Below are 72,089 nucleotides of genomic sequence, written 5' to 3'. Positions count from 1 at the left end.
GTTTCATTGGGTGTAAAATTCTCTACTTTTTGCAACATATTTGCTATTGCTAAATCTTGGAAGGGCACAGCCCAATGATTGGTTTTCATAGTATTGGTCATGTAAAAATAAGTGACAAACTATCACAATAAATATGTGAACTTTAGAATAATTAATTTAAGTCATCTAAGATAAGCTAATCTGCATGCACCACTGTTTCATACCATAACTCCTAGTGAAAAGCAGTTAGGATATGCAATTTGCATGAAGGAAGATGCTGGGATTTCACAGACCCTACTTTAATTTTACCAGAGTATCTGGTAATAAGCCTATAGAGTCACGGATTGTAGGGAAAGGCTGTGAAGTTACAAGTCACCCAAAATGTACCCCAAATAATCTTTTAGATAGGAAGAACCTAGTTCCCATTCCCAACAGTTATTCTTGACTCTGTTCTGAGAGATAGAACATAATAACAGTATTAGTCTCCAGCTTGTTGTTCACAGATGACATTATTTTGAAGAACCAGGTCCTAAAATTTATTAGAAGGAAAGAAGGCCTAAGTTTTTAAGACATGGTCAATAAATAGATAGATTTTATTTTGAGGCAATCAAAGATTGCCACAAAATTTTGTCCATATTTTTTATTTCATAAAAAAATATGGAATAAATCCTACTTCAATGCCCTTCAAGAAAACATGAAAGATATCAGATAAAGGGTTAATATCCAATATCTATAGAGAACTTTATCAAACTCAAGATCCAAAAACCAAAAAATTCAGTCAAAAAATGGGCAGAGTATGCCTGGGTGGCTCAGTGGGTTAAAGCCTCTGCCTTCGGCTCTGGTCATGATCCCAGGGTCCTGGGATGGATCCCTGTGGGTTCTCTGCTCAGCAGGGAGCCTGCTTCCTCCTCTCTCTCTACCTGCTTCTCTGCCTACTTATGATCTCTGTCTGTCAAATAAATAAATAAAATCTTTTAAAAAAATGGGCAGAAGTCACGAAGACATTTCTCCATAGAAATGGCTAGTAGACACATGAAAAAATGCTCAACATCACTTGGCAACAGGGAAATACAAATCAAAGCCACAATGAGCTATCACTTCACGCCAGTCAGAATGGTTAAAATTAACAAGTCAGGAAACAACATATGCTGGTGGGGATGCGGAGAAAGGGGAACTCTCCTACACAGTTGGTCAGAATGCAAGCTGCTACTGCTACTCTAGAAAACAGTATGGTGGTTCCTCAGAAAGTTAAAAATAGAGCTACCCTATGACCCAGCAATTGTACTACTAAGTCTTTATCCAAAGGATACAAACATAGTGATTCAAACTGGCACGTGCACCCCAATGTTTATAGCAGCAATATGCACAATAGTCAAATGTGGAAAGAACCCAGATATCCACCGACAGATGAATGGGTAAAGAAGATGTATATATACAATGGAATGTTACTCAGCCATCAAAAAAATTAAATCTTACTATTTGCAACCATGTGGATGGAACTAGAGGAAATTATGCTAAGCAAAATAAGCCAGAGAAAGACAAATACCATAGGATTTCACTCATATATGGAATTTAAGAAACAAAACAGATGAACATAGGGGAAGGGAAGGAAAAATAAAATAAAATAAAAACAGAGAGGGAGGCAAGCCATAAGAGACTCTTAACTATAGGAGACAAACTAAGGGTTGCCGGAGGGGAGGTCGGTGAGGAAATGGGGTAACTGAGTAATGGGATCTAAGAAGGACACTTGTTGTGATGAGCACTCGGTGTTACATATAACTGACGAATTACTAAATTCCACCTCTGAAACTAATAATACACTATATGTGAACTAAATTGAATTTAAATTTAAAAAATTTTAAAAAGAAAATCTGATTCACAGGTGTAGCAAAGTCTTGGACTTTCAGCACAAAGATCCTTTCTGCGATCAGCATAAACTGTGCTATTAAATATGACATGAGTAACAGTGGTAACAAAGTTTAGGTTAAAACTTATTACATGACTGAAAATGGTAGTCTAGAGAACTCCAGAACCACTTCCCCCTATCCTCACCCCCCACACTAAAGCAATGATTAAGCTAGCAAAACCTGTCAGAATTCACTCTTAGGATCTCTGGACTATAATTTAATAACTTACACCTGGGGAATGATTAAAGAAGGAAAAAGTTACTGAAATTGAATGGGAGATAATGGTGGCATTTTTCCTTAGCTGCCCGTGATGGTCCGTGCCCCAGCATGGCAGCAACCAGGAATCCATGATGCAGCTTGCTAAAACCAGTGGGAGGGGTGTGGGCCTTGTTATCAGAGGATTGTGTCTGTGGGCTTTGATCTGTCTGGTGACTCCCAGAGGCTTAGCCCTGGGGAGGTTCCTGTGGGGGTCCTAGGGGTTGGTGGAGATAACCTTTGTTTTCCTGTCTTGGAGTTTTCTCAGGGCTGGATGGCTTCCTAGGCAGTATTTGTCAAGTGCCTCCAAACACAAATACACTAGCAGAAGCCACCTCCCAAAGGGCAAGCAGCAGACCAAGAAATCAAGGAAGAAAAAGGCTGGGAAGGAGACACCATGGCGAAACAAGGGCTTTAAAAATCTCCTGTGTGTACACGGAATCTAGAAGGCTGTGCTCATGCCCAGGGCTAGATAGTTCAAGAAAGACTGAGAAGACCCTGAACTTTCCCCTTTGACTGACCATTAGGTTCTAGATAAATGGGAAATGAAGGTTAAGACAAGATTTGTCAGCAGCCTGGGTAAATGTGGAAAGAGTGTCCCAACAAAAATCACCCTGCAAACTCAGGATTTTTTTTTTTTTTTTTTTTTTTTTTTTTTTTTTTAGCTCTAGGAATTTAAGGAAATCTGTCTAATGACAAAGCTAACAGAATACAGAATCCTTGAGTAACAATGAATACAGTCTTTACAAAACTCATTTGGAGTTTACAAAACTCATTTTAGAAATGAGTCATTTAGAAAAATGACTTTTCTTTTAGAAAAGTCACTAAGCAGGGGCACCTGGGTTGCTGAATTGGTTGAGTGGCAGACTCTTGGTTTTAGCTCAGGTCGTGATCACAGGATCATGAGATCTAGCCTCACATCAGGCTCCACGTTCTATAGAACATACTATCCAACAATAGCAGAACACACATTCTTCTCAAGAATGAATGAAACATTCTCCAGGATGGCTATATGTTAGGCCACAAACAACCACATAAAATTTAAAAGGTTAAAATTATACAAAGTATCTTCTTGGACCAGTGTGGAATGAAACAAGAAATCTGTAATAGAAATAAACTGGAAAATGCACAAATTTGTGAAAATTAAACAACAAACTCTTAAACCACCAACGGATTGAAGAAGAAATTGCAAGAGAAAATAAGAAAACACTTTGAAACAAATGATGCCAAAAACATCACATACCAAAACTTATGGGTTACGGTGAAAGCAGTACTCAGAGAGAAATTTGTAACTATGGAGATAAATGAAATAGAGTATAAAAATGGATAGATTAAAAATTAGTTCTTTGAAAAGATCAATAGAATTGAAAAGCTAAGAAAAAAGAACAATGAAATTACTGAAATAAGAAATGAAAGCGTCAACTTTGTAGAAATAAGGTTTATAAAATAATACTATGAAAACTTGTACATGAAAAATGAGATAATCTAGACAAAATGAACAAACTCCTAGAAACAAGACACTATCAAAACTGACTGAAGAAGAAATAGAAAATCTCAATTACCTGTAAGAAGGAAAGAGCTAAATCAGTAATCAAAAACCTGCCAAAAAAGAGAAGCCCAGGATGGTGACTTCTACCAAATACTAAAAAAATTAAACCTAAGATTTTCTCAGATACTTTTAAAAAATAGTAGAGGAAGGAACACTTCTTAGCTCATTCTATGAGACCAGCATTACCCCGATACCAAAGCCAGACAAAGACATTACAAGAAAATGAAAACAATAGGGGTTCCTGGGTAGCTCAGTTGAGTAAGTGTCTGCCTTTGACTCAGGTCATGATCCTGAAGTCCCAGGTTCAAATCCCACTTTGGACTCCCTACTCAGTGGGGAGTCTGTTTCCCCCTCTGCCCTTCACCCTGCTTGTGCTCTTTCTAGCTCTCTCTTTCTCTAATACATACATACATACATACATACATAAAATCTTTAAAAAAAATGAAAATGAAAATGATAGATCAACATCCCCAATGATTATAGACTAAAAATTTCCGAACAAAATGTTAGCAAACTGAACCTAGTGCATACTGAACACACTATACGTAATGATCAAGTGGGATTTATCCCAGAAATGCAACATAGGAAAATCAATCCATTAAAAACCCTACATTAATAAAACAAAGAAAAAAATACCCCATGAACACCTCAAATGGTGGAGAAAAAGCATTTGACAAAACCCAACACCCTTTCATCATAAAAACACTCAACAGACTAGGAATAGAATGGACATTCTCAAAATGGCAATGGGCATTTATGAAAAACCCTACAGCTAACATAATTCTACTCCATGATGAAAAACTGAAATCTTTCCAGCTAATATCAAGAACAAGGCAAGGATGCCTACTTTTGCCACTTTTATTAAAAATTTTATGCTCTATCCAGAATAGTTAAGAAAAATAAAAGGAAGAAAAGACAGCTAAATATAAAGAAATAAAACTATCCATAATATTTCACGTATGACAATACTACAACATTCTTATAAGAACTATTAGAGCTAATAAATGAATTCAGCAAGTTGCAAGACACTGGATCACACAAAAATCAGTTGTATTTCTATGTACTAGTTATGAACAATCTAAAGGGAAGTTAAAAAAAAGCAGTTGCATTTTTTATAATAGCATTTAAAAGAACAAAACAGTTCTGAATAAACTTAAATGAAAAGATACAAGACTTGTGAACTGAAAACCACAGGATATTGTTAAAAGAAATTTGAGAAGACCTAAGTAAATTCAAACTCATCTGTGTCAATGGGTTAGAGGGCTTAATACTGATGGGGTCCCTGGGTGGCTCAGTCGGTTGAGCATCTGATTCTTGATTTTGGCTCAGGTCATGATCTCAGAGTTGTGGGATCAAGCCCCAAGTCAGGCTCTTGCTCAGTCAGGAGTCTGCTTGAAATTCTCTCCCTCTACTTCTCTCTTCCTTTCTCTCTCTCCCTCTCTCTCAAATAAATAAATACATCTTAAAAAAAAAAAAACCTGAATACTGTTAAAATAGCAGTACTCCCCAAAGCAATTTACAGCTCCAGTGCAATTCCTATCAAAATTCCAAGAACCTTTCTTTGCAGCAATGGAGAAAACCAATCCTAAAGTTCACATGGATTTGTAGAGCACTCTAAACAGTCAAAACAATATTGAAAAAGAAAGGCAAAGTCACAGTATTTATATTTCCCAATCTCAAAACTACAAAGCTACAGTAATCAAAATAATGTAGTATTGGCTTAAGGATACTCTATAAATAAAGGTATACATGAGATCATATTCATATAGATCATGGAATAGAATTGAGACTTAATAAATTATCTATACATCTATTTTTATTTCTTTTTTTAAAGATTTTATTTATTTATTTGACAGAGAGATCACAAGTAGGCAGACAGATAGGCAGAGAGAGAGGGGGAAGCAGGCTCCCTGCTGAGCAGGAAGCCTGATGTGGGGCTCGATCCCAGGACCCTGAGATCATGATCTGAGCCAAAGGCAGAGGCTTAACTCACTGAGCCACCCAGGTGCCCCTACATCCATTTTTCAACAAGTCTATCAAGGCCATTTAATGGGAAAAGAATAGTCTTCTCAACAAATTTGCTGAGACAACTGGATATTCAAGTATAAAAGAAGAATGTTGGAACTTTATCTCACCCCATATACAAGAATTAATGCAAAATGATCTGAAGGTCTAAATATAAGAATGTTTAAAACTAAGAAATTCCTAGAAGAGAAGAAAGGAGTAAATCTTTATAACCTTAGACTTGGCAATAATTTCTTAGTATGATATCAAAAGTATATTTGAGAAAAGAAAAAAATATGAATTGAACTTCATCAAAGTTAAAAACTTTTGTGCATCAAAGAACACAGTCAACAAAAAGGAAAAGGCACAGAATCAAAGAAAATATTTGTAAATCATATATTCAACAACTAAAAAACAACCCATTCAAAAGTTGCAAAAAATTGGAATAGACATTTCTTTGGAGAAGATGTACAAATGGCTACTGAGTGTATGAAAAGATGTTCAACATCAATAGTCATTAGAGAAATGCAAATTAAAACTCCAATGAGATACAAATTCACAAACACCAGGATGGCTATAACAACAAAGAAAGGGAAATAATAAGTGTTGGCAAGGGTGTAGAGAAATTGAAACCCTCATACACGGCTGCTTGGGACATACACTGAGGCAGCTGTCCCTCGATCAGTTCAACATTACACTATGACCCAGCAATTCTACTCCTGGGGGTGGTGGGGGGGGCGGGGAACCAAAAAATTTGAAAGCAGATTTTCAAACAAAAACTTGTACACAAATGCGCAAAACAGCACTATCTGCAAAAGATCGAGTTGGAAACAATTGAAATGCTCAGGAGCTAATGAATGAATAAGCAAAATGGGATATGCAGTAAAATATTATTCAGCCATAACAAGGAATGAAGTACTTGATAAATGTCCCAACAGGATGAACACAGAAAACATGCTGAGTGAAGAAGCCAGACAGAAAAGGCAACATATTGTATGAGCCCATTCAAATGAAGTATCTAGAATAGACAAACCCATAGAGACAGAAAGCAGATTCGTGATTGCCTGGGGCGTGGGGGGGGTGGTAGTGGGTCATGGCAGTGGTTGCTTAAAGGGTGATGGGAGTGCGTGGGAACTAAGTGGTGGTGATGGGTCTAACACTGTGAGCACTGAATGCTCAGTTTACTCAGTTAAGTAGTTAAAACGGAGAATGTTAAGTTACGTGACTTTAAGCACAATAAAAACCATTATTATTCAAATGGTAATTTATAGGCATTGTCTACACTTCACTGGGTGTCATGTTTTTCTGAAAGTGAATATCAAAATGCACAGATAACAGCTTGCCTGAAATGAATGCTATTTCTGTTGTTTTACCAATATTCAATGGCAAACGCTTGGAAGCCAGAGTCCGTGTACTAATATGGTATTTTTCACAGTGCTGCTGTCAATGTCCTTAAAGTAAAATGCTTCATGGGGAGTAAAGAGGCCCCCAGGTGCATCAAAGCCCCAAAGTCCCAAGATATACAATGACAAGCAGCGTGACCACTGTAATAAATCCTTGAACACCTACCCTGAACCGAGCACATTTATCATTTCTAATCTTTGCAACAGTTCTACAAAGTGGGTATAACGGAGTACCCATGCCCCGGCTGGCGCGGGGGGAATGACAACTGGCCCGCTGATACCAAGGGTGCATTAAAATGAAAATATTCTAGATGATGATCCAAATATATCTTTGAACATTTTAACTGAAAACATATAAACATACATTTATTCATTCGTCTTTTCATAAGGAGCTAAGAACTTGCTTTGCCCATTGGTTCATCGTTTCCTTTTGTACAGCTCACTTATAACATGTGACCCAGTCTCCCAATTTCCAATTTGGGTTTCTTCCAAGAGAAGGGAGAATTTCTAAACACTTGTGAAATCATTAGAGCTCAGATTCCTGCTATATTGTTACATCCCACCAACCCAGCCAATGATGCAGAGTTGTCTTATTTCCACCTTACTCAGCAGGAACATTTTTCATTCCCTTTTCGTACTGTCTTCCCAACACATTCAATGTCAATTTCATGGAGACAACAATTTTCTTTCGAAATTTTTAAAATAATTATTTTGTTTATTAATTTTTCTCTTCTCTATTATTTTGTTTTTAAAAGATTTTATTTATTTATTTGAGAGAGAGAGACAGAGAGAGAAACAGAGATAATGAGAGAGACCACAAGCAGGAGGAAGAGGGAGAGGCAGACTCCCTACAGAGCAGGGAGCCCAATGTGGGACTCGATCCCATAACACCAACAGAAGGCAGATGCTTAACCAACTGAGCCGCCCAGGTGTCCCTCTTTTCTCTCATTTTAAAAATCAGCTTTGAAGTTATTTATATAATGACAATAAAAAGAAAAGCAAGCATAAATAAGCATGGGAATTAAAGCAGCTTAATAGGTATACAAGTCAGGGGTAGAAGCAGAAGTGTTGAGTATACTCCAGAGCAAGCTAAAGCAGACTTTTCAAACTTGAACATGCACAGGAACTACCTAGAGAGGGAAATCTTATTGAAATGCAGATTCTAATTTAGGAAGTCTGCAATGGGGCTCAGGATTGTGCCTTTCTTTCTTTCTTTCTTTGCCTTCCTTCCTCCCTTCCTTCTAAGATTTTATTTATTTATTTGAGGAGGGAAAACACAGAGGGAAAGGAAGAAGAAGCAGGCTCGCTGCTGATCGCAGAGTCCAACTCAGGACTCCATCCTGGACCCTGAGATCATGACCTGAGCCGAAAGCAGACACTTAACCCACTGAGCCACCCAGGTGCCCCAACTGTGCAATTCTAATAAACTCCCAAGTGACACAGTTCCACTAGTTCACGGTCCATACTCTGAGAAGCAAGGTGGTGAGGCTCTCCGTGACATCAGCCAGGATATTTTCTGGAGGGAATGGGAGAGTCCAGGAATGCAAATCACTGAGAAGTGCAGGTCTGCTCTAAAAGCTTCAATTTCACCAGGTTCTGAATCTCATTCTGTAAATGCAGAGGCTGAAGACAGAGAAGCTGAAGGACTTACCAGTGAAGGCAAGTGGACAGTGGGTGAGCAGGGACTCAAACAGGGGTGTGTTTAGCTCCAAAGCCCGTGCTCTTACAACTGGATGTCCTGCACAAAAACCCAGGGAAGGGCTGCAGGAAATGAAGACCGCTTTGCCTCACTTGCTCAGAGGAAACAGCAAAAAGGAGAAAACAGTTTCCAGGGAAAGATCAGTGACTTTCTGGATCTCATACAGATCATTAGAAGGGTCAGCTAAAGGTAAGAGACCTCACATTCTCTTCCTTAAATGTATGTACGTTTTGTCACAAACATTTGGGGCTTGCAGAGTTCTAATGAGTTCCTAATTATTTTTATCACCACCATTTTCTCCAACACCCCAGTGCTCTTCAAGTGAATTGCAACCGGAAAGTGAACATATCGGCTCTCTGTTGTCTGGAGAAATGATCAGAAACTAGGCACAAGTAAACAATTGGGCATAACACAGTGATGTTAGTGCCTACATCATTCCTTAGAAGAAAGGTTCCTCCAGAAATAGAAAGTATTTTTTTTCCAATCAGGCTGCTCATTTGAATTCATATTTACTGCCTTATTATGCTGAAAATTGCACATGACTTCTTTGGATCTTTGGCTCAATAATCACTTTGATGTTTTATTTATTGATGCAAAAAGGGGACTTGCCTTTCAAGTTTGTTATCTCTCCTTTCAATGGAATTTTTCAAAGTATTAAGAAACTAGCTACAGAGTACTGTCTACCCAGTTTGGAACTGGCACAAGATTCTAAAGTGTTATTGGTGCCCCTGGGTGTTTCCTGCCATTTAGTTTCAAGCTAATAAGGAAATGCAGAGGTTGGCTAGAGTTTGCTATGAATATTGTAGGTAGACATTGGTGCTGGAACACACTCAAAGGAGTTTCTTCAGAGAATGCATTTTATCGTACAAGGGAATTTGTTTTTTTGGCTATTGAACTCATTTGTATTTAGAAATCAGAGCTATTTCTCATCTTTGACCAACTCTTTTGTGAAGTCCGAACTTCCATGTTTATGGAATCTGTGACATCATTCAGTTATTTCCAAAAAAAAAGTTATTAAAAAGTTTAGAAAAAGACAAGGAAGAAACAATATAAAATATAATATTGTTTTTGGAGGAAAGTCCTTTGCCCATTTTTGAAAATTGAGTTATTTCCTTTGTGTTTGGCTATTGAGTTGTATTTTATAAAATATATGTACTTTATATTTCTTAGATATTAACCCCTTATCAGATATATGATTTGTTATATTTTTTCCCATTTCATAGCTTGCCTTTTCATTCTATTGATTTCTCTGTGCAGAAGTTTTTGGTTTGATACAGGCTCACTTGTTTATTTTTCCTTCAGTTTTGGAGTTAAGAAATCATTGCCAAGACCAATGTCATGAGGATCTTCTTCTGTTTTTTCCTAGGAAATTTGCAGTTTCAGGACTCTGAGCTTTTAATCCATTTTGGTTTGAATTTTGTGTATGGTGAAGGTTCCAATTACACTCTTTGGGTGTGGATATCCAATTTTCCAATCACAATTTTTTAAAGAGACTCTTCCCATGTAGCCTTAGTACCCTTAAGGGTACCTTAGTACACTTTTCAAAGATCGGTTGACTGAACTCAATAAATCTGAGTTTATTTCTGGGCTTTCTATCCTGTTCTATTGGTCTGTGTCTTTATGCCAATGCCACACTGTTTTAATTACTATAACTTTGTAATATATTCTGAAATCAAGGCACACGATGCCTCCAGTTTTGTTCTTCTTTCTCCAGACAGCTTCAGCTCTTCAGAGTCCTTTGTGGTTTCATATAAATTTTAAGATTATTTTTTCTATTTCTACAAGAATGTCATTGAGATTTTGAAAGAATTACATTGACTCGATATATCTCTCTGGGGAGTATGGACATTTTAACAATATTAATTTGTCCAATTCATGAACATGGATGCCTTTCAATTTGTAAGTCTTCTTTAATTTCTTTCATCAATGTTTTGTAGTTTTCAGTGTACAAGTCTTTCACTTTCTTACTTAAGTTCATTCCAATGTGAAAAGCAAGTTTTGGAATTGGAGAAAATATTTGCAAACTATATATCTGACAAAAGGTTAATATTTAAAAAATTATAAGGAACTCTTATAACCCAAGAACAAAAAATAAATATCTTGATTATACAATAAATAATGAAAAGAATTATGCACAATGACTAAGTGAAAATTATCTCAGGTATGCAATTCTGGTTCAGTATTGAAAATCAAAAATCTAATCTATCACATCAATAGGGTAAAAAAGAAAAACCACATGATGACATCAATAGATGCAGTAAAAGTGTTTGACAAAATCCAGCATCCATTCATGATAAAAACTCTCACTAAACTAAGAATAGAGGACTTGATTAAGTCTCCAACTTGATAAGGAGTATTTACAAAAACCTGCAGCTAACATTATACCTAGGGTAAGAAACTGGAAGTTTTCACACAAAAATCAAGTACAGTGCAAGCATATCCCCTCTTACCATCACTTCAAAATCATACTAGATGTTCTAGCTAATGCAAGAGGCAAGAAAAGGAAATAAAGTACATATGGATTGGGAAGGAAGAAATAAAATTGTTCATAGTTGACATGATCATCTACATAGAAAATCTAAAAGAATCAAAAACAACAACAACAACAAAAAACCTTCTAGGACTAATAGGTGATTATAGCAAGGTTGCAGGACACAAGGTTAATACACAAAAGTCAATCATTTTCCTATGTACTAGCAACAAATAAGTGGAATTTATAATTAAAAACACAATACCATTTACATTAACATCCTAAAAAAACTAATATGTAGCTATAAGCCAAAGAGAATATATTGTACAGGATCTCTAAGAGGAAAACTACAAACCTTTGATGAAAGACATAAGGTAATTAAATAAATGAAGAAACACTCCCATTTTCATGGATAGGAAGATGCAGTATTTTCAAAATGTCAGTTCTCCCCAAACTGATCTTAGATTCAATGCATTCCCAATCAAAATCTCAGCAAGTTCTATTGTGGATATTGACAAACGGGTTCTACCATTTATATAGAGAGGGATAAGACCCAGCATAACCAACACAGTTTTGAAGAGGAACAAAGTTGGAGGGCTGCCACTACTGAATATCAAGACTCACATTATTATAACTCAACTGATCTTTGACAAAGAACAAAGGCAATGCAATGGATCCAGAAATGGTACTGGAACAAGTGGACATCCACGTGCAAGAAAATGAATTTAGGGGGGCCTGGGTGGCTCAGTGGGTTAAAGCCTCTGCCTTTGGCTCAGGTCATGATCCCAGGATCCTGGGATCGAGACCCTCATCAGGCTTTCTCCTCAGCCGGGAGCCTGCTTCCTCCTCTCTCTCTCTCTGCCTGCCTCTCTGCCTACTTGTGATATCTGTCAAATAAATAAATAAAATCTTTTTAAAAAATGAATTTAGACACAAACCTTTCACCCATTACAAAAATTAACTCAAAATGAACTGTGGACCTAAATGGAAAACATAAAACTTGTAGAAGATATAACATAGGCAAAGACTTTTTAGATAGGACATCAAAGGCATGATCCATGAGAAAAATAATTGATAAGCTGGACTTCATTAAAATTAAAAACTTTGGCTTTGTGAAATACAACATCAAGAGAATGAGAAGACAAGCTGCAGACTGGAAGAAAATACTTACAAAATAAACATCTGATAAAGAACTTTAGCCAAAATATACAAAGAACTTTTTAAAATCCAACAATAAGAAAACAAACAACTCAGTTTTTAAAAATGGACTTAAAGCCCTTAACAGAAACCTCACCAAAGAAGATGTATGGATGGGGAAGGAAAATAAGCAATTGAAAAGATGCTCCATACCATTAGGAATCTGCATTAGGGGAATGCAGATTAAAATGAGATACCACTACACACCTATTAGAATGGACCACACCAAATGCTGGTGAGAAGGTAGAGCAGCAGGAACTCTCATTCACTGCTGATGGGAACGCAAACTGGTACAGCCACTTGCAAGAGAGTTTACTGGTTTCTTATAAAATTAAATATACCCTTACTGTATGCTCCAGCAAGAGCACTCTTTGGTATAGCCAAAGGAGTTGAAAACTCATGTCTACACAGAAACCTGCACATGGATGTTCATAATAATTTTATTCATAATTGCCCAAACTTAGAAGGGACAAAATGTCTTTCAGTATGTGAATTGATAAACTGTGCTACATCCAGAAAATTAAATATTATTCAGTGCTAAAAATAAATGATTGATCAAGCCATGAGAACACAGAGGAAGCTTACATGCCTATCACTAAGTGAAAGAAGCCAATTTGAAAACACTACATGCTGTATGATTCCAGCTACATGGTATTCTGGAAAATGTAAAACTATGGAGACAGTAAAATGATCAGTAGTTGCTAGGGGCTTGGGTGGGGGATAGAATGGGGGAGGGATGAATAGGCAGAACATAGAGGATTTTTAGGGCAATGAAAATACTCTGTGTGACACCATAATGATGTGTACATCATTATGTATGTTTGTCCAAACCCATAGAATGTACAACACCAAGAGTGAACTGTAAGGTAAACCCTGGACTTTGGATGATAACAACATATCAATGTAGGTTCATCAGTCCTAACAAATGTACCACTCTGGTGTCCAGATGTGGATAATGGGGGATGGGAGGGAAGGTTGTGCATGTGTGGGGGCAGGAGGTATATGAGAAATCTCTGTACCTATCTCAAAATTCTGCTGTGAACTTTAAACTGCTCCAAAAACTTCATAGTCTGAATTTTAAAAATGGGAAAAGGACTTAAATAAACATTTCTCCAAAGAGATATACAAATGGACAATAAACATACTAAAATTGTCAGGGAAATGCAAACAAAACCACAATGAAATATCACATTCTACATGTTTAGATGATCACTATGAAACCACCCCCCTGCCCACCCCCACACCACAAACCACTAACAAGTGTTAGAAAAGAGGTGGAGAAATTGGAACCCTTGTATACTGTGGATGAGAAGGTAAAATGGTGTGACCCCTATGGGAAATAAAATGGTGGTTCCTCAGTTAATTAAAAATAGAATTACCATCTGCTCCAGAAATTCCACTTCCGGGTATTTATTCAAAGGAAAAGAAATCATTATCTCAAAAAGCCACCCATACCGTGTTCCCTGCGGCATTATTTCTAATAACCAAGAAGTAGAAACAACCTAAATGTCCATCGACAGACAAATGGGTAAACAAAAGATAGTATACGCACACCATGAAATATTACTTGGCGTTCAAAAAGAAGGAAATCCTAAAAATGTGATAGCGTTCTGCTAAGTGCAATCAGCCACTCAGAAAGACAAATGCTATAGGATTGCATTTACAAGAGGCATCCTCCGAAAAAAACGAGGCAAACTCATATTTCTCTGTTCCCTCTAAAATGATCCGATGAGCCACAGAGAGAGAAAAACAGAGCTGGTCACCAGAAAGGGGAAAGGACTATTATTTATGAAGGAATGTACCAAAAATTAAGGACAAACAACAAGGGTGAGTGTGGTACTCCAAGGGGAGCCATGAAAGGTATGGGTGAAAGGGCTTCCCGAGAGAGCAGAGAGGGCAGCTCTTTGGAGAGGACCATCAGATAGGAACTGTGGCTCTGGAAGCTGACCCTACAGGGACCCAGCAGGTAGATAACCAGAGGATAACTCCCCCACCCCTCTCCTCCTGTTTTGGCTGGGACTGCCCGCCTATGCCCCTGTTGGCTGATTTCAGTCAGATGGTGGAGACAAGGGGAGCCCATGGCTGCTATCTGTGTGGGGACCCAGGTCAGGAAGAGTGGAGGATTTGGACCTGGAGAGCCCAGTGGACAATATCCTGCCCCGCTTACCATACGTGCTTCTCCTAGATTTTCCTTGGGGCCTCTTTTGCTGAACGTGACTTTTGAGTCCTTCATGCTCAAGATGTGGACAAGCCTGTCTGTCTGAAATGACCAGCTTATGGCCTGGAGGATACCACCGCCCCACCATGGACGGGAGCCATGGCTGAATGTTTGACTTGAGTACAAAGACTAAAGGTAAGTATGGGGAGCTCAAGGGGGTGATTGCCTGGGCAGTGTTTATTTAATAAACACAGGCAGACGTGGCTTGACCAGGATGCTGTGCTAAGCCAAGGCCAAGATGAAAGCTGGCCTGCTCCAAGAATTCGCTAGAACCTACTTTGGCCCCAGAGAGCACAGACACTGGTACATGTACTTCCACCTGGAGGATCCCTTACACTGCACACCAGGTTTCTTCTCAGGAGTTTCAGTGAGTGCATTAAATCTCTCTCTGGCTTGACCCAAGCTGCTCAAATACCTGTCCCTTGAGCTTGAAATATCAAGTGTGTGCTCGTGGATGCAGAAGCCCATCCCTAAGTCACCTTCACTCACTGGTCTGGAGACCTTGGACCAAGAAAGATCTGGCTGAGGAACTGGGGGTCACTGAAGCCTGACGATGTTTGGAGGTTGAAAATGCCCACTTGTTGCAAAGAGGGCACGCGTTGTCCGTCCTGATGGTTCCCGAAGGCTTCTGAGAGGAAGGAGGCTCCCTGGGCTTCCCTAAGCCTGATCAGGGGGTAATGATCATATAAGGAGCTCGCAAAGTTAAAAGCAGAGGCTGATGATACCCTAGTTTCTACTCTCTCTCCCCTGAAATCAGGGAATGACATACGCTTCACCAACTTTGCTATGTCTCCCGGGTTCTGGAAGGGTGGGTAATGAAGTCCCTAAAGAAAAACTGGCTTGTTTGTGGGGAGTTAGGACGAGCATTCTGCAAACTCTAACCGGATTTCCCCGCAAGAATTTAAAACGGTAAAGTACTAGGGTGTAGTGAAGATGAAACAAGATAATGGATGTAAAGAACAGGTTACAACGCCTCAGACACTGTGCATTCGAGAAACGGCTGCTGTGCTTGAGAAGGTCAGGCTGAAATTCTGGGGCGTGAAAAGAACGGCTCCCACAACAACTCTTTGATTCCCTAATCCTGACCTCAGGGAGTGTCACCTTTATCATCTAGAACCAGAAATTAGTGATGCCATTTTGGTCTTCTCTAGAGCCGGTTGAGGTTTCCAAGGAATCCAATGCTCTAATCGCTAGCCTTACTTTAACAAACACTTCAACAATGGGTCAGATTTAATCTGGAACATGTAGTTTGTGGGAAAGGAGAATTGATTTGTAGATTGGCGAAACATACATATAATTAAAAAACAGAAAGATCTTCACATTGACAAAGGGTGGAAGAAGCGTTGAAAATGGACACAAGTGTCCACTGGAACTGGATACCGATTGTTTCTCTTCCTATGTAAGTGGCAACAAACCCTATAACAAATGTTGTCTTTCTAATGGGCCATAGTATTCGTACTGCTGTGCTCTCCATCTGATACCAGGAAGACAATTCATTTCGAAAGCTTAATGGACGCAAAGGGCTTTGAAGGCAAAGAGGTCTTATATGTTACTAAGGTGTCTTTTGATTTCAGGGATAGCAAGGCTGCCACAGTGGAAGGGAGCTCTCTTCTTGCCTATGTGAGTTTCCCCTGCCAAGCTACCGGCTTCTAATACAGTGCACAATACTCTCTTCTGCTTCAAGATGACACACTCTTTTCAGGAACTTTTTTCTTTTAATGCTCTACTTAGGTGCTATGAGGCTGATTCACTCGTCTCTTTCACGTAAGGGAGGTGGGGACTCCGATATACTATAGCTCCATTTATCAAATAAGTTGGAGGATAAAACTGCAACATGCAACATGTATTTTGATTTTTCAATCTATGGGAGGTCTCAGTTTCAGTGAGATAACTCAGTGTTTCCAGCTGATTCCAGGGCAGACATATTACCCTGGGCCCAGTGTGTGAGAACATGGACTGCGTTATTTAGGGAATGGGAAGACTTTCTGCAAATGAGTTTCTTAACACACAGTGCTCCTCCCTTGCTTATTATAACCTGATTTTCTGAAGGTCATGTCCTCCCGACTGTCCTACATATGCTTCCTCATCTGCTGCAGAAAAAGCTCAGACCTCAAAAGCTTAAAGTCTTCAGGAAGTACAATCCTGAACCTGCCGAGGATCTCTCTCAGCCTTTCCCATCACTTGAGAGGGAGAGACTTCATGCGGATTAAAGAGGCTGGAACAGTCCCCGAGCAGTGGACAAAGCTGCCAGCGGCCCTCCAGCTCAGGAGGACAAAGATGCAGCTGGTGGTTGAAGAAGCTCGGAGGCCTGGGTTCGCAAAGTGTTGCTATCTGCACTCACAAAGCCTCTGGCTTCCAGATTCTAACATAATGGCTCTACGAGATGGATTAAGTGACGGGGGCACGGAATCGCTTGGGTGGTGCTCCAGAGGGCCTAGGGGTCGCAGAGGTGGTTGTATAGCGATGTCAGAAACCAAGAGACCCAAATGAATCCATGGACACCACGAGAGGCCACTGGTTAGATCCCGCAACCTGCTGTCCAGTGTGAGGTCTGGGTTTGGCCAGTGTGTTAGAGGTCTCCCCTGGAGCAGTTGTGATTGTGTCAAGTGTCTGTGTCATCAGGTCTCATTCAATGGAGAAGTGGAAGGGCATCACCTCCCCAGTATTTTCTTGTGATAGTGTTACTTCTACCTACTGAAACCCCAGGGAAATGGGGTCGTGCTAAGATAGGAGCCCCATGGACATGCACAGATCATTTACCCTGCAAGCCGAAAGCTCTTGGGTCCTCAAAGGGACTTAAAGGATTCAATTGGTGTCTTAGGACATAGGATTCTCTTACTTATAAGAAAAGAATGCTTATGCAATTCTCAAGAGTCTAGAAATCAGTGAGAAACATTTATCCAAGCTACCTTTATTTCCTCTTGCTGCAGGTGTATCCTTATGAAAGATGTTTGGATTCATGAAAGCTTTCAATGTCTCAAAAAGGCCAGAAAAAAATCTGTGTAAGATAGATAAATTCTGTGTCAGAGTGAGTCCACTTCCTGTGTGGTTTCCACCCACCATCCCTGCTCCACTAATGCCACCTCGGAATGGTCTGCATTTTCCTTTGAGAACAGTGTCCAGAAATGCCCACTTAGATGCTATCTGTTGGGTGCTGCCCTCCATTATCATGTGCCTGGGAAGTCATAGGGACAGAAGGTGTGTGTGTGGGGGGTTACCGCTCTAAACGAAATACTGCAATGTGTGTGGATCACTTTGAACATCATCTCTGTTTTCAAGATCTATTTAAGGAGGAGGTGGGTTGGAGAATCTCTTCTATTCTTTTGAGAGCTTTCCCTTCAACCCAGAACTGCAGGTCTTACAGTCCAGTCATTTTTACAAGTGTGTGTGAAACCATGTCGAGGACGCCCGGACTCCCCAGCCTCTCGCGCAGGGAACCTCGGTGCCGGGCACTGCTAAGAGTTACCCTGGTGGACAGCCACAGCATCAGACGCCACGACGGACTGCTCAGGACGGCAGGATGGACACCACCTGGAAGTCACAGACGTTGGGCATCTATGCAGATGACCAGATTTTGTTCCGTACAGGGTGACTGGAGGCTCTAGGAAGCTCCTGAGTCCAGGTCCACCTGGAGTTGACAAGGGTTGCCTGAGGAACGACTTTCTGACCCTGACCATCATCAGCCTGCTACCCAGGAAGAAAGGAAGTCTAGTTCCCGGCCAGGGCGGTCAAGGACAGCCATCCTTTCGTTACTTCCTTCTTCCACCAAGCCCAGGATTTAGAGGGGAGCTACCTGCCACCAATGGACAGACCCTTATTTGTGTCAATATGACATAACCAAGATGTGATACTTGTGGGTGATACAGCGAGTGACAGGCGTCCATCGAATTGTGTTGATAATCTGTGAGTAAAATACATCAGCCGTTCTCTGTAATGATTCCTGGTGTATCAGAAAGTGATACGATCTCATGAAGTCATGTTGTCTCTAAGACATATATACATACGCATACATCATATATATGGAAATACCTATGTATTTGGATATACATGTGTGTGTATGCATGTGTGTGTGTATGTGTGTGTATTATTTAAAAGTTTGAGTATCTAAGTCTGGGTGAGTGCCTGTGAATTAAATGGCTATAAGTCTATCACTTCTATGACAAATCACTGAGGTATTCTTTAGCAGTGAACATAGTTTTTTATGTAATTTTATTATATCCTTTAAAGACAGCGTTAGCGTTAGCATTAATTAAATAGATCCACAGGTAAAACGTATTCTATGGGAGTATTTTTGACATCTTTGTTTATTAAACTTGGCAGACATTAAGTTAGTATTTTCATTGGAATAAACCCCCTCAGTATGCCCCACAACTTAAAATATATTCTAAAGATAAAGCACTTTGGGACTCCATGCTATCCTGATAACTCATCACCACACGGAATGCTACAGCATTTCATAAAGTTATTTTTTAAATACAAGTACAACTCTCGACCTTGACTGTGGTTTCCACGCTCACTTCCGGTTCTGTCCAGGCTTCTGCACGCTTGCTACTCCCCTCTGTCGGTCTCTATCGGCAATAGCACTTGGTGTTCAGAGAGCACCATCTGGAACAGTCCAAAGTAGATGTGGGCAGACATGACTCACGGCCCCTCCCAACATCTGCGAGGAAGAAGCTCACAGACTCTCTGGAAGGTGACCCTGAGACCCCGTGCAGCCACAGACCAAAGGTAACAGCAGGACAGAAAAAGAGTCAAGATGTCGCATCCGGCGATAAAGGGGCTTTACTGGAAGCCTGGGTTTCAGGCATACTGAGGGTCTCGTACAGCCCGGGTGAGGATATCCCCGCTACACTGTCTTTGAACATTAAAGTGTGGTCTCTGCATAGTCATCTTTGAAGGTAGCCGGGATGGCCACACGAGGCTCCATCTGCCCACCCTGACCAGATACAGCATGAGCTAGGACGAGGGCCCCACGAAGAGGAAACTGGAATGAACACTTTTTTTTTTTTAATCGTCCTGTTGGCATTTAATGCACTGTCACCATCCCGTACATTGCTGGTCCTGTGTGTACTGCTTCTGGTATTTTCTCGACCACCCTCGTCAGCCGGGCAGTCATCAAGCAGCGTGCATTCCACGACCACCCCGAAACCAGCATCTCGCCGAGTCTCCTTTCCCCACAAGTTCAAACAATGGATAGTTTAAATTACGTTGAACCTTTAATTACAGACACTTTTCCCCTCCACGTTGGAAAGCTAGGGTTCCCTCTTTTTTTTTTTTTTTTTTGCATTAAGGCTGTCAGGATGGTAAAGCGAAACCATGTGTCTTTCCCTATATACATATCTACACTTGAGTCTCTTCTTTATTAATAGAAGGTGTTTTGCTGGCGGTCCTAACCCAAATCTGCACTGGATTCCAGGTCGTAACACAGTTTCAGGGGAGGACAGTGGCAGGAAAAGCTGGAGCTTGATATCCGTCTACGTGTAACTCAGAAATAGATTAATAATCATGAGGAAGAGAAGAAGAGGACTTCGCTGTCACCCTGCTCCATCTTCCAAACACATGAGCTCCACGCTCTCTGCGGTCTTAAAGTGCAATTACTCTTGAGAAGGCGTCCCGGCGGCCTGGGATCCCACTGGCCAGAGTTCAAAGCAGAAACTTCAAAAAGGGTTGCTCAGGACTCAGGCTGGGAGGGAGGGGGGTCTGGCAGCAGAAAGGGAGCCACAGTTCTGGGGCACTCAAGTGCATCATGAGAAGGAGTGCCCTTTCTTTTCTTCTTCTTCTTCTTCTTCTTTTTTTTTTTTTGTAAAGAGATTTGTCCATTGTAAGGAATCCTGGCTTGGAAAAACATCGCTTTTTAAGAAACATCTATCTGAGGACGTTCCAGTGTGGGAGAGTCAAAAGGCCGGCGAGCCCAGCAAGAAGCAGGGGACAAGCGCTCCTCTCGGGCGCCCAGCTCCCGTACTGGTGACCCTGGGGGTCCTCGGAGAAGTCGTCAGCTCTGGGCGCAGAGGATGCACATTGGACTAAGGGCATCTGGTAGGAGGTGGCTCTCTTCTCGGGCCTGTCTGGACTGGACCCATCGCTGGGCCTCTGGCCATTGAACAGCAGATAGTGGCCACGGGCATCCTGCTCCATTTTGAAGATCTCATATTCAGTGTGAGGTAGCTTGATCCCCAGTGCCACGCAGCCGTTGGTGTGTGTCACGTCCTGCTGGACGCCCACCTGCCAGGAGCCCTCGGCCCCGCACTCATTCCCGTTGAAAACGTTGAGGAGCGAGGCAGTGGCCGCGTCCATGGGGGTGACCTTCATGTGGTTCACTGCGAAGGAGAGAGGACAGGTCGGTGACACCAAGCCGGGCGCGGCATGTGGTACAGAAAGCACTCTAGCTCTAAACCCAGTCCCTCATGGCCACCCACTGGTCGCAGTCTTGAAGAGCAGCTCCCACCCCAGTAGGGAGAGTTCCACATGTGAATGTGACTGCCGCTCTTCACGTGAACTCAAACTGTCACGCAGAGTGCCTCCCAGGACTTGCCTTTGGTGTCATTGCGTCTTTGGGATGGACACAATATTCAACGCAAACTGGAATTCTGTTTTCGTGAAAAGGGCTTTGAGATTTTTAAATACTTTTGGTGTTGAATGCCTATCCTAGCTGGGAGCCTTGCAAATTCATACTGGCCCACAGATCAGGCATCTAAAATGAATGAGGCTGCAAGCAAGAAAAATATGCGTGAATGTATGAAACAGAAATCCCAGCACTTAGAGAGGGCTGTTTCTGAAAACCCCCAGGGGACTGTATCTTATGTGCACCACAGCAGCTTCGGGGTGGAACCTGGCCAAGGTGGCTGTTTTCTTGGCTGCATTTAGCAAAGGTCCACCCTTCCTGGAGAAAACCTTCCTTCCTAGGTGGGGGATTAAGAAGGCCTAAGTCTTATCAGGTTGGCAGAAATACTTCCTATTAAATAGACTGAACCATGGAATGCTACCCTAGGAGGGGTCACACGCAGTACATGGGCCACGTCTCTGTTACTTGTGATACGACTGACACCAGCTTGAAAAGATGTATAAGAGCAGAAAGAAACTCTAGAAAGAGAGGCTGCAAGACCTCCCTTGCTGATAACAGCCTGGTGAATTTCACCCCTTATGTTCCTCGCTTAAGTAATCATTACAAACCCCAAATCTCCCACCTCCAGGCACAGGACAACTTTCAGGTGCATGACAGACACAGCGATAAGTATGATGCTATCACAGAGGCAGCTCAAAATCAGCCTGCACGGTGTACAAAAAAGGAAATGGGTAGGGGCACCTGGGCGGCTCAGTCAGTTAAGCATCTACCTGATCCCCAGGACCTGACATGGGGGATCAAGCCCAGAGTTGAGCTCCCTGCTCAGCGGGAAGCCTGCTTCTCCCTCTCCCAACCCCTCTTTAAAAAAAAAAAAAAGCAATGTGCAGATGTGAGGCTTCATTCCTAGTCACGTCCTCCCTGGCCACCTCTGACACCGTGCAGAGCCGTGTGGGCCCTTGGGCACTGTGGCCCACGGGCTGAGCCGCCCCTGCCGGCCCCATTATGAACAGAGGGGAACCTGATGTGAATGACGACCTTAAAGCAGAAAGGACGCCCTGATTTCTCCCCCGACATCTGTCCCAGAAAAAAGAAAAGAAAAGGCCCTTTCTCTCAGGCTCTGCCTGAATGCAAAGGTCCCCAAACCGCTCAGTTCCTCACCGGCTGGGCTGTGACTTCGCGAGTCGCGGCAGGAGCCCTACCTTTGAACACGAACTCCGTTCCTCCCATGACCCTGGAGGAGTGCACCCCCCGGCTGTAGCGGCCCTTGGCGTAGATGGTGAAGGTGGGGTGCTTGCAGACGGGGTCGGAGTAGTGGTAGTAATGCCCTTCCCAGGTGTTGTTGTTGTCGTGAAAGATGAAATGGCGCGTGAGGAACAGGACCTCGGGCCGCACCTCGCAGCGCTGGCTCACCCACTCGCCGTGCAGGCCGACGGTCAGGTCGGCCTTAGGGGGCAGGAGGGGCGGGCGGTGTTCATCCGACCTGTGGATGATGCGGCAGGCGATACAGGCGTGGTCGTGGTTCTGGGGATGAGACACATGCGGAGAGATCTCGGTCATCGTGACTGGGCAGTGCACACATGCTGACTTCAAATGAAGCCCATGGTGGGACTGGGGGAGGGGAGTCCCGTCATTTGTTACCTGGGAACCCAGGAGGCACCTGGAGGTAGGCCCTCACGCACGGAAGGGAGGTGCTTTCCGGTGGGTGGGGTGTGTGTGTGTGTGTGTCTAAGTGTAGGCTCACAAGTGCACATATGTGTTTGGCTGACATCAGCCAAACTTACCTAAATATGTCAGCTGTGAAGTGTACTCTCTTTAGAATCCTACCACATGTCCCAGATGCTTGACTACAGCAAGGCTATAGGGTTACCACGGGGATGGCTACTAGGGACAAAATCTGAAAAGAACAGTGTGGGCAAGGAGGGTGGGGGGGGAGCTGAACCCACGTGCGCCGCTGTTGGGAAGCTAAAATGGGACAGTGGCTGAGGGAAAGAATTCCAATACGATGTAGCAATTCCTCCTCTGGTTTATGTCCAAAGGACACGAGAGTCTTGAAGAGACAGTCATGCATCCATGTTCCTAGCAGTGCAATCACGAGGCCAAATGCTTGAAAACCACCCAGTATATGTCAACGGGTGAATGGAGACGTAAGATGTGGTCCACACCTACAATGAGAGATTATTCAATCTGGAAGAAGGGAAGAAATTCTGACCCAGGCCGTAACACAGATGAACCCCGATGACAGGATGCGAAGTGAAATAAGCCAGATACCAAAGGACAAATACCGTACGATCCCAGTCCCTCTTCTATGAGCCACTCAGAGTGATCAAATTCAGAGAGAGAGCGAGAGAGTAGAATCATGGTGGCCAGGGGCTGGGGGAGGGGAGATGGGGAGCTCGTGTTTAATGGGGACACAGCTTTAGGTCAGGAAGATGAAAAAGGTCTGTGGGTGGATGGGGGAGACAGTTGTACAACGGTGTGAATGTTCTTAATGCTGTGGGACTGGACCCGTCTAATAGCTAAGATGGAAATGTTATGCATCTTTTACAATCAGATTTTTTTTTTCCACTTTTAAAAATGATTAGGAGACACATGAAACTAAAAAAAAAAAAAAAGGCCAGGCTTTTTTTGCTGGGATGACAAAGGGAGCTGTGTAGCAAAGCAGGGGTGCTTTCAAAGGAGGCCCTTAAGGAGGCGGCCGGCAAGTGGGCAGGAGCGAAGGCCTCCGTGAAGGCAGCCTGCACACGTTGAGAGCGGCCTCGAGGCCTGACGGTTTATGGTCTCATCACTTGCTCCCTGCTCTATAGCTTTAAGCCGTTTCACTAGATCAAGATAACTGCAGCTCTGCCTTCCAGGGGCTGCCTCCCTGAGCGTCTGCTTCAGAACACTCCCCCAGCCTCCCGACGATGGCTGTCTGTCCACAGCTGTGGCTGAGAAACCGTCCCAAGCAGCAGAGGTGCCCGGAGACTGCCAGCCACGTAAATGCTGTTTGCCCAGCGGGCTCGGGGCTCCCCTCCGAATGCCACAGTCCAGAGGGTAGGACAGCTGGGTTCTGGGCCCGACCTTCCATGGCCTGTTTGATTAGAGCCACGGGACACCTGTGGGCTGTGGGCTGCCTGCCCCTGGACGTGGGGGGCCACGTCTCTGGTACCCTCCCTCCCACACCAGCTGTGCTAAAGCTGACAGGGCTAACAGAAGCACGAGGCCAATCTGATCCGTGCAGTGGCGGAAGGGTCACCATGGCAGTCAACTGTCGGGGGAAACAGCTAGTGGACCCTGGCCTTGGGCTCCCCCAGCCATGGGAGCTCACAGGTGTGGTCTCAGGCCTAACAACAGGCACTGACAGGAATGCCCAGGAGGGCATGCCCATGCTTCCCAGAGTCAAAAATCCAGATTTCAAAGGCCTTTTCTTGTCCAGCAGTGACTCAGGGTGACGCTGCAGTTGTCTGGTTAGGTGCCTGGAGATCTCGGAGAGCGGGAGAGCGGGACAGTGGGAGAGGGCTCTTGGCCGTCATGCCTCCACAGATCTCTGCGGAGATCTCAATGCTCACGAACAATGCTCTTTCGTGTCATTCCCCACAAATGGGTTTGCTATCTGTAGTTTGGGGATTGCCTGATTGACTAGTTCTTTCAAACATTTTATTTATTTGACAGACAGAGATAGCAAGAAAGGGAACACAAGCAGGGGGAGTGGAAGAGGGAGAAGTAGGCTTCCAGCTGAGCAGGGAGCCTGATGCGGGGCTCGATCCCAGGAGTCCGGGATCGTGACCCGAGAGAAGGCAGACGCTTAATGACTGCCACACCCAGGCGCGCCAGTAGTTTGGGGATTTAAAAACATCACTTGTGACCACTTCATTTCTGGCCATTCTGAGATAGGAGTCTCATTTCCTGACAGAATTTGGCTCCTCAAATACCAGTATCAGTTTGGGAACCTCCCAGAAAGCTTCTTGGATAGGGTAGAGGGGGTGGGGGAATAGGGGTCTTCTCGCAAGAGCTTCTGCCCCCAGCATAACACCAGGGATCAAGTGCTCTTCCGTCAGAACCAGAACAGGCTCGGTGACAGGAGGTGGGCACAGCCCTCGGGCCCAGGCTCACTCGGAAAGGTGCCATGGTAGCATGTGGCGTTCACGTGGCGCTCTTAAGAACAATGGCACAGAGGTCTGACCTCGGAGATGGGGACCCAGCTGAAGCATTTCTGTTCGTCAGCAGAGAAAAGCCACAGGCAAGGGAAGCTTGCCATCCATCAGCTGGGTCTGTGAGAATTTAGGGATGGAGTGGTATGGAGTGGGAGGAATCTGGCCCTTAGCTACTGGTCTTGCTGAATTCCTACTTTTTTTATTATGGTAAAATATACATGACGTAAAACTTAACATTGTAACCATTTTAAGGGCATAGTTAAGTGGCGCTAAGCACAATCACATATTATGCAACCATTACCACTGTCCATTTCTAGAACTTTCTCCTCTTCCCAAATTGAAACTCTGTACCCAATAGACACCAATTCCCCATTCTTTCGATACCGGTCCTTGGCAACCACCATTCTACTTTGTCTGTATAGATCTGTCTACCCTAGGTACCTCACAAACGTGAAAGCACATAAGATCTGTCCTTTTTGTGACTGGCTTCGTTCACTTAGCATAATGTCCTCAAGGTATGCCCATATTGTAGCACATGTTAGAATCGCCTTTCATTTTAAGGCTGAATAAGAAGAGTTCGATGTATGTATGTACCACGTTTTATTTATCCATTCATCCACTGATGACCGTTCCATTTTTTGACTACTGTGAATAACGATGCGATGAGCACAGGTACACAATCTATTTAAAGACCCCACTTTCAGTTCTGTTGGGCATCCATTCAGAAGTGAAGTTTCTGGATCATACTATAATCCCACGTGTAACTTCTGGAAGAACCACCACCATATTGTTTTTCCAAAGCAGCTGCACCATTTTACATTCCCACCCCCAGTGCACAAGAGTTCCCATTTCTCCACATCCTTGCACACAAACTATTTTTTTCCTCTGATAATAGCCAATGAAATGGGTATGGTGTGATCACACTGTAGTTTTTATTTGCATTTCCCTAATAATTAGTGATCTTGAGCATCTTTTCATGTGCTTAACGGCCTACCTGTAGATCTTCTTTAGAGACATGTTCATTCAAGTCCTTTGCCCATTTTGTAATAGGTTTGTTTTTCTTGTTACTGTTGAACTGACTAGTAACCTGTCTTAACAACTCTTGAGTAGCCATTAAGAAACCAAGAGGTCATAAACATGGGTGGGATTTTTGGCCTCTCTGTGCATACTATCACCAAGCAGACAGTTTTAGCCATGGTTAGATAAGGGGGAAACCTCTCTGTTGTATGGACAGATTTTTTAAAAAAAAATCTAATTTATGCTCTTCATTCCCACCATCCTTGGCTTGAATAAAACTTGAAAGACCTATAGGAACAATTACGTGGAAGCAGAAATTAAGGCCTATATTCTGCCTCTAAATTTTCTCTTCTTGCAGATGCTTTTCTTAAAATAGCAGCTTTCTGGGGCACCTCGGTGGCTCAGTTGGTTAAGCTTTTGTCTTTGGCTCAGGTCATGAGCCTGGAATCCTGGGATCAAGCCCCGCATTGGGCTCCCCGCTCAACAGGGAGTCTGCTTCTCCCTCTGCCTGCCACTCCCCGTGCTTGTGTTCTCTCAAATAAAATCTTCCTTTTTTTTAAGGTTTTATTTATTTATTTGACAGACAGATCACAAGTAGGCAGAGAGGCAGGCAGAGAGAGGGGGAAGCAGGCTCCCTGCTGAGCAGAGAGCCCGATGTGGGGCTCAATCCCAGGACCCTGGGATCATGACCTGAGTCGAAGGCAGAGGCTTTATCCCACTGAGCCGCCCAGGTGCCCCTCTCAAATAAAAAATCTTAAATAAATAAATAAATAAATAGTAGCTTTTCAAAAAGAATAAATGGGAAGAGTTTCCTGACATGAAGAGTGATGTGTACTTTGAAATATCATTTGCTTTATGAAATTCCTCTTTTAAGGTCCGTGCTCTAATACTAATTCTCTGAGAAGCTATACTTTTGTAGGCTCTCCCACTGGGCTTCTACCTCCCTCCCTTCTCTGGGATCTTAGAATGAGCTACTTTAAAGTTAGGGCTTCTGGACACAGACGATCCGAAGGTTAAAGCAGCAGGACCAGAATGTGTTTTCTTTGTTGCTACTCTTCACACCAACTATAAAAAGCTTTAATTTTGAAGGAGGAGGGGAGAAAAACAAGTCCCCATGGAATTAATTTCCTAAAAGAAGATAATCAAACTTAGTCAAAAAATGACAATCAACCTTCAATTTCATAAGTGTGCAAGGTTCTAGCAAAGAGTGGGGTTTTGCCCACTCTGCATTCCAATTCCTGTCCAGCACAATGAGACTGAGCAAGTTCAGGTACACCATCCCCTTAGCTTTACGACCTCTCGAAGAGACCAGGGGTACACTTTTACAGATGAGGCCACCAAGGCAGAGAGATAGAATAACATGGCCCAGATAAGTTTACAAGCCAAAAGTAGAGTCTGGAACATACTCTGGTCTTGGGCTTGCTGAGTGCTATCCCCGGGCCCCAGGCTGCCCCTCAGGCTGAGAACAGATGTCTATCAAGGACACTGGTCCCTAGAAAAGGTCTTCTCTGGCCAATGACTGATAGAGATTCTCCAGCTCCCTCCTGTTCCCTGCCAACATTTATTTCTGGAGAGATGGTTCACCAACAACATTTGTTGACAGTATCCACTTGTTTCCAGCCTCTTCCCAGCACGGAAGAAATTACTTGATATCATCTTGCCGTGAACTGATCAACTAGAGAAGCAGGATGAATAAAACATTTCTTGGGCTAAAAGTTTTGCCCAAGGAGGAGGAGAAATGGGAACAGATGATGGAAACTTCCTTTCACAGAGTTTCCTTCCATGGGATCAAAAACACATTCATATTTCTCAGGAAGAGACCTGCCAATGACTGAAGCTAAAAGCTTTTTTTTTTTTTTTTTTTTTTTTACAACAGCAATTCTCTACACATTTGATTGCATTTCTACTGTAGGTATTTCTACACACATAGCCTTCCTGGAGCCTCTCTATTTCACTGGAGAAGAATCTCTCCAAGCTCTTGGAGGCCAAGACCAGAGTACTCTCTCATGACGTTTGGGGGAGCGTGGCAGACTGATTGCTAGAATGTTGTCACTGACTCTTTAACAGTATGAACAGAGTAGGCAGCAGTCATCGCAGATGATGAAAGCTGACAGCCTTGTGGAAGGGGCCTCCTAGGGTGCATTTCAGATCTTGGGTTGCAGGAATTCATGAACCTGGGCTCATTTTGACCACCTCGATGGGTCACGATGATTCCACTTTCAGGAGGATGTGGAATAGCCATGGTGACGCCTGTTGGGTTTCTCCAACAGCGGTTTTAGGAGCTGGAGGGGCTGTTAGTAGCCACGAAGGGATGGGGGAATGAAAGGAGAACAGAAGGACATAAGAAGTGTGAGCTGCCAATGTCTCAGGCTTCACATTTGTCTCCTGACCGCTCAGTGAGACAAAAGTTAACCCAACGCTGTCCTGGAGTTAAGGGGGCACTTGGGGGCAGGGGAGGGGGCTCGCTGGAAGCAACACATCATTTTCTAAAAAGAGGGTTTCTAAGAAGTTCAGAAGCTAAGAAGTTAGCTCACAAAGGCCTTTCCAGTTTACAGAACATTAGGAAATCATCCAAAGAGAAGTTTGCTTCCACCTTGCCTATATACACACATCGTGTACAGACTCAACAGCCAGAAAGGGCCATGAGAAGCCAATTCTTTAAAACAAAGTTCCTCAAGAACGGTTTCGGAAAAAAATTTCTGATTGATGTTTTTACTTGATTGTGTTTTCCACTGTCAATTTAAATTCATTTCAATAGTTAAAGTAGGTTCACTGTAATAATGACATTGAATCTACTGTAAATCCAGATTGCCCCCCCCGCCCCCCTGCCCAGGTCAGGCCCTCTTCCTCTCCTCCACGCTCTCCCCCGTGCCCAGCCGGCCCCCCTGCACACTACAGGCCTACTCCAGACTGAACGGCTGACTTCCGGCACACCCGGGGCTCTCACTCCGTCCTCTGGGCTCTCTTGCCTTTTAAGGGATGAACTGTTTACCACTTATCCTGTCCCTGACAACAAGTATTTCCTGGTCAGCCAACTCCTTAAATAAAGCAACCTCGCATGTCTGTTTATCTGCTGAAATGCTCTGGAGTCAAGAAATGTAACGAACTGTTTCTGCAAAGAAAGTAGACGCCAGCAGCTGTGGGGAACAGAGATCGAAGGCACGCTACTTCATAATACTTTGGCCCAAATCAAAGGTCCACACAGGCAAGCCTTTCCAAGTCAAGACCCCATGACCCAACCCCCATCGTCAGCTCTGACTTCTCCAACGACATGCAACATTGGCCGCTCTGTAGTAAACACCCAGCCCTGGGGAGCAGGGCCACACTTTTCTTTAGGATTCCTCTTTGATGTGAGACAGGCTTTTGATTAGGTCATGACTCCTTGAATTCACTGGTCCTCTACCACCTCTTCTGTTCCCTGTCATCTCCACGAACCCCTTTCCTCTCCCTCCAGAGCAGAAAGAGAAGGCAGGCAAATTCTTCCACAACCACCTTCCCCGGCTCCTCCTGCCATTACTCCTGTGATGCCCACTCACCCAGGCCCCCGCCCCAAAGCCCACCACACACTCACCTGAGGAGCCCCTCCCCCAACCCCGTCCTGTGGTAGAGCCGGCTCCTGGGCATGGGCAGAAAAGTGCACTGCCCGTGGCCACCTGACCCATGGTGCCTCAGATGTCCCTGCTACAGAAAGTCTCACAGTCCATCTGTATTTCTCACAGACTCTGAAAAGGCTCGAAAAGGTCAGCTCCCTCAAAAACGAACGTTCGTTTGCAGTCTAGAGGTTTCTACAGAATTCAAGAGCGAAAGCACGGGAGTATCACCTTCTTCATTTTTAGTGCTCAGCGACTCTTGAAAATACTTCGGTGCCTGTCTTCCCCAGAGGGGCTGTGGACGCGCTGGGACAGAATATTGGAGATGCATGGCTTGGGGAAGGTTGTCTGGTTTCAGACAACCTCTCTGATTTATGATGCTGTGGCTAAATCAGTGCAGGGTTTTGGAGAGAGACCAATTCCATTTGCTTACAAGTCTGATCCCGAGGCTCTTGGCATCCTCAACAACCCCGGTGATCATTTGCTTTTAATTACTATTTGATTCTACCACTGAAAGAATTCGGCTTGCTCACCCTTCAACTGCACGAAAAGCAGAGGGCGGTGGCTGCCCTGATGGGAAACTCGGTTGAGGGAAACCATCTTCTTGGAGGGTTATTTTATGTGGTCTTGATTTTCCTAGTGAAGAGCGGCCAATTTCATCCTGGAAGAATCCTCCTAGCACACCTGATTCTCTTCAAACAGGATGCATTTGCCAAAGGACTCTGAACCTCACAGCAAAGCTGTATAAAGCTTAGAAAAACAAGTTGATTTAAAGTTTCTATTTTTACATGGTGTCCCGTTTCCAAAGGGGCTGAGGCGAGTGGTTTCAAACTCAATTTAGCATTTAAACTAATTTTCAGCCAGGTCTCTATGGACCAGCAATTAGAGGAGGCAAAAAGTTCAAAGAGGCGGGTGGCAGGGGGGGAGTGTGGTCTCTCCGGATGCATTCCCAGCCCTCCTCCTTCCCGTTCCCAGTTCCCAGCTCCCAGCGGGTGAGGCGACCTGCCACTGGCCAGTGGGTGGGGAGCACCTGGGGCTCTGCCTGCGCTGAGTCCGGAAAGGCACCAATGGCGAAGTCCACTTCTTCCTTCTCAGAGCTGTCCTGTGGAGGGATCTAAAAACTTCCTGAGGACTCTGCGGCATGCTGTGGGCCAAGATGTTCAATGCCAGGGACAACAAGAGAAGAAGGGGCCCTTTCAGCTCCCAGAGCCATGCAGACCTCACTGGCCTTCGAAGGCCGCCCGTGGCCATGTAGGCTGGCTATGGAAGCAGATGGCAACACACACTGGCCCTGGATGGCCGCCTGGGTCCTCCTCCCAGCCCTGCCACAAGCTCTGGCGGTGGCCACAGCTCCCCTCTGAGCCTCAGAGCCCTAGCTTCCAAAATCTATTTCCTTCTTGCACGGTGACTCTGTTTGGACAATACAAGATCATGGCACAAAATGCAAAAGGTACAAAAAAGGCATACAGTGATGAGTTGCAATCCAACTATCCCCCAACTGTTCCCTTTCTCAGAGGCAACTGTCATGTTTCTCATGTGCCCTTCCAAAAATACTGCCTCCTTTGTAAGTTTACCTTATTCTCCTTCCATGATTAGTTTCACACGATGGTATCATACTGTTCATGCTATTCTAGATGATCTTCTTCTTTTGTTTTGTATTTAACAGTATGCCCAAGGTTCTTTCTATCCTTAAAATTTCTTAAATCAGGGCCTCAGGCCTAGGGTTTAGAGGGTCTCCCTCTTAAGTATCTGGGTCAATGTCTTCACAGTTGCCTTAGTTGGGAGGGGAGGAGAAAATGGGAGGAGATGCTTCATGGTGAAGCGTCATCAAACACCTGGAGACCCCTGGTCAATGTCATTGTCATTGTCATCCTTCCAGGAGACACCTGCCCAGAAGAGCTACCTACTCCAGGAGTGGGCAAGACGAGAACTTCGGTGAAGGGTCTTATCCGGATGGCAGATAGCATTCAGCACACTAATCCAGTTGACTCTTCTATTCTTACACTTTATGGAAAAAAAATCAAGGTTCCCAAAGGTCAGACGATGCCACCAGCACCTCACAGCTGATGGCCACAGGAGAAGTGGACTCCAGGATTGGCTACCATCTCCAAAGTCTGCATTCTCACCAGTTTCTCCAGACAGTGTTTTTTGTTTTTTGTTTCTTGTTTCAAAAAAAAGCATGTTTATAAAAATTCTAAGGTCAGTCTTATAACTATCATCCTCCTTAGTCCTTATGCCAATGGTAATAACTCATGGTCAAGACATTTTTCCTCCAGGAACCACAAGTGTGTGCCTTTGCTCTCCCAACAGACAGGCTCTGTTCAGGGAGTCGACTGACAGCCGGAGAAATGCCTCCTACGGGCCTGGGGAGGGAGTGGGAGAGAATCTTGCAGAGCTGCAAGTCTTAGGAATACTGATTTTACGGATCGAGCCTACTGACCGGGCAGCCACCAGAAGATCAGAGTGAGGGAACGGACGTAAGAAAAGAAAGGTATTACGGTTCGTCCTTTTTTCTTTTCAGTCCTAAAAAGAGCCTCCATGTGTGTCTGCAGTTGAGGAAAAGGAAAGTGAACCTGAGTGTGTGCAAAGGCCTAATCCAAAGTCAGGTGTGGCTGGGAGAGCAGCCAGACTCCAGCCCAGACAGCTCCGGGACGGCACCTGCCTCCTCCCTCAGACTGCCTCCTCCTTACTCAGTTCCCTGCCTCACTGCTCCTGCCTCTTGGCCCTTCACTGCCTGTTAGTGTCTCTGCTGGAGGGCAAGCAGGCGCAGAAAGGACTGGGCTGGAGCTCCTGGCTGACAGAAAGTTTCTGGATTATCTGTGGGCCATTTTTATTCATGACATTCTTACCTCCCATTACCAGAGATAATTTAAAAGTTGGCTAGACCAGACTCAGAGGAAGCCAAATGTTCAGACGAAGAGCTCCTTTACCCTGCTGCTCTCTCGCACCAGAGATTTCAATCAAGAGAAGTGCTGCTCAGCTGCAGTGTTCAGCACCAACTCTGGACCAGCTTCCATGTGGAAGCATCTCAGGATGGACAGGGAGCCCGTGAGTCCTGTCTGCCCCTCCCCCAACACACCATGCCCTTGCCTAGGGGCCACCTATGGCCACTGTCCTCTGGATGCCTTTGTGTGAGCCGTGGAATGGGTGCAGCTTCAGCTCCTCTGCTCCCTACCCCTCCTGAGGAGGCCTGGGGCATCCCAGGGCGATACTGGGATGGAGACAGACAAGAAAGGCCATGCTCTCCCTCATTGCCCTGTTCCCCTCTTCCTCCTCAGCGCATCGGGAATCTCGAGGCAGAATGTAGGAGCCCTGACTCCCGTTTGGCGCCCAGAGTCATGCTGTGAGCCTGGGGAGGGCTGGGTCTGGGGCCCAGGGCCCCCGGTCTGGCTTCACCTCACACACGGGGACCGTCCCTGGTGAGGCGCATCCAGAGGAAGGAGTCCTGGCCAAGTGGGCTTCCTCAGCAGATTTCCCACAATTAGAATAAAGGCAACTTTCATTACAGGAGCTCACAATAACACAGATAAACAGAAGATAACACCGAGTGGTCTCTGGCAGGAGAAGTACTCTGGGATATCTCTACCAGTCATAAATAAGCTCAAAGGACTAAGAAAAAAAAAAAAAGAAAGAAAGAAAAGATTAAAATAATGAATAAACCATCAAACAAAAGTCAAACAGGGCCCCTCATTTAGAGAGTCCTTTTTGGAGAGAGGATTCCACAGAAGCCAGTCGGACGGTGGCGGGGGTGGGGGCGGCCACAGGAGAAATCTCCCTTGACCCCCTCCCTGCATGCCCCTCCCTGCCTAGAGCTTCCCTGACTTCTGTGGTGGAAGATGGTGCTACAGGCTGACATTGGATCCTGAGCCCATGGAAAGGAAATGTTTTGTGAATTCCAAATATAATTACTGGACTATCATTCACGAAAAGAACATTGTAAGGTTTTAATTGTTTCCTGCCCCATTCCGTTCTCCCCCGGGGATCACAGTGACTTTACATTTCACTTTGCTGAATGGAAAGAACGTGGGGTCTGGAGAAGGAGGTCTGGGATCAAGTTCCAGTGCAGAAACCTCACTGCCTGGGTGACACCAGGCAAAAGAGACAAACCCCTGAATCTCCGCTACCTCTCCCTTCTGCCTAAGGGGGCAGCCCTATCTGCCTCAGGGGTTCGCTGGGAAGACCAGAAGCAGTAGTGGGGGTCGGAGACTATCAGCTCTGCAGCCTACAAGAGCACCCTCCCTATTCCCCTCCGCTGCCTCGCCCTCTCCCCCAGGGCCGGGATCACTCCTGCCAGTGGCATCTCTCCCAAGCGTGGTTCTAACATCTCCATGTTGCCTTTGTGCTTTCCTTTCAGAACCAAAGATGTTTGTGGAGTGTTCGAGCTGAGGCGAGCCTGCGGAATATGCTAGAACCACCACCAGGGCCCCTAGCACACCAACAAGCCCGCTGCCATTACCCACATCACGCAGAAGAGCACAGCACCCCCACGGCAGAGCAAGCGGGTGGCCCAGCCGGGTGTCCGGACTCTGCTGCGGATCCCTCCCTGGGCGGCCCTCTGCAATCTCCCCCGTGACGCTGGTCCCCTCGCAGAGGTCCCTACGGACCCCACTGCCATGCCTCCCTGTGGCTCGCTCATCTTACTTCATAAAGACCTGCCCGCGGGTCCCGAGTGCGGTCAGCTGTGGGGTACCTTGGCGTTCTGGAGGGGGGGCTGGTAGCTGGACGGCCGGTAGAACGTCCTCTGCGAGGCGTCCGTGTGGATGTCTCCCAGGAAGAGCTCCTCCACCAGGCGGTCCAGGTTGTGCTGCAGGTACTGCTTCTCCACCCGGATCAGCTGCAGCTCGTGCATGGCGAAGTTCACGGCCTTGGTGCACTCGCAGCCGTTCTCTTCCCGCCACAGGTCGTAGGGCACGTCCCGCACCCAGGGGCTCCCGGCGGGCACGAAACCCGGGCATGTGCGGTTCACCAGCTGGCTGAGCCTCTCGGCGACAGCCTCCGTGTGGCAGACGACCTGCACGTTGTGCAGCTGGTAGTCGGCCTCGGTGCCCCCGCGGATGATCCAGGAGGCCTGGCGCAGGCGGACCTTGCCCCGGATGACCAGGGTGTAGGTGGGGCTGGTGCACCGGTTGCCGCCATAGTAGAACTGGTAGGCCTTGAAGGTGTTATTGTGGTAGAATCTGTAGGACCTTGTGATGAACTCTGGGCCCGACCTCACTTCACAGCTGCAGGAGGAAAAGGGAGGGAAGATGTTTTCAAGCCCAAAGGCACTGAGGGGCAGATTCGCTACGGTGTCAAGAAACCAGGGTCACAGGCACTGTTCTGTGCCTTCACAGACACCCATGTATTGACTCCTCACAACGACCTAGGGCTAAAGGAGGTATCGTTTCCATTGCACAGTGCAGAAACCAAGGCCTGAGATTAGGGAAAGTGCCCCCAGGCCATGTAACCAGGAGAAAAACCAGACCATGAATCCAGGCAGTCTGGCTCCAAGCAGTGTTCCTAATCTCTCTACACCACAGTCTTTATTCGTTGTAGGAACAAGCCACCAGAGCCCAAACCGGCCATTCTCACTCCCCCCTGGGGGCCTGACTTCAGAGAAGGGTCTTTCCTGTGGAAAGCGGGAAGAGCGTGGTGCTGGCCTGTGAAGGAAGGCTTCTTATGCCAGCTCAAAAAGAGCTGATCCTCTGAACACTTCCGTTTTATGGTCCTTGTCTAGAGCGGGCGGGTGCCGGATGTCTGTCGTTCTGCCATGGAGTCTAGCTGGGGAGAAGTCTCTTAGGGGCAAGTGGAAATTCACCCTCTTATCTCATGAAAATGAATTCTCCCTCTACTGGGGAAAAGGGTCCATTAGTGAAAGCAAAGCTGACGGAACAAAACTAAGGGTTCCCTTTGTTTGTGCTGATTGGCAAAATGGCAATGACAAAGTGGTTTTCTGCTGTGGCCTTAGATCAATGCTAGGTTCGCTGGCCAGAAATACTTGGACTAGGTCTACAGGGCACATATGGCCAGCAGGAACTGATCACTGCCCTACATGAGGCCCGTTCCTATCGCTGCAGCCCAGCCCATACCAGGGAAGCGCTGGCGGGCTTCTTCCAACATACCCACCACAGAATCCAACCTCTGGCACTCTCCAGCAGATCAGAATCTCAGTTACATTATGACTTACATCCATCAGGTTTGGCCTTATAACTCTGCTCGAGTCTGTGATTGATATATATATATATATATCTATATATATATATATGTGTATATATAGATATATAAAATATGATATAATATCAGAACTCAGTAATATACATATAGTATATTAAATATCATATTTACTATGCATTATTTATAGAAATTATGGTTTGAGCAGACTCAGCATGGTTTGAGCGGAAATCCCAAAGACCTGTTATTCTCAAAACTGCTAAACACTTCCATTTTTCAGTTAACACACTGCTGAAAGGTAAACGTCACTCCAAGCGGACACCCACTTCTGGGAAAGGCTGTCGTTGGAAGTCCGGGGAGGGCGCATGCTCAGAAGGCACTCGGTGGAACCGTGAGCCCAGCGTTCTGCAGAGAAGGCACGAGAGGGGCTGCAAAGGTCCTCCCCACTGTGAAGGAGGCCCTGTCCAGCGAGAGCCGTAACTGCGGTCTGTTCGTAAGGGCCCTGAAGGTGTGCTGCCTGGCCTCAGGGCTCAACATATCTCAAGTCCTCAGGTACTGCACCGGCCTGCCATGCCCTCACCTACATGTTGTCATCTCTAGATGCACCTGTTACAACCATCTGTTAATTGGTCATCCTCCTCTCACTTTTTCTGCTATCCATTTGCAGCACTGCAGCCAGAGTGCCTCATGTGAAAGCTGGATCGTGTCTTAAGCATGGTCCATGCTGCGAACTCCTCAATGACCGTCCAGTTCTAACCCCAATCAGGCCAGATGTGCTCTGGAGTTGTCCCTGCCCTCCCCGGCAGCCTCATCTGGAGCTGCCCTGCCTCACCGTTCCCGCCCCAGTCCCTCCACCGGGATTTACTACTCCCCTGCTACAAGGACTCCTGGTCAGTTGCTTCTCCCACCCAGTCTTTGCTAGTACTTCCAGATGGAAATCTCTTCCCTGGGTCTTTGCACAGCTAAGGACATCCCAGCTCAAGTGTCCTTTCCTCTGGTAGCCTTTCCTGACCCCACCCCTGTCCTAAAATAAGGCCCCTGGTATCCTCCTTTAGCACCTGTTGTTTTTTTCCCTCTTCATAGTACTTCTTTGTATGTTTATTTGTAAAATTCCTGAAGACAGGGATCGTGTCTTGTTTTGTTCACTGCTAGACGCACAAAATCTAGAATGGTGCTGGGCACACCGTAAATATTTGTACACTCAATAAATAGGTGTTTGAATAAGATGATAAATTCTTTAAAAGTACATCACATTAAGATTGTGCAAATATTTATCATGCGGTTATTTTAAGAAACCCCCTCTTTAGGGGGAAAAAAAAACCCACCTCTGGGTCTTCATCATCTTATAAAAATTCCTTTTTTTCTCTTCTCTGTGTGCATTTGATCCCTCCCCAGGGTACCCGAGAGGCTGCAAGGGAGAAGTGATCAGATCCCAGAGTGAGCCTTGTTAATTCTCAACAATTTAATGGGTAGGAGAAAAACTGCAGGTCTGCCTCTAGGCTATTTTTAAAAGCTCTAATGGAAGATAAGCCAGAGCTCAAACTGGGATAAATCTCAGCTCTGTAGCCTGGGAGAGTCCAAGAACTACGCCCTGTATGGTAGAGGTAGCCTGAGTACCTCTCCATGTACTCTTAGAACCCTGAAGCCATATATTAAATTACCAGAATATGGCTAGAATATTTAGACCCTCAGAAGCTTGCAAGTCATGTTTCAGGGTTGGTGAAACACAGACTCCTAATTTCACTTGCTAATGGTTTCTTTTCATACAGGAGCGTTCCGTAAACAAGGACCCATTCACTCACAGCCTGTGGTTAACAGTGGTAAGCATCATCTCTGCTTTGGCTAACATTTCTAAAGTCCTGAGCTCCATGCTTTACCCACTGGAGTCTCAAAGTGTTGCTTGGTTTTTAGTTAGAACTTAGATAACACGTGCACCATTACAGATAGGATACAGTCTCTGGGCATCTGAGAAGCCCCGAGGAAGGCCTTCCACAGATGTGTGCTCTCTGGTCCACCCCTACCCTTCACCTTCCCCGCCTTGGTCCAGCCCCGACCCTCTTACCCAGTGGACACCCAGTGGCCCTCGATCGCTGGCGGCATCTGCACGGTGATCCTGGCGCCATTGTGGAGATGTTTGAGCATGTGATGGCACTGGGATTCCTTGAAAGCCCTCCAGGCACTTTTCTCTACGGACCTGGGATGGGATCTGCTGTCTGGATGAAGGAGAGCAGAGCCCTCTCCCAGCCCTGAAAAAAAAAAAGTGGAAGTTTGCTGAAGGGAGATCTCGCAGCACACAGGGGTCAGGCTGAGAAACGGCCTCCTTGACAAGTCATCGCCACAAATGGCGGGGGCGCCTGGGTGGCTCAGTGGGGCAAGTGTCTGCCTTTCGCTCAGGTCATGATCTAGGCTACTCGCTCAGCGGGGAGTCTGCTTCTCTCCCTTCGCCTCTCCCCTCTGCTCCTGCTCTTTCTCTGTCTCTCTCTCTCAAATAAATAAATAAATAAATAAATCTTTAAAAAAATGATTAAAAAAGAAATCACTGCAAGTAGGAAATGGACTCCTACCCCACCAGGTTTATCACAGCCTCTGCTCTCCTGGAGTCCACATCTCAAAGGGGGATGTATTTCCCAGGTGGGAAAGCCAGGAAAACCGAGGCCCAGGGAGACAACGCGGACTCCTGGGAGATCTCTTGGCTAGTTCCTGGCAAAGGCTGAGCTCAAACCTGTGCCTCTCTGCAAAGGCACATAAAACGGTGCATCTAAGGGAGCAGCTGACAGTGCAGACAAATAAATGTAACAGGGGCTGAAGAGAGAAATGAATATGTTCCAAAGCCACCCAACGGAGGCGTTAAGAAAGGGGTCGGCGGGAAGGGTGGTCTTGTGCGGTGACACATTAAGGTGAGGAGGGGCAAGAGCATGGAAACCAGCCTCAGTGGAAGGGGAATTCTGATGGAGCGGAAAAAGGCCCAGGAATAACTCAGAGGGCTCCTAACTAACATCTGTTCCCTGGCTCGGCTCCCCGCGGCTCCCCGCGGCTCCCCGCAAGCCGGGCATCTTCTGGTTCTCTCTGTCTCTGGAAGGACACCTTCTACAGGGCTGCCCATCAGTGGGGCATAAGTCACTTCAGTAGGGGATGTGGGGGACATTTTTCCCCAATTACCTTCCCACTCCAGCCCCTCACACCCATAAAGGCAGTGCTAATACAGGGTTCTAAATTAAGAATAACTCCAAGAAGACTACATATTTTTATTTTCCACAGGTAAAGGAATATTCTGACTCAGTTCATCTTCAGTATAAGCAGTTTAGGTTGGCAGACACTTAAAGGAATGCAAAATAGCCACCAGCCCCTGTTCAGAGGAAAGCATAGCCAGCTGAGTTACAATCTGAAAGCCTACTCTCCCTTTCCTTTCCTTCTCAAAGAAAATTCACTGATTTCTGCTGTTAATTACTCCTGAAGTAACTAACACATTAATAGGTCTTTATTGTAGACCTACTAAGCATCTTGTTAACCAAAAAAGAAAAAACCCAAAACAAAAGCCCCTGACAAAAAGACAAAAGCAAAATAAAAATGTACACAAAATAAATAAAATGCACCCCTCAGAATTGTACTAGGAAGAGGCAATTATATACTTTGTAATGAACACCTAAATAGCTTCATAGAGAAACCAGGGCTTGAGAGGGGTCGTTGAAAAATGAAAAGTTAGACCCAGGACATGGTGACTCAGAGCAACAGGGTGAAAATCTACAGGAGAAACACAGACCACATGCTGATAACATTCAGATATTTAGAAAATATTCAGATATTGGCCATAACTGAGAGGGCTGAACTAATCTTCTGTTGGAAGTCTTTGGAATTGAGAAGACACATGGGAACTCTGGGCTCTTCTTCTGAGCAGAATGCTGACCTTGGACTAGAGCAGAGACTTTGAATTGTTCCCATGGATCTTAAGTGAAGCAAAAGGCAATGAATGAGGGAGAGACACCCATGAGTATGATTCAACTAATTTAAAAAGAGTGAAAAGAGTTCGAAATGAGTGAACGGTGCTGCGTTCCAATGAAATGCAACTTCATCACCAACCCTGCTGAGCCCAACCCAGTGATTCGGACCCCAGCAAGAATATGTGAGAAACATTAAAACCCTGAAATCCACGTCTGGCGTTGTCGGTGCTCATGGGCTCCTGGAGGTTCAACAAGGCCCTTCCTTCCAGTGGCCCCTGCTTGCACGGAGGACGGCAGAATGACATTTCTGGGAGTTCTCTCCCCAACCCTCTGAAGCTGTGTGCATGACGGGAACAGGTGTGCGTGACTACACCATTCGTCTTTTTCTGTCTGCTGCACTGGCCTCTTTTCAAAATACAGTTCATCCTTGAACACCATGTTTTATGTGTTCTATACTGTATTCTTATAGTAAAGTAAGCTAGAGCAAAGAAAATGTTATCAAGAACAGAAAATACACATACAGTACTGTACCGTCTTTATCGAAAAAAAAGCCACATGTAAATGGACCCACGCAGGTCAAAGCTGTGTTGTTCAAGGGCCAACTGCACATGCATTTTATTAGTGCCTGCCGGGCCGTGGAGTAGGCACCCGGACCCTTTGGCTATCTGGCTGTGACACAAGGTAGAAAGGCCGAGAAATTCAGGGGTGAACTGTTAGCAATCCCACCATGGACATCTGTCGATACTGCGATTTCTTACATTTTTTAAAAGATTCTATTTATTTGATAGACAGAGATCACAAGTAGGCAGAGAGGCAGGAGGGGGTGGGGGTGGGGGAAGCAGGCTCCCCGCTGAGTAGGGAGCCTGATGCAGAGCTCCATCCCAGGACCCGGAGATCATGAGAGCCGAGGGCAGAGGCTTAACCCACTGAGCCACCCAGGCACCCCGATACTGTGATTTCTGACTGAGTATTATCACAGTTCTCATGTTTTCACCCCCATTTGTCTGAGACCTCTGCTGATCTCTCTGTTGGCTTTGAACTAGAGGAGGAAGAGGGGGTTATTAGGGATCTCTATGGATCCCAAGAGTTGTAATTTCTCAAAGATGGGAAGCAGTTCCTGAATTCCCCTTTAGGCAATCAAGAAATGAAGGACAGGACAGCTCGCTGTCTGGTGGCTCAACCGTCTGTGTGCTCAATTACGATGTGGCTAACTTAAAACAGATTTGAATTCAAGTTATGAAGCACTGGGAGCTGGGGAAGATGCTGCTTTAAATGGGACACCGAGCGTGCAGCAAAGAACCATCATCATCTCCCTATCGACCATGCTATGTTTTAAAAATTGATTTGTAAACCCCTTTACACCCTGCAACTGCTTTCCCGTAAAGATGATAAAAGCAGGAAGGAGAGTGGATATGGGCCAAGATTCTGGAGCTAGGCTGCCTGAGTCTGAAACTAGATCAGCCACTTAAAGAATTTCCCCAAATCCAAGACTTCAAAGATTATTAAGATGCATTATTATTTTACAACCAGTGACAAAAACACTTGCCGTTCAATGATGTCTGCACGAGGGTCCCGAAATCCCCCTGAATCCTGCACAGCAGCACCCTACTTCTCTGACATTGCTCTGTTCAGAGAGATCTGACAACATTTCTTGCCTTCCATTGCAACGCTTCATGTGCGACAGGTAATGGGTTTGCTTTGCACGTATCTCAACAGCAAAACAGGAACAGGGCCTCATCTTTTGGTGGGTATCTTCCTTTCTACATAATTGATGGTTGCAAAGTAAGTATCTGCCTCACTGAGGTCAAACTTGCCTCCCACTGCTCTGCTCCAAGGCCATGCTGGTTTTGAAGGGTGAAATTTATTAAGGACTTATGGAGAAAATAGCCAAGCACGCGTGATTCAGACATCGACTCTATTTTCAAAACTGACCTATTTGCAACTAGTCCATAGATGGGGAGTAACTAGGAGCCACATAAAGGAAGTGATGTGATGACAGTGTGAGCTGCTGTGTCCAGATTCACACAAGACCAGCCTGCAGCACCCCGCCCGTGACTGCTGCCTGCAAGCTAACGTGGACTGGGACCCCCATTAACCCTCAGATGCACTTCCACTGCAGAGATCTTAAAATAGGGGGAAAAAAAAAAGGTGGGTCTTCCAATCAGTGAAACACACCATTAGCGTGGTTACCTGAAACAAACAACTTAACCTCCTAGCTTCCGTCTACTCATCTGTGAAGAGGGGATAACATTACCCGTCTCTCAGGGTTGGTTTCAGGATTTGCTGAGACTGTCTTCCCAAGTGCAGACATAGTTCTCATGAAATGTGTTATTATTTTCCATAATGATTAGGCTTTTAGACCACCCTCAGAAAGTCCTTCCTAACTAACAGTAGAGTTAAAATAACGGTAAAAGTCAGCCACAGCCAGGCTCCCTCTGAGCACTGGGAAGGCCAGAGAGCTCAGAGTAAAAAAAGACACAGGGCTCCGCGACCGACCAAGTTAACTGGGGACCCCTGTGCAGAAGAGGCGGGACCCAAAGCGCTGGGCTCTGTGGCTCAGTTTAACAAATACCTATTCACTCTTTGTATATTTTAGGAGCCGGAAGCATGAAGAAGAATGAAGATAAGTTTTTTCCGACCTTGAGGCTCTTAAGGGCTCATTGGCCTGAATGTCAAAGAACAAGGGTGGGGATGATGAAGGGGGTTTCTGGGAAGGAAGCTGGGAGTTCAAAGACAGAGGAAGAGGGAGTGGTGGTCAGAATATGCATGGGTCGTTCCTAAGGCCAGTCACAAAGGAAGGGAACTACAGGGATGCTTTTTAACCAGGGGTGGAAGAAATACAATCCCAGAACCACCAATACGCTGATCATTCGAAAGCAGGCACAAGATCATACGTCACTCGGGTTTCTAGGGACAACTCTGCACTTGGCCATTGCTCTTATGGTTCCAGACCAAAGGTCACAGACACAGCAAGATTGTCAGTGCAGATAAGCAGCAGCATAAACAGCCGGGTAGAATTCTACAGTTAGCATAGCTCTTCAGCATACAGTGAGTTAGGGTTCATACTTGAGGCTGATACTGTATTATTATTTTTTTAAGACTTTATCTGACAGAGATCACAGCAGGCAGAGAGGCAGGCAGAGAGAGAGAGAGGAAGGGAAGCAGGCTCCCCACTGAGCAGAGAGCCTGATGTGGGGCTGGATCCCAGGGCCCTGAGATCATGACCCGAGCCGAAGGCAGAGGCTTTAACCCACTGAGCCACCCAGGCACCCCCTGATATTGTATTTTTAAGGTAGAAAAAAATGGGATTGGTTCCCTTTCTATCTTTGCCCTTCCAGTACCCATCACCTTGGTGGGAACAAAATTAAATGGGTCATGTGAAAGCCGGGGCTGCTGTACAGTCAGAGAAACTTGTCTCTTAGGTCTACAGTCAACTGCCAAGAGTGGTCTCCAATATTTATTTAGTTTTTCTGGCATGGAAATTCTGGTTGGCCTTCTCATGAGTGCTACTTCTATGAAATGCCTTTTAGAATTAAAAGGCCATTTGAAGCGCCAAGTCTAGCTTTAGGAGAGGTCAAGGTTAACAACTTTCCTTATCCCCCAGACTTCCATCTTAGGATCGCCCATGGAGTGCCCTCCAAGGACTTCTGAGCGACACCAGGGTGCCTGGGTTGACCAGAATAAGTCAATTCCAGTTTGGGACTGAAACTAGCAACTCATTCATTCTAACCATCAGAAAGGTTCTGAAGAGCCAGGCTCTGTTCTAGACATGGAAGCTGTAAACATTATGGACTGAGGGAGTCTCAGTTGGACCAGAAACCAGAATGGACTTGTAGAGGGACTCGTAGGACAGAGAGAACAGGCTCTGAATTCATCCTTGGAAGGTTCGTAGAGGGGCGACCGTACCTTGAATGCTGAATGGAAGTGGTCTGGGCAGAGTATACAGCATATCCAAATATAAAGAGGTGGACAGGAGGGGTTCATGTAGGAGGAACTGGGGCTGGGCTCAGGGAGTGGGCCCCACGGGGTGGCCCACAACAGAGGAGCAGAAGAAGAGAGGCAAGCCCATGATCAAGAGTGCCACATAGCAGATAGAGCATGCCCTTCACTGGAAAGGTGAAGAGAAACCACGAAAGATGTCACCAGTGTACTAGCACAACAGGAATTCCATTTTGGGAAGATCACTTTTCCCAATTTCAGAGGTATGGAAACAGATGGGAAACAGGAAGATCCATTCTGAAGCTTCTGTGACGATGGCTCAGCATATCATTTTTGCCTGAATAAATGAGAAAGAGAAGAGATGGGAAGCACTCTAGACAAACAGCAGTAAATCTCTTTTGCAGTCTCTTGAGTTTTTTGTCCTGACCATCTCTTTGCATGTTGTGGAGAAGGTACATAAGAAGTTATAGACAAAGAAAGGAAAGAGGAGGGAAGGGAGCGAGAGAGAAAAGTAGGAATGAATACTAATTTAGCACTGCATCTAAAAAGACTTGTGCAAAATACTTTTATGTCCTACGTGTCCTTATTTATATGTCCTATATGTCCTAATCTTAAATTGTGTAAATCCGTCATCCGGGTACTTAGCAATGCAGTACTCAGGGGTGGCAACTATTAGAATAGCTGCTGTCTATTATTTATAATAGACATCTGCTTGTTATAGATAATAACTATTTAAAACCCCCATTTAATTGGACTACCTATGTAACTGAAAGTGTGGCTAATCACAAGAGCTGGTTGTTGAAAATTCTGCCATTTTATGTTGAACGCAGTTGACATTTACGGTCGATCTTTGATGATTCAGGTTCTCAAAGTGACTCACTATGAGGAGCATCGGTACCGGATGCAGAAACGTGGGACCAAACAGGTAACAACCCTGTTTAAGCCATGAAGTGGTTTTTTTTCTTTTTTCTTTCTTTCCTTTTTTTTTTTTTTTCTTATAAGACCAGAGTGATGAAGTCCGTGTGGGGGAGTGCAGGCACAAATCATGTCAACATACGGGTCAACTGAGGATTCTAGATATTGTGGTTAACTGAGAAGATAAATTAATTGGGTTCTTTAATTAAGATTTTGCTTAATAAGGAGAAAAATACCTCAAAGGATTAGAAAACAACCACCATCCAGTTAGAAAGTGACTGTGAATTTGGTCTTCAAGGTGGCTTTGGGCAGATAATCCTATATGTGCCTACTACTTGGATAAAAGTAAAAATTATAACAACGATAATAATACGTAAAGTTTGTGTTACAATGAACAATTTACTTTATGCACAGACTATCTCATTCTCAAATGCCAGTTACTACCTAGGTATAGAAAGTTAGAAGCAGAGAACCATTTTTAAATGTGCAGTATTCTATAAATTGCCAGTCCATGATACCGACTAAGCGGGAAGCTCTCCATAGCCCTGTTCCCTGTCCAGCAGAGCTCTCAATCAGGAAAAAGACTTCCCCATAAAATGGTCTCCAAGACTGGGGGTCTTAGGGCCTGGGCTCAGATAAAATTATGATGACAAGTGAGTATTTCTTTCAAGTAAGTGTGGGAGAGAATAGTAGACTCTGGAAGAGAATTATTCACCTACTGAAAAAAAAAATCCTGAAGGCTTTAGGGTATTATTTTACAGGTTACCACTTATAGTGAACTAAATGAGATCCCGAAGCTCTGGAAGGCTGACTCACATGCCTGCATGTGTGTGCGTGTGTGTGCACGAGTGATTTACTCCCAGGGAATAAATCACTCTGTAACAGTAATCCAAAATGACTGCAGAAAGACCTCAAGCACTATCATAATTGTCATAGTCTACTGTTCAGAGATTGAAAACTCTCAGGGACATCGATAAAAAGCCCCAGATTTCCCGAAATGAAAGGAAGCATAGGCTTGACCATTTAGGCAGAGACTGATACCCCAAATACAAAGCCCGTGTGACAGGTGATCATTGACACCACTGAAGTCACCAGTTTGCATTCAGAAAGCAGTCCTTAGTATAGCTCTCAAAGGGAATGAACATATTAGTTTTGCTGTGGTCATCCCCAGCAAAGCTTGTTCTTAAATGCAGGGTGTTTTCAGAATGTAGCCAGTCCAGGGACCGGGAGGGACTAAACAGAAGAGTGAAAGATGGGGGAACAGGGAACCGGTGAGCAATGACTACTTGAATGTTTGAAAGTCAACATTTATTCATTTACCAAATAGCTGAATACCTGTGAGGTTCTCCCTCACGTGTGGGCCATTGTTTTTAAATGAAAGGAAATGTGAAATAGAAGGAAAATATACCCCATGTCCAAATCCCCAATTTTTCAATAACATTTTTAAAAATTTGAATTATTTAGATACATTCCAGAGTTTCTCACCTGCCAATCGAAATGGAGAAGCAAAAGCTCCACACTATTTTATGTGTATTAAAATGTAAAATTAGTGGGGAAGGAAATGATTTTCAAGCATACTTGGGACTTAAACTAATCTTTGATCAGGACAGTCTCTATAACATGTAGTGCAATCCTTTAAAGAAACTTTTTAAAGGCTAAATAAGCATATGGAAAAATATTAACAATGGTTGTCTCCAAGGAAGGTGTTCTGAGTGATTCTTTTCTCGTTCACTTTGCATGCCTCTGTTTTAAATAATGTGACATGTATCACTTGGATAATCAGAGTGAGAAAATATTCTCAAGTTAGAACTGGTGGGATATGTAAAAACCCAAAGCAGATAAAATGTGACTGATTAGATTAAATGCAGGTAATTACTTAGCCATGAAATTGCCCTGCCCAATTAAATAAGCAGTCATTACTGTAAATGTATGCTTTACCATGGATTCTGCTAGATAAACTCCAGCACAGCTTTTCATGCTGTTGGAATAAAAGCCTGTATGTGTTGCAGACAAACTGGATTTTACTACCATGTGGGTAGCTATGCCTACCAAGCTCTTATTTTTATTTCCAAATTGTTTTTTGAGATAAAAGCTGAAAGAGCTGCTCTTACCAATCTTTAAACCTTTTTATCTAAAACTATTTTTCCCTTTATGAGAAATATAATAAAGTCAAGATTTCAAATTCCTGGCTCCATTCAACCGTAGCTGCAAATGAGGTAATTGTCTATGTCATTTTCTTCTAATGCCACAGTCTCCAGGTTAGACACTGGGGTTGACATCCTGTGTCAATTGCACAATTTGCATGTTGCATTTGTAGCTGACTGCTGCTGCCGCACAGTGCTCTTCAGCACAGTCGTTCGCATGTGCAGGTGTGCGTGGTGTGTGTGTGTGGGGGGTGCGCGCGCACGCACAAGCGCATGCGCAAACACACGTGCATGGTGTGCGTGGGGTATATGTAGGTTTGGGGCAGTTGGTGGGATTCTCAGCAAGGAAAGTACTACAGAGCATGCCACCCTCCCAGCTCTGGAGCCTAGCAACAAGCTTTCCTTCCTCACCCCTCAATATTCTTTGGGGCTCTGCAGGAAAGGGAGTACAGGCCTCCTCACAGCTCCTGTCCCTGGCACACAGTGGTACTTGGCACACAGTAGGGCCTCATAAATGTACTTGCTGAATGAATGAAACTGGAAAACCCTTACAAAGAACACCCTTAATAATTTTAGGGTATTCCCCTATCATTTCTCTGACCTCGATACCCATCCCATAACATCCCAGAATAATTCTATCCCCAAATCAGAGCTATACAACAACCCGAACACATATAATCTTGACACAGTAAGAAGGCGTGCGTGGACAACGATGGCAGGGTCTACATTTCAAAGCTACACGCAGGGGTCTATCAAAGACACATCCTGCTGTGTGAGCTTTCAGCAGATGTATACAATCACTAACCTAGCTTTTCATGTTTCGAGTCTTAAATGTTTTATGCTTCACTTTAATTGATTATATCAAGTTGTCATCAGTCTGTCCCTAAACACTATGTAATTACACAGTCATATCATCCACTTAAGTTTTAGTTCTCTTCTTGTTTGGGGAGAAAAAGAATGAACACTGTTATTATAGACTGCCTAGCTGTGTATTTGAAGCAAGTCAATTGATTTTGCAAGAGAATACTTAACAACCAAGACCCATGCCCCTCGTTATGTACCACTGAGTCAGATTTCTTCTTAAGATTTCATTTTATGACCAAGGGGGAGAGGGTGCAGGAAACACAGTGTTTTCTTGGTTACAAAAACTGTCTTCTTTAGTAAAATGGTATTTCAAAGATTCTTATTTTACCCTATTTAAGTGTTTTGGCCAATTTTGTTGGGTAAGCTCGCATTTGAAAATTTAGTTTTTCTTTCTTTCTTTTTTTCTTTTTTTTCCATTTTGCTAGAATTCCTTGGATGAAAGGGAATAGCTCAAAAGTGCCTTCACCTTTCAGAAAAGTCAACGAATGCTACACAACCAAACGGCATGGGGGGGGTTAGAACATCTCCCCCGACATCAGTTCCAAAACTTAAAATCAAATATTTGCATTAGCAAGGGGAGTCTGCACTTTACTGTGCATTAAAGCACCACTTATTCTGGAATACCTCATGCTAATCTGTGTTTCTGGAGCCGGATGATTTTTGTGGCTTTTCATCTAAGCAAAGAAAACAGTGATAACGGACGTCTTCCAGCTGCATACCTCCGTGACATTCAATAGGTTTTATTTGGATTAAGAAATTCAATTGTTTTCAGAAGTGGAAGGAGAGGAAAGTAAAACTGACGTGTATACTTTTATGCCATTAGATTTTGAACTTGAGTCCTGCTCTACATTTACAGTTTAAAAAACAGCAAAAACAAACAACAGGCTCCAAGTCTGGCCAGAGCCTAATTTACTCACCAGTAGGACATAGGGGTGATTTATGACTTGCAATGAGTTGAGATAAAAGTAACCAACAAACTGAGCAAAGACTGGAGTTTTTCTATGTCATCCTTACACAGAATCTTTCTGAAACTTTTTAATCTTATTAATGTGACTTGCTAGTGTAACTATCTATAAATGATGTCTGAAACTATACTTAAAGTTTGTCACAAATACACTCCTGACCCCAGAAAATCTGTTGTTACCTAACAATTGCTACCATAAACAGACAAATAATGTCCTAGGGTTAGTAAAATAAGATGCCTAGGTATCAGGAAAAAAACCATTAAGCCATTCTAAGAAGATTTCAGGTAATTTCCTTCAACTCATAACTATTGACATATACGATTAAGCTCATCTGTCGCTATAGAATTTTTAAATGCTTCTAAAACCTCCTATAGAGTAGGACACATTCATCAAGCCATTCACTAAGGTTAAGAGGATCAATAGCCATTTTCAGTTAAAATTACATGAATCGGGAAAAATCAGGAGGAAAAGGAGAATACTCAATCGTCCTGGTGCTTTACATTATCCTAACGAATTATGACAAGCCTTCCTTAAATCCCAAGGATTTATATGTTGAACCACCATTCCATCTGTTTATTTTTTGTGCTAGAGTTCAACACTCCCTGCCAGATCCAAGGGGATCTGTGAGCAACTACAGCATGAATAATTTTGCCATTGCAGATTCACTTTGAAATTGGGTCATTTTTTTCAGGGTATCCATGTCATCCAGTTAGAATTTGCAAACGCCTTTTTCTCTCTTCTATCCCCTTCTTCACTGTGCACAGGGTCTGAGGCGCCCCCCCCCAACTTGGGTTAGAGTGCAGACTGACCCCTTCCTTCCTCATCACAAGGTTCCCCTTCTAGCACAACTGGGTCAATCTCTAATCCCAAGAAGTTCAGGCCAACACAGACTCAAATTGGGAGATTTGGGGTTACACTCACAAGGATATACTGGGGCTTTTATTACTAGCTATTAGTTACCATTCCAGCTTAGACTAGCAGGCAGGGTAGGAAGTATAATTACAACACCCATCTCTGAAAGGAGGGAGAAAGCGTTCAGAATTAGCCAGTCCACGATGCATATGAGGACTGCTTCTGTAGTTCAATATGCAAAAAAAAAAAAAAAAAAAAAATCCATTTATGCCCAATTTTCAAGTAATTTCTCATGTAAAAGTCATTTGACCATCCTGTCATTTTTGTCTGCAGATATTACAACAGATTTTTTTTTTTTTTTAAGGGGGACAATTTTCTCTGTTTCATCTCTCTCACTCTCTTTCTTCTGGTGTGTGTGGCAGCTGCTGTTTGATCTGTTCATTGGCTCTGATTTGTTTCATGTTTCAGCCAAAGATTAAAACTGCTCTGTAATTCTAAGCAGATGGGCCTAGGAGCGCAACCCTATAATTATACCTTCTCTCTTTGGCCCTGGAACTGCAAGCCTTCCATCCTGACTTTTAAAGTCTGGGATCACTGAGGCTCGGCAGACACACCTTGGCAATCAGGCAGGTCTGGACCCACTGGACACCTTAGCAGGGCTTGGAGCTGTCTGCCCAGAAGCAGGACTACAAAGCAAAGAGCCACTTCCATAGCTCCAGGCTTCACTGGCTCCTGCCTTTCTAGATCACACAGGGTGGGGGGCTCTTGGGGGGTAGGATGGGGGTCACAGTCTGGTCTGGGTGCTAGCTACAAGTGCATCCATGCATTCTGAAGCTCTAGGGAGAGAAACTGACTGTCCTTGAGGGTGCTCATCTGACCTGCAGAGGTTGGGGAGGCTTGATGGTGTGGAGGAAGGAGAGCTACGCTCTGGGTGGAGACGCTCCCTTAAATGTCAGGTGGCCACCATTAGGGAAAGTTCACTCAGGACTTCTCAATCAGCACAGCGTGTTCTGCGACCGCCTGCAGCGAGGATCAACACCACTCTCCCACAAATTCGGCCTTATTTTTCTCAGTGCAATTCCTGGAACTCTTTGAAAGAGTTGATGTTGTCCGGCTAAGGGTTTACTGGAGCCCCAGAGAAAATGGGGCCCACGAGGCGCAGAAACAAAACCATCAAGCAAGAGTCTGAAGGCAAACAAGGTGTCCGGGGCCGGAGTACCTTCGGAGACCGATTTTCATAATTACACCTTGACTGTTCAGAGTCCCCTGCCCCTTGAGACTGCACCCAGTCCACTTGGGGGAGAGCCCCACCACCACACCGTCAGCAAACACTAGTCCTCTCCGAGGGCACAGAGAACCGCGCGCGGGCTGTTTTCCCCCTTAAATGATCACGGTTTCGCTTTCCAGCCCCACAATAGCTTGCACCACATCAAGAGCCCCTCTGGCAGGCACTCTTGACACTTTGGAGACGGGATAGCCAAGCCCACGATTTCATGACAGTCCGCACTCTGAAACCCAAAGAGCGCATCAAAGTTTTCCCGGGAACTTGATGCAATCCATTCAGGAGCTAAAAGTGGTCTGTGTGTGAGCTCCGCACCTTTCCAGAAAGCAAGCTCCAGCGGCAAACCAGCTCCAGGCGCCGCCGGGGGACCCGCGAGGCCCCTCTCCCGGGAGCCGGGCAGAGAGAGCGGTCGCCCGCGCAGGGACTCACCGTGAAGCAGGAGGGCCGGGAACAGGTACGCGAGCAGGAGGCGGCACAGACCGGACATCTCCAGTCCTCCTCCGGGACCGCCCGAGCCGCCCGCCGTCCAGGGACGCCGCTCCCCGGGAACGGCCGCGGCGCCGCGCGCGCTCTGTCCCCCCGCCTCCAGCCCGCAGGACGCGACGAGGCGGCGGCGCGGGGACACGGGCGGCCGGCCCAGGCCCCGCGCGTCAGGCGGCAGCGGCGCGCCCCATGCCCGGAGGGCGCGGCGCGGGGGCTGCGGGGCGCGCGCTCTCTGGTCGCCGTCGGGGCCCCGCGCGCCCGGCCCGGTCCTGTCCCCGCTCCCGGCCTCTCGGCACCCGGGCCCTCTGAGTCCCTCCCCGGCCGCCGCCGCCGCCGCCGCCACCACCACCGCAGCGCGCGCGGTTCCGAGCTGCACTGGCCGCCACCACCGCCGCAGCTGCAGCGTCTCTTCATATTTCCCGAGCGCCGCCGGCGGGGCGGCCGGGCCACGGGCCGGGGGAGGGGCCGGGGGAGGGGTCGGGGGAGGAGTCGGGGCGGCACCGCCGGGCCACCGCCTCCCGGGCAGCAGACCGAGGGCCGGGGGCCCGGGGGCTCGGAGACTTGAAAGGGCGCATGGGGCACCGCCTCTCCCGCCTCCTTCTCCCGCCTCCTCTCCAGCCCTCCTCCTCTCCAGCCCCCTCGCCTCCTCCCCCCCTCCTCCTCCCTCTCCCTCCCCGCCGCCGCTCCCCTCCACCTTCCCTTTCCCTCCCAGTCCTTAACCTCCTCCCTCCCGCCAGCATCCCCCCCACCCCCAAGCCCCGGGCTCCGCGCCCCTCTCCCTCCTTCCCGCGCCGGCCAGGAAAGAGGTGCCCTACGCCATCCTGGCCTCCACCCCGGGCACTCTGGACCCTTTCCCTCCCCTCCGCAGGGGTGGGGGCACCGCTTATGAAAGGTGTTCCGAAGAGGGGTGGGGGGTCCTACAGGGCTGGAGGACTCGTGGAGGGCGTCTGAAAAAAGTCCACTTGGAAGGATTGGGGTGCGTGTATGTGTGTGTTCGCACGCGCGCGTGTCCGGGCGCAGGAGGGAAAAAGAGACTAGGAGAGACAGGAGATTAGTGCAAAGAGGAGTTGAGTTCTGGAAAATTGCTCAGGGTGGGGACGCTGCAGTGTCTGCTGCCTCAGGGGTGCCATGTGCGGCTTCGCGGACAATCTTACCCTCGGGAGCAAGGAGCCCTGTCGCAGGCCCCAACCTGTGAAGGGAATGGTGGAGGCAACAGGAGCTCCTGTTCCCCTTCCCCTTGCAGAAGGCAAAGGACTTGTTGAAACACGGGAGAAATCTCCGAGAAACACTCGCTGTCAGTCCCCAGGAAAGGGCACCGAGGCCCCTTCTCTGGTTCCTCCTCTCGCTCGGCCCAAAACTTGATTTTATCTGTTCTGTGGGCCTTTGGCGGGGGGGGGGGGGGGGTATGGTCAATTTTACAGTGGCTTTTAAGATCCAAAGGCGGGAATGGCTTACACTCCCTTGATTCCCCCAGGGCGCGGGTACAAGCTGTTTCCGTCCAAGGCAGCTACCCCCGCTGGGCTGATGTGCCAGGGCTCTCTCAATTCTCTGGAGTCCTAGCCTCTGCAGAGCTCCTCCATGGGCCATTCACCAGCTCCCTGGAGGTTTCTGCAGGCTCTTGGGCTAAATGTCACCCCCTCCTCACACTGGGATAAGGAGCAGCCATGGGACCAGATGGAATCAAGAGAACATTTCTTGACTCTGCCAGTGTTTTTCATAAATAAAACACTTAAAAAGAATGCCTAATTTCCCAAGAGAGTTCTCTGCCCCTTTGAACAATGTAACAATTCAACTCTTTATGCTCTAGACTTTCAAAACTAGTGGGACCTTAGCATGGGTGTAAAACTTCATAAAATAGATAAGAATATATTTGAGAGTTTCTACTTTTCCCTTCCTTCCTTCCTTCCTCCCTCTCTTTTCTTTTCTCTTTCTTTCTTTCTTTCTTTCTCCTTCCTTCCTTCCTTTCTTCCTCCTTTCTCTTTCTTCCTGAGAAAGCCATGGGACTTTTCATGGGACGGTGCTGATACTGTTTGATGTGCTTCAGTTTTTATCACCATCATTTTCATCTTTTCCATCTTTAATACGAGGGGATCATAACATGTACCACCTGCCTGGCTCACAAGGTTGTTGTGAGGATTCCAAGCCAATGTTTGCAAATCTCAGAGATGAAAGACTCTCTCACTGTGGGAGAGAAGGCAAGGTTGAGCCGGAGTATTCTTTTGTGCTGGGTTTGTTTTGCAGCATCTTTCTGGGCCCATTTTGTTCCCCGCCTCTGGCTTGTCCCCATTAGGAGGTTTGGGTAGCAGATTATGACTTGCTGGATTTGAATGTTGCCCAAAGGTCAGTCCTGTTTAAAGCAGGAACTTGGTTTCCTCACGAGTGCTGGGCAGTTGGAAATGATGTAAACAGACGACTTGGCTGCTTCCAGCAGAACATTCGCCTTGTCACCAAGAATACATACTAGGCAGTGTTTAACTTTTCTATGACTTCTAGTCATTTGATGCTTTTTAAGTCTATCAGCGAATATTTGAAAGAAGCAAACAAGAGGGGAGAACGTTAGGGATGAATAAGAGACTGAGTTGATAGTAACTGAAAAAGGTTAAGGTCATTCATCGCATGTTAGCAGAAAAATTAGGTCATGTATTTAGTTAAATAATTATTTGGTTCTGTTATTTAAGAAAAAGAAGAAGAAAACCAGCAGGCCAGCCAGTAATTGGGTATCATCTTGACAGTCAAGTTCATTCAATTTTTGTTTTTCCAACTGGTTTTATTGGTGTGGAATAAACATAGCCAGAATGGTGTCATCAGTTTAAAATGTGTTTTGCCAGTTTATTTTCTACATGTAGTGTCATAGACTTAAAGGCTTGACCCTCAACCCTCCACATAATATTCAGCCCAAATCGCTGCTCCCAGAAATTCCCTCATCGCCTTCTGCCCTGTCCTAGCTGTAGGGTTCACACTCTGTATTCGTGGTTTTTTTTTTGTTGTTGTTGTTGTTTGTTTTTTGTTTTTTTTTTTTTTTTTTTTGCTTTTGCTCTGAGGGTGCTCGCTTCTGGAAGGGACTAATGAAAACAACAGTAGGAATTGTATTAGAGTGATTGTATAGTATGTGGCTAGAGTAATAGAATTGGAAGGGCCTTTTCTGGGAGGTAACAAAGTGGCAGTGAGTTCCAGCTCAGAAGCTGGCCACCTGCAAGGAATTTTCCCGGGGCCACATGCAAGGACCAAGTCCACATTCAACGACTCCTTGAGCAGGAGTGTGTGTAGCCAGGTCCTGGTGATAATGAGTGAGTCCCTAGCCGGGACAGCTGGACAAGATACCCTCACCAGTATCAACCAGTAGTTAGAGCTACTCAACTAACTTTGGGTGTGTCGATGGGGAAGAGGAAAGTCAAAGGGGTTAAGTTCTTGGGCACGCGGCAAGTCAGGGATGCACTTGGAACTCCGTGTTGGTTCGATCACCAGCTCACGGGGCCTCTCACATGTTCAGGGAGTAGTCTTTTCCTACCATCACTGCTGATCCTAACTCTGAGCCTCTACATTCGACTCCGTCTCTGAGTCAGAACCACCCTCTTGCTCTTTCCCAGTCACTCTGAACCATGAGCATATTTTCTGGAAGACTGTCCTGGCCACATAGCTTGAGTGGATCACCCTGGCTTGGTTTTCTTAGGAGGTTGTCTCAAGTATGACTGAGCAGAAAGCTCAACTGCGTTGATATCCCGGAAGGCACAAGGACCAATGTCCTTTAAAACCTGTGCCAAAATTTGGTTTCCCAATCAGTCCTTGGGAAAACCGACTGAAGGCGTACCATCAGACAAGTCATTTATAAGGTTGAAGATTCCATGTCTTTCTTGGAGAAAATGATAGTGTCAAGAAGGGTTGGAGGAATGAACACATAAATTCTGTAGTGTATTCAGCTATGAATAAAGTTGAAAGCATTTTACTGCACCTGCATCCTCAGAAGATGGGAAGGGTCACTGGGAATAGACTTTTCTCGAAACCTGCTGGACATCAGTGACCAGCCTACGACACCGTGGAAATGCCTTTGAGTGTGGGAGGCTGGAGGACAGGAATGGTGTCTAGTCATGACTCAGCCCCGCTTTGAGCACCTGTGTCAGTGTTCTCAGTCTTTTGCTCCTAGCAGGACTTCCATAGTTGATAAAGACATTGCATTTAGAAAATCTTGTACATCTTCCTCAGAGGCAGAGCTAATAACATTTTCCTGAGGAGTCCTTAGAAAGGGACATATGTCTGACTTACATTTGAAAAATACATTTGCTAGAACAAGCTCTATTTTGAAAATAAAGTGTGGTTTCTGAGCTGTGTTTCTGAGCGACAAGGCCTACTGAGCTTCAGAAATTAAAGGTTACGCTCCATTGCATCCTCTTAGCTGTTATCAGAGGAAACCACTAAAATGTCTGTGAACTTAGCATTCATTCATTCATCCAGTCAATCATCTAAGATGTGAGCACTGCTGAATATAGATATATATGTACAATCATCCCCAAATATGGAGAGAGGTATACGAGGATGGCCCAGCTTACCCATTCATTTATCCCATGTCACAAGCCTTTGCAGGGCCAATGACAAGACTTGGGACCCTTAACACTGAAGGAAAATATGAGATCAATGGGGACAGGAGGCAATAACGGACCTCAGTAACATTTTTTGTCTATACTTTCATGCACCCCTTATAACATCCTTTCTTGTCCGCCTGGTTGTCCTGTAGGTCTAACTGCTTTATCTCCTTAACGAAATTACTTGGCTCTTAGAGGGCGGGAAGAAAATTGGGTATTATGTTTGCCTCTCCCTCCATCCCCTCCCTTCACAAGTCTTTCTATAATGGGCATTTGTTGGGCTGGTAGATGAGGAAGGATAAGATCAGACCATCAAGAAAGGGTCTTTATGAGGCCGACACCTCCCTAAGCCACTGCAGCACACAACTACAGAAACAGGAAGACACAAAAACCCTGGGTTTCAATCCGAGCACGCCCTGTGTTTTTATGGCACACATAGCAACGCTCAAACATGTTTGTCAAATGGAAGGCAGTGTGGCACGCTTGGTAAGGAGCCAGATCCACCAGGCTCAGGTCTCATAGCTCCAGGACCTTGGGCAAGTTACTTAACATGGCTGTGAAGTGGCAATAAGAGTAGCAGATACCTGCACACGGTCAAGAGCAATGCCAGCGCACCCTGAAATAAATCACTCGTTGACAATGATGATGTCAGATGAGCCCATACATTCTCAGTGACGGTGAAATCACCCCCAAGAGGGTGAAAATTGAGTTTGGGTGGGAAGAGGGTGTGGAAAACAAGAACAAAAACAAAAACAAAGCTCTTCTGATGGTTTGTTTTCCCAAGGGACACAGGGCTTAAACAGGTGTACTGTAAATCCACATTACTTATGATTTAATGGGGGCAGGAAGCAGTTAGGAATAAATGTCTAAAAGGCTCCTTGGGGACAGGGCGCCTGGGTGGCTCAGTCGTTAAGCGTCTGCCTTCAGCTCAGGTCATGATCCTGGGGTCCTGGGATGGAGCCCCGCATTGAGCTCCCTGCTCCATGGGAAGCCTGCTTCTCCCTCTCCCTCTCCTTCTGCTTGTGTTCCCCTCTCTCACTGTGTCTCTCCATGTCAAATAAGTAGATAAAATCTTAAAAAAATAAAATAAAATAAAAGGCTCCTTGGGGGCCAATAATGAGAAAAGTCTGAGTAACAGTACTAGAGGAATGAAATTTAAGCGAGTCCTATTGTAATTAATCATACAGCAAACGTTTATAATAACTTCAATTCTTTAATTCACTTGATACATTTTGATTATATGAAACCAAATGTTTTACTTCAACTGACCATCTGGTGTGGCATTCTACCATCTGATTACATCATCATGATATCACATTCAAATGTTGTTTATCTTTGATTTAGATACTTCAACAATTACTAGCTCTCTTCACAGATGGGAACGCTAAGGTCAAACCCAAAGAGATTAAATGGTTTGCATACAAGTCTTACAGCTTTCCAAGGGCGGAGTTGGTAGGGTTCCTAACTTCCAAAGGAGGTGTTACCTTCAGCTCTAAGGCCATACCACCAAGAATAAATGCCTTTTACCTCTCAGAAGTAAAAACAAACAACCTGAGTTGGGTTTTGAGACATACAAACTAAAAAAGACAATGCCGTTGAGGCTCTTTGGACATTTCTTGCAACAGTCATCTGGATGGCTGGTGCTGCAGTTCCACATGTAAAATATCCTAAGAGTCTAATTTCTAATAGATTATTGAGGTCTGTAAGATAGGGCGGTTGAGCAGGAGATCATAAAGGGAGCTACACACTGCCCCAAGTCTCTCACCTTCTCCGCAGAAGGGCGGGCCCAGCCCCATCAGAAGGTCCACGTCTGTGTCACCGTGCTTTCATGCTTTCGTAGGCTTATATGCACTTTCTGCGGCGTAGATACAGGGTGATGAGCTGCGCAGGCATAACTAGATGTGCTCGTGTTTCGTCTTCCTGAAGTGCAGGTCTCTAACGCACTTAAACAAAACAGTCCTCTGGGCCACCAACGGCAACCTCACGGAGTCCGTAGCAACGTCTAACCTCCGGGATGGTGTCACACTTTTTAATTCTCAAAAGATGTCCAAGGACATGTTCTCTTTTGACCTTCACGCAATCTGGTGAAGGCCAGAGGACCGCTAGGGCTGTGCTGATGTCGGGATGCCAACTCGAGTTTCAGAGAGGATTACGATGTTCGTGCTAAGATCTCATGACACAGAACACTAGACCATTTTGCATCTCCACACACTGACAATATTACTCCAGCTCTGTTGGGGCACAGGAGGCCCTAGCTTAGGCCCTAACTGTTTTGTTTATTTTATTTTTTATGTTTTAAAATAAAATATTTGTTTATTTGACAGAGACACAGAGAGAGGGGGAACACAAGCAGGGGGAGTGGGAGAGGGAGAAGCAGGCTTCCTGCGGAGCAGGGAGCCCCATGCGTGACTCCATCCCAAGACCTTGGGATCCTGACCTGAGCCGAAGGCAGGCACTTAATGACCCAGCCCCCCAGCCCCCCATAACTGTTTTGTTTTTTATACAGAAATTGGTGTCCTTGCTGCCTCTACCCTTATGGAGGCAGCAGAGGGAATCTTTTTTGAATAGACAGAGCACTCAAAAAGCACCAGAGTTCAGTTGAAAATGAATTAATATTTCAATGCAGAATGAAAAGCAGAGACGTCTTCCTTGCCATTGCATAACTGACAAGTATGCCAAGACTTGGTGGCTCTCCAGGAACGCGGTAGGTAAGAAGAGGGGCAGTGGTTGATTCCGTGCTTCACAGAGGAGAGGCTGAGGCATGCCTGACCCACACTGAATTTAACACAGTGCCCTGTTGCCATCAGTTCCATGGAAGCCACAGTGACAGATAGACCTCCTGAGACTTGCTACTTTTTAGAGGTGGGACAGCTTTCTGGAAGGCTATTTGAATATGGCTGACCCCACATATGATACTTGAATTCAGTGACTCAGATTTAACATCTTAATCCAATCTCCTGGACACAATTTTTCACAGAAGACCCTCCATTCCCCACTTCCACACACACCTCTACGGCTCTGCCCTAGAGATGTGACCTTCCCGTGGAGCCCAAGCATTTGCATAGAGCTGAGTCTGGCCGCAGGAGGTGGGCACTGAAGCAGAAGAGCCACAAAGCACTGGACAGTTAGCAGTGGTTATTACAATGCCTGCCAGAGGACAAGGCCACATGGGCAGTTTTCTGTCTCCAACACTTTTAAAATCATCACCTTCAAGTGTCCATCAATATACTCTTACATATAAAGTGTCCAACATACCCTTACATATAAAATCTATTCCATTATATATAATATATTCCACAATAGGTATGGTATATATGTCCATCATATATGGAATATATTATGGAATTCCATATATACTATATATATACTGGAATATTACACAGTCATCAAAAAGAATGAAATCTTGCCATTTGCAACCACATGGATGGAGCCAGACAGTACAGTGCTAAGTGAAATCAGTCATAGAATGACAAGTACCATATGATTGCCCTTGTATATGGAACTTAAGTAACAAAGCAAATGAACAGAGGGGGAAAAATAGAGACCAAAAAACAGAATCTTAACTTAGAGAACACGCTGAAGGTCACCGGAGGGGAGGTGAGTGGGGGATGGGTGAAGTAGGTGATGGGATTAAGGAGGGCACTTGTGATGATGAGCATTGGGTGATGTATGGAAGTGTTGAATCACTTTATTGCACGCCTGAAACTAATATCACACTGTATTTTGACTATACGGGAATTAAAATAAAAAACTTAATTAAAAACAAAACAAAACCAAACTCCCATCTTGGATAAGTAAGCTCCATGGCTGACCAGGTCAGCTCAAAGAGATAAGTCGGTGGTTAAGCATGTCTTTAATCAGAGACTTCTGCACAAGCAATCACAGAAATCCTATGAAAACAAAATAATTTGAAAACAAATAGCAGCTCTCTCCAATGAGCCAAAGAACAGGAACAAGCTAAGAATGAAGAAGAATAAGGGAAAAAACATAACTGAACAATCTTAGAATAAAGCTGATATATACAGAGAGCCAAATGCAAAGAAAGGAAAATATTCAATACATTTTTTGCTTAGTTTAACAAATATTCATTGAGTCTTATTTCTCCTCTTACACATCCCGCAGGTCAGAATTCAGATGCCGCTTCCTCCTGGAAGACTTCCTGGGCCTCAGGCCATCCCACACACCAGCCTAGACCTCCAGGAGTGATGCCAGTCCACTTGACTCAATGACTGTCGGAAGGCAGGGCTTCAGGCCAGCCTCGAAGACAGTCACGGCACAACTGTGCATTAACTACGTTTTTGCTGAATGGTTAAGAGAGTGAATACCATGTTCTAGACATCTAGCTAGGTGCTAGAAATATAAATGAGAATCCAGTAGAATTCTGCCCCTGGGAGCTCAGAGTCAGCGTGAAGAGTGTGTTGAGAATCATATCTTCTTCTGGACACATTCTATCGATAATCTGAGTCAGGGCAACATGAGACCATAGAGAATCTGGGAGACCATGTGGAAGAGGGTGGGGACATTTATTTTCAGCTCTGCTCCTGACAGCTAAAGGTCTCAGTTTCTCCATTTGCAAGATCAGGGTTTTCTTCGGCCCCTCCCAGCCCTAAGTCCTGTCTTGAAGGAGGAGTGGGAGAATTTTTATATCAACTGGGCTTTGCTGGAAGGAGAAAAGGCAGCTGGGGGAAACTCTAAATTATCTTTTTGTTGATTTCGCGGCACGATGCTATGTGCTCTTCAGAACCCACTGAAAGTGTAGCTTGTGAACTTGATCTTAAGAAATACGTTCTCCAGAGGATATTACTCTTGCCATGAGGTCCTCCTGCCTTCTGGGCCTCCTTTATAACATTGCTCGAACAGCCCAAGAGCCTTCCGCATCTACCTTAAATCATACATTCATTCAATAAACATTTACTTAGCATCCACTGTATTTCAGACTCTGTTTACATAAGTGCCCCAATATTTTTACCAGAAAAACACAGAAGAGCATCAGGATTAGAGAAATGAGTCTCCAAAAGATCCCCTTCTCCCTGGTGCTGCCCTGGGTCATGTTCAGCACTCATCTGACTTGACCTTCTTCCTTCCTTTGCCCATCCTCCCCAAAGATACCAGAATGCTCTTATGTCCTCTGCCGTTATTCCCTAACAAAACAAGAGCTGATCTCATAAAACCATTCGTACTAAAATGCAAAGAATTAATAAGTCTGAAGTGTCAGCCTTTAAACTGCAGATGAAACCCTGACCCAGAATGAAACCGGAGAGGTGGAATTTTAGGGATCAGTTGGAAGCAGAGGGCTCTCCAAGCACTGTCTTGAGTAACAACCCCAACCCCAGAGCATCTCAGTTGAAAGCAGAAGGATATCCAAGCACCATTTGGAGTAACCGCCAGATCCTAGAGCATCTCACCTTCTTGCAGCACTCACGTTGCCCGTGAACCTCTGTGCTCGTCTGTAAGAGGCTGCTCACTCCCCTGTGGGGGTGTGAGGGAGGGAGTGGTGGAGACTTGGCTTTGCTGTGTTTGTTTTGAACTCCGGAGAAGCCAGATTTCTCTTTCGTTTACATTATGGCTCTGGTTGTTTTATGTTTTCTCTCTAGCTGGGGGTGGAGAATTTGGTGACACCACTGGAGTGTTGTCTGCTCGTTCTGTTCTAACTTGTAAATGTTATCTCGTTCTATTCTGTTTTCCACTTTATGTAATATAACTTCAACCTGAACCATTAATTGGGTTGCAAAACCCTTCCTTTTCCCATGTGAAAGCCAAGAGGAATATGAGACATGACTACAGATAGTCGTGTACGTATTTAGTTAGATTTGTTGTTGTTGTTGTTGTAGATTTTATTTATTTATTTGAGAGATAGAGATAAAGAGAGAGAGAGGGAGAGAGGGAACACAAGCAGGGGGAATGGGAGAGGGAGAAGCAGGCTCCTCGCGGAGTAGGGAGCCTGATGAGGGGCTCGCTCTCAGGACGCTGGGATCATGACACGAGCTGAAGGCAGACACTTAACTGAGTCATCCAGGTGCCCCCATATTTAGTTAGATTTATAGCATCATTTGCTTCTCACATGTAGAGAGGTTCTCTCATCTCTTCTCCTTTTACTATCACTTGGCTAGTCAGTATCTTCTCTAAAGTATCACTGGGGAAAGACTTGACGTACATGGCGTAACCGGAAGCTCTGCCTGGTTTTCATTCCCTGTTGTGCTCAGATTGCTGTATCTGAGCTTTCCCGGTGGCGAATTCTCCATCATCAGTCAGCAGGGATCGAGATTCCTGGTTCCTGTTCTCTACTGGCCAGTGGCATCCCGATGAGTTCTAGTAATAGATGAGTTCTCTGTAATAGATGGGCAGTTGGTGCATTTCAAGAGGTGGTTGATGGTTCCATCATTGAACACGCTGATGGTCTCCCTTGCTGTCTAAGAGCACCTTATGAAATGGGAAAATGTGGGTGGACGCTGGAAGAAGCCCTTTGTGTCAGGATGGACTTTGCAGGCTCTAGATGAATCTAAAGATGGGTCAAAGACCCTGAAAATAGTCATGGTGGCCTGGGATTGAGGTTTGCCTGGCCTGAGAGCTGAGAAAGTCACTCTGCTATTTCAGTATTAACTGAGGGAAAATTTAAGTCTATTTTTACATGTGGGACTTGGTGTGATAAATTTCAGCTATAACAAGCTTATTTTTTAACTCATTATGAAAATTAGTGTAGCTGGCTTAAATAAATAAATAAACAGGACACGCTCTAGCAAACAACTTACTATCACTTCTTTCATTTGGAAAGAGGTTTCCCCTTTTGAGGATGAAGGCAAAGACATTTTCATATCAGAGTTCCAAAATAACTTTTTACAATATCTATTTCTTTTGGATGCAAAGTTCTTTGAAGCTAAAATAAATAGAAATAAGAAGGCAGAAAATAAACAGTAAAACGAAAAACATTTCTCTGAATTGCAGTAAGCCTTGTGATTCTTTATGAGATAGGAAATGCAAAGAAAAGTGGTGTATATTTTTTTGTTGTTCTTGTCCCACTGAGAGGTGGACTGTTCCTGTTTATTTAAAATTTCCCTTTGGCTTATTTTCTTCTTTCAAAGTAGAAAAACTTCTAGTAATTCAAAGATTTAGCATCTTCAACATATTCAGGTAATTTCCAGTGGAAACGGAAGTTATTACAAAGGAAAAATGGAATAGTTTAGTTTTAACTCATTTGCTTTTGGGGGCTCAGTTTTTCTTATAATCCATAAAATATACAGCATGGCTAAAAGCTAGCTTGAAATCACACACACAAAGAAAAATAGTAATCATATTAAAAAACATTGTATCTTACTATACAATGAAGCCATCTTCAGGCAGCTGTTAAACAATCAAGCTTTGTGTGGGTGTGAGGGTTGGGGGGTGCCTGCTTCATATTCACGGAACACACATGGTAATATGAATAAACCAGAGAAAAACACAACAGGACTGGGCGAAGTTCACATGTCAGCCAGTTAACAATGTCCTGTGAGCATTTGAGCACGAACATTCCTACAAAGAGGGAAAATATTAAAACCATAGCGAAGAGAACCAACTCCTTTCATGAAGTGTATGAAGTGTAGATGGTGTCACTAGATTAGACAACACAGCTTTGTAAAAGTAAACTAAACCATCTGCTGGGCAAAGACTGGTGCGCAGGGAAGGCGTGACCGGGGCTAGGATCTGCAATGAATGAGAGCATTCAGTGCGCTGATTTTCTATTGTCCCAGCATCAGCGCTCAACATTGCTCAGCCTCAAGACAGATGACAAAAGAGATGTTCAATTAGGTAGCACCTATGTGGTGGGCACTGGCTTAGACATAAAGCAGGAAGGCTGCTGATGAGATGTTTAGGAAAAATTCTGATAATGTCTCCTGGTAAGCGTTCAGTCAGATAAGGTCACTCAACCACTTGATTCAAGGGAGTAATCTGTCCCAACAGAGACCCACAGACAGCTGCACAGTGGGAGACAGGTTTTTCTTCTGCTACTTAAGGCTATGGCATCAACCATGGTTTTCGGCAATTTCTTTTTCAGTGACCCTGAAAGTCATGGCCATGGCTACAGTGATGCGAACTGGCCAAGTTCACAGCTGTCTCTCGAACCTACATTTTGGCAGCAAAGGTTTGACGTCTAGGTTGCAAACTGCTCCCGGTTTTAAAATTAGTTCATGCCGGATCAAACTGTGAGGTCCGGTCAGGGTCAGGAACGTGTTGTTGGTCTCTACGGTGGTAGATAACTATGCATCTGGGGGAAAGAGAAGACAGGACTGGAGGTCAGTACGTGGACTTGGGTGTATGATGGGGCCAGTTTTGAATCTTTACTATAGCGTTGGGGCTTTGGTGCATTAGTCAATCTCTCGAAAACCTTTTTTTTTTTTTTTGTAAAATGGTAATGACAGCTGTGCGGATCTCATGGCATCGTGTGAGGATTAGCTGAGATGACACCAAAAGCTCTGTGCACCGTGCCTGGCGCCTTGCAGATGCCAATAAAAGAGTGTTTAGTGGGAAGAGCTGAGCTGCCTTTGAGATAAGCTGGGAAGATGAGTTCTTAATGGTGGTGGTTGGTGCCAGCAGCCAGTATGAGAGCCCGTGGCAACTCTTCACGTTCTCCCTGAAATCTGTTTGATCACTAATTGTACAAGCTAGGATTCTTGCCTATAAAGCAACAGAGACCAACTTCAGTTGGTTTAAACTGAAAGCACATAGCTGGTCTGGTAAAGACACAGCCATGGCTGTTCCTGGGCCAGACTGTGAAGATTGCCCAGTGGGCCCCACTGACACTGAACCCTGGGAATGACCACTAGAACTACTGTCCCTTCCCCTCAAAGGTGATGACTGACTTTACCTGCTGGCTACACCCATACCAGCATGGATTCCCAGGGACCCTTTTTGTCACCATGAACTCCAGCTACAAACCTGGGGTAAGTGAGTTGGATTGGCACCCTTGGAATCCCTTGAAGTTACTCTTTGGGGAAGGAGGGGTGCCCTCATTCCGGCTGACTGCACTACTGCCCCCTAGGGGCTGCCTGATTCCGGAGTGGGGACCAAGTTCGTTTCAGCACCTGCCAGCTGTGGCTCAAGAAGGGATATTTGAGAACTGGTTGGTGACTGGGCTCTGGGTGCTTTGGCCCACGCATCTGTAACGGTTTCTGTCTTCCCTGAAGCTTAGAAAGTGGGAACTGGTGGGTCTCCATGCAGAAGACATCCAGGGGGTTAAATGACAGAACACACAGTGGGAATAGAAAGCAATATATGGAAATATGAGTATGAAAGAGGACATCACTGGGTTTTGAGAAGGGAAGTCAGCCAAAGGCACAGGCTCAAAATCCCCAGCGTATCACTGGCTCTCCTCCCGAGCTCAGGGAGAGCCCCCAGGTTGCCGGGAAGTCAGCTCAGAGTAGCTTATGCCTTGTCGCCTGGTTCCAGCATGGATTGTCCCAACCCTGTGTATGATGAGGGTTGAAGAAGCTCCTGCAGCCCCTACTGGGAGCTCATGGAACTTCTACTCCTACTTAAGGCAGGAAAATCCTTGAAAGCTCACCAATGCTTTCCCTATTCCCGGGTCCATGACATGGAGAGGAAAGAGTTGCCAGCATCAGCTTTCTCTGAATATAACTGTCAGGTGCTGATTTAACATCATACCATGTGGTTATACTTTTGCCTTATCCCAGACCTTAGATTGGAGACAGGAGGATGGATACACAGACATGTTTGGGAAAGCCACAAGACAGTGACTTCTAAAGTGGTCTTGGGCACTTCCTGGCTCAAGAGAGGATGGAAGAAGATAGCAGCACTTTTATTTTTGTGTCAAAGATAAGAAAAAAGAATGAAGGTTTCTTAACTTTTCACAGAGACTGACCTGTCACCCTCATTTGGTCTGTGCATGTCGGGGGAGGGTGGGGCGGGAGGTGGTCTCAGGGATCAAATGCCTGGCCCTGGCAGGACCCTCACAGGTGCTGGTTACGGCCTGTGGAGGCACGGCTGTGCACATCCTAGGAGTCTTGAGCCTGATGTGGACTCAATCCAAGGACCCTGGGATCATGACCTGAACCAAAGGCAGATGCTTAACCGACTGAACCACCCAGGAACCCAACGAACTCTGACCTTTTCTTTAACCGTAAGTCCATGTCAATGGAAAGCTACCTAGTAGGGTGTTTTGGGGGGACAGGTGGGGAAGGGGCAGATGAGGGAAGTAATCTTTTGAAAAAGCGAGGCTCAAAAATAAGTAATCAGGAGTTACTTATTACCCTCCAAGCAAAGGTGACTTTAAAAATAATAAATGAGGAAGAAACTGGTTTTCAAAAGAGACTATTCTACCCTCAAATATTGCAAATATATCCTTGCAGTTGTTGTAATCACTGTACAGTATAAACACATAATATACAGAGTATAAACACCCTCATATTTCTTCCCCTAAAACACTTGGAAAGAAAACTTTCTAAACTGTCCAATGAAATGCCCAGATACTAAAGTGTCAAAGTTTCTGACTAGTTTGCAATGAAACAGAACAGTTAGAAGTTTTGATTGACATAAGAAAATGGAAATTTTTTAAGCCAATTTCAATCGAAACCTTGATCAAATTGGTAGATAGGATTGAAAAATGAATGTCATGATTTAGGGCACCCAACCAATACAAAGTTCCTTCCATCTGGAGGGATGTAAGTGAGTATTGCCTGCTTCAGCTGCCAGAGATCTTACAGCCAAGAATGAAGATAACCATTTAACTCTCCTTATCACAAAGTATTAAAGCAAGATTTTCAAAGTTTTTTTTTAAAAACAGCATAGTCTAAAAAAAAAAAGCATAAGGCAAAGAGATATTGTTTAACACCATTAATAATTTTTAAGATACCATTTAGTTTAACTTTATTTCATCCTTTTAAAAATCGTCTTTATGTATGTTTTATCAAGGATGTTGTAAAGTACAGCCTTTTTTTTTTTTTAACTGATAGGGCTATAAAACCAAAAATGTTAAGAGATCTCAGCTTTAGATGTTTTATAAAACTGGAAAAAATTGGACCCCATCCTATAGGAAAGGAAAATGGAAGATGGTCTTCTCATCCATTAGAGGCGTGTACCATGTAAAGCTAAATTTAAAACCTCAAGGGGTTTATTGAACTTTGCCAATTTTGTGTCTCAAAAAGTTAAGGACAAAGTTTAAAGTATTAACTTGAGAAAATGTGTATGATTTTGCTGAGCTATTTATAAATATGTTGATTATTAAATTTTTTTAAATATTGCCTGAATAAGTGAAGGTCAAAAACAGTTGGTTGCCATAGATTAAAAATTATAATAGGACAGACAAAATTGACCAGTTGAATATAGTCAGAAGAATTTTGGGCTATTTAATTTCTATTTATCTTAAAATACTTATTTTCAGCTTCTAATTTTGAGAAATTTTAGATAATGGTTAATAAATATCAAAACTTTTTTTTTAAAGGATTTTTAGAATATAAATAATATACTCTTAAGCAGAGGTTTGGGGAATGTTTATACCACATTAACTTCATCCAAAAGATTTATATGTTCTACAGGTTCAGCGAAGTCTAGTTATGTTAACTTAGCTCTTCATAATTAGCATTTTACTTGATTTTAATTACAGAATCCTATGGAGCTAGTGACAGCAGCGTTTGGGTTTTGGGTCTATTTGCCTGGTTACTTTTGATCCACCCAAACATGGTCACTTCCAACTAGTTTCTCCTTCATCACCACCGATGTCTATGTATCTATACACTCTTTTCATATCATGTCTCCAAATATAGCCAAACTGAATAACCCTGAAATATCCGGTCTGTTCAGCTCCTACACACAAAGTTAAGTTAAAAAGACAATCTAGTGCAAGATAATGTCTGTTAGGAATTTACCATAGTGACTGAACAATTACTAAAACATCCAACCAATCAAGCATCTATACTGAACCAATCATTGTTTCAGCAGTGAGCAAATAAGCACATAAGGGAAATGCTCTTTTAACCAGAAACTCATACTTTACTATATGTTAACTAACTTGAATTTAAATAAAATCTTGAAAGAAAAACAAATAAATAAATAAAACTATTTTTAAATAAAATAAATAAAATAAAATAAAATAAACTATTTATTTTATGGGGTGGGGATGGGGGACAACAAAAACCTCAAAATGCCCATTTGAGCTATCACAAATATAGAACATTTTCTGTATGAACTGTATTATATGTGATTACATGATTGTATATGAGTTTATTTTGTGTCTATTCAGCAAAATGGGGCAGACAATCCCTTTCAATAAATATCAATGGACATGGGTCAAACTGAACAAATTTCAAACAAAATCTCAAGCATTGTTATTAATGGCTTTAAGAAAATGTTTAAATGAATTTTTTGCATTATTGTCTTCAAAACTTTCCACTTAATTTTGACCCTAAATTTTCCTCGTCCTTCAGAAACCCAGGACCCTGGCATAGGATTTGCTTCCTAGTGAGTATTGGGGAAGTCTTTTCCCAATTGCTTCCAGATGGCTCTCCCTAACCCACACCAGCAACTCTGGAACATATGCACTTGTTTGGGGGGAGGGAATGATCCTTTTGAATCAGAATCTGTTTTTCCAATGTTCAGTGTCTGAAACTGGACCATTAAGACTTGGACATTTGATGTGGTCCAAACTGCATCTCTTCTTCTTGTGTATTTGATGAATGTTAATTAGTTGTTTAAGGTTTTGTCTAATGATTTACTTTTTAAAAAATTTCCCCTAATGTATACTCTTTCAAGACAATACCATATAAAACATACATCTGAAATGGCACATGTGGTTTACTGAAAACAATTATGTTTTTTCATTGAAAGGTTTTCTTCTTTCTTCTTTTCTTTCTTCTCTTCATAGTTTCACTGATTCTTAAATGTCAAGTAAAAATGCTAGGAAAAAAATATCAGTTAAATTACATTCGCATGAACCAATAACAAGTTGCCTCAGAAGGCGGACTATTTGTTTGGCTGCAACATACGAATATCAATATCAATGTAAACGCGCACACACATATGCTTATGTGTGTGCTCAGATCTGTATCTTCAGACACCAAATGGTAATCATAAACTTTGAAGATTTAAGTCTATTTTAAAAAACAACACCCACCCCCCAAAAAAACAAAACAAAACTGTAGAGGGGAAGAAAGCTTTGAAACATGTCTGTAAACCATGTGAATTGCATTTAGGTTTTTCAAAGAGAATTGAAGGCTTTTAATTTCAACAGAAGTAAATTGCTGTCATTATTAATAGCAGACATGTGGCAATGTTTTTAATTGAGACCAAAAGTGTGGGTTCTTCATAGCACAAAGACGGTGCAAACTCAGAGGCTGTGAAATTTTCAAAATCAATTTTTAGTCCCTTGGGGTTTTTTTTTAAAAAAAATGCTTAAAAATGTAGTGTGGAGACTTAGAGCTCAAGGAATAAGATATTTTGAAAAGTGGTGATAATCCTTTGAGCAGGAAAAGAATGTCTATCATTGCAATTAAATAAGGATAGCCAAGAATCGTGGCTTTTAATGAGAATTAGGGCAAAATCTACCGATTCTTCCAGGCAGCACGCGAACACCTGCTTCTTCGTCGTTCTCTGACATTCTTTCTCCTAGGATTACACACTTTTGGACAACATGGTTTGACTTAGGGAACTAAATATAATTTAGTAAGTCTGTTCCCTTCATAAAAGAGTTAATAAAACTTCACCAAATTTATAAACAGACTGATATTACCTGGAAAGCAATAGAAAGTGGCGAGACTACCTTCAAAGAACTTTGTAGTCAGACTGGGGAGATCGCTCTGTCCTCACATAATTGCAGTTTGGTGTCTAAGTACAACGATACAAATTTGAACCGACCTCCTGTTAGCAGAGAGCGGGAAGTTGGCAAGGCTGCTGCGGGGGGAGGGACACTTACTTGGGGAAGATTTCTGGAGTCATGGTTCTCCTACTTCAGGCAGCATCAGATTCCCCTGAAGGGCTTGTTATAACACAGATTAGCAGGCTCTGACCCAGAGTTCCTGATTCAGTGGGGCTGGGGGAGGGCCCAAGGCTATGCTCTTCTGACATGTTCACAGGGGAATGTTGAACCTGCTACCGGGGACACCCTGCTTGGGAACCGCTGTCCCAGATGATGAGGTGCTCGGCTGAGTTTTGTCAAAGGAGAAAGACAGGATCATTCTAGGTTTAGAAAGTGTGAGTGTGAGGGCCTCGATAGGGAGCCTCTGGGAAGCTATAAATAGCCCTTAGGGCTGTAGAGAAGGGCCCCAGTGGGGATACCAGTCCTTCTGGTTGTTCAATGACTGGGAGGTTCCCAGGATATAAGACTAAAACCAGGACAAACCTGGATGATTGTTCACTGAGGAACAACAGGGGATGAAGCCAGGCAGGTGGGCATGAGTCACACCCCAACCTTCCCAGGAGCCAAGTCACAGGGCTTTACCTCCAACTGGGAAGCCATATTAGCCATGAAAGGACCCTCAGTAGAGAATCTGAGTAAGGTTTATGTTTTAGGAAAATCACTTCAAAAGTCTGGTGGATGGTCTCGGTTAAAAGAGGGAGCCATGGAAGGCGAGCAGGGAAGAAGACGCTGGGGTGAATGAACTCAAGGACCCAGCAAGAGCGCGTGTGACCTGACGCAAGGCATTTGAGTTGTGATGGGTAAGGGGGAAAGATAGGAAATATTCTAGCCAACCGATTGCTGGACCTGAGGCCCTGGGTTCCAGGCATCGAGGACTGGAGGGTAGCTGAGTGGAAGTTGCTGATAAACACAGCATCCTTTCAGAGGCGGAGATAGGAGACTGTGAATGTTTGACCCAGTGGCCCAGGCCAACATGTCCGCTGGGGGGGTGGGGAGAGCGAGAACCGAGTACTTCCCAACAGCACGCATTTGCTATTGCACTGCTCTGCCTCTTTGTTCACTACGAGTGTTTACACCGACTTTGACATCCTCCCAGCTGTATGGAGGCTAGAGCCTACATGCTTCATGGAGCCCAAGGACGGGGAAGGAAGTGAGAAGCTCTTTCAGCACCTGTGCCCAGAACATTCTCTACTCCGCCACTTCCTGTAAAGAAGGTATCTTGCCCCTTCGGGAACACCGTTTACTTTATAGTTCATTTGTGGCTTTTTTTTTTTTTTTACTCCCACTCTGACCCTGTGCGTGCTGGTTTGTTCTAATCTTTGTTCCAAGTTTCACATCAGTGAGGAGGCGTGCCCACTCTGGCTTTGTCAGCTTTTGGGTGTACACTAAAGTGACTAATATTGGTTTTTAAATGAATTTCTATTGCTCCGAATTAATCCCTCCTCCATTTTGGCCTGCTGGATGATAATGCTTCCAAACACAAGCTTTGTGAACCATGTTGACACAGCGGGAGTGTTTCAAGCCTGTCTGAGGAGCACCTTCTACTTAACATCACTGCTAATTGGAAATAAATCCCGAGTTTCAGTGTGAGTCAGCTAGCTTAATAGGAGCTCAGGGCCATTTCTCTACCGCTGCTGTGCAAACAGGGGCCAAGCGGGCTTTTTGCCTTTGGCTAGGGTGAACCAGTTTACAATCCAGAAAAAGGTGAGGGTCTTGGGAGCGGCTGTGTGTACAGTGACCAGCTCCGATCTATCCCCTCCCCCAATCAAAAGGAGACCAGCACTTGCTACTGAAACAGGCTTTTTCTAGTAGCTCTTAGGCATTTATGCCTTGGTGTATTTTAAGGGGTGTGTCTTATGGTTTCAACAGGGGCAAGGCTAGCTGAAGAAAGGGGAATGTCTGGAGACTGTGAGATCGATCTTTGGGGCTTGATTACAAATCGCCCTTCTCTACAAACAGTAGCAAGGCAACTGCCCCCAGCAGCCTTGCCAACTCCCTGCTTCCCTCTCAGTGGAGACTCCAGCATCTCCTGCCAGTCCCACACTACCGTGGGACCCTGCCCAAGTCAGCCCAATTCAGACCATGCCTAATATTTGAGTCTTCTGTCTATACTCCTGGGGGCCCCTCATTGGCAACTTGAGCCTGGAATGTGAG

General features: G+C 44.7%; 1 protein-coding gene across 1 annotated transcript; it reads right to left on the bottom strand.

Annotated features, from left to right (window-relative positions):
- Positions 1-18,967: 18,967 nt before the first annotated feature.
- On the bottom strand, positions 18,968-51,566 carry APCDD1 (APC down-regulated 1). The gene is made up of 5 exons (XM_044243413.1): positions 51,462-51,566; positions 38,196-38,379; positions 34,674-35,205; positions 22,443-22,764; positions 18,968-20,998 (listed from the first exon to the last, which is right to left on the bottom strand). The coding sequence occupies exons 1-5, from the start codon at positions 51,517-51,519 to the stop codon at positions 20,547-20,549; spliced, it is 1,548 nt and encodes a 515-aa protein (XP_044099348.1). The 5' UTR covers positions 51,520-51,566; the 3' UTR covers positions 18,968-20,546.
- Positions 51,567-72,089: the final 20,523 nt, after the last annotated feature.

This window comes from Neovison vison, chromosome 3 (genome assembly GCF_020171115.1).
Source record: "Neovison vison isolate M4711 chromosome 3, ASM_NN_V1, whole genome shotgun sequence".
In the NCBI taxonomy this organism is placed as follows: Eukaryota; Metazoa; Chordata; class Mammalia; order Carnivora; family Mustelidae; genus Neogale; species Neogale vison.
The sequence above is the reverse complement of the archived record's forward strand: the minus strand, read 5'-3'. Positions and strand labels throughout refer to the sequence as shown.

Excerpts from the sequence above, each read along its gene's own strand:
- APCDD1 (XM_044243413.1), bottom strand. The coding sequence starts at position 51,519 with ATGTCCGGTCTGTGCCGCCTCCTGCTCGCGTACCTGTTCCCGGCCCTC. Across the intron at positions 35,206-38,195 it reads GGCCACTGGGTGTCCACTGG|CTGTGAAGTGAGGTCGGGCC; the intron begins GTAAGAGGGTCG and ends TTCCTCCTGCAG. Across the intron at positions 22,765-34,673 it reads CCCCCCTCCAGAACGCCAAG|AACCACGACCACGCCTGTAT; the intron begins GTACCCCACAGC and ends TCTCATCCCCAG.